Source organism: Erigeron canadensis, chromosome 9 (genome assembly GCF_010389155.1).
Source record: "Erigeron canadensis isolate Cc75 chromosome 9, C_canadensis_v1, whole genome shotgun sequence".
NCBI classification, from domain to species: domain Eukaryota; kingdom Viridiplantae; phylum Streptophyta; class Magnoliopsida; order Asterales; family Asteraceae; genus Erigeron; species Erigeron canadensis.
The window spans coordinates 3,815,741-3,876,688 of NC_057769.1; the positions used below are offsets into that span (position 1 = coordinate 3,815,741).

The following is a 60,948-nucleotide window of genomic DNA, read 5'->3' on the forward strand; positions in this document are numbered from 1 at the left end:
CTAATTCATTCAAATGATTTTATCTCACAAACCGTACATCGTTAAACGAAAAAAAAAGCATGGGTAATCTTAAAATTTCGTGCTCTTTCATTAGAGATGCGACTTGATATACTTTTGACAAACTTTTAAATTTCGATTTTTTTTTTTAATTTTTTTTTAGCGATAATCCTACACATGGACATGTGTAGGGTATACATCATACACATCCTACACATGTGCAGGTAAAAAAAAAATTCGAAAAAAAAAAAATTTTGAAATTTAAAAGTTTGTCAAAAGTATATCAAGTCGCATCTCTAATGAAAGAGGACGAAATTTTAAGACTACCCATGGGTTTTTTTTTCGTCTAACGATGCACGGTTTGTGAGATAAAACGTTTTGATAAATTTGGATTAAAGTGATGAGAAAGAAAAAAGGAGATGAGATGTGTGGCCCAGATTGGTTCTCGCGTTTTTTTTTTTTTTATGGTTCTCAAAATAACCCAATTGATAGATACAATTTCATTTAAGACATGTTTGCCATACATGAAGCAATTAAAGGACTAGACTTAGTGTCCAATCTAAAAGCCAAACCGAGGTTGGAAAACCTTGGTACTAGTTACAACTTTATAATCAACAAATCTTGTATAAATGTCTTAGGGATCAACACGGTCGTGTACATAAACTTACCTCATGATTATATGTCCTTGTATGCGTAAATGATTAATTATATGCTTATACAGTTATACGCCTTTGGTTCTAAACATACATATTCCGTATGTGCATACTTCTACACACACATATATACATAACATATATACGTACATGCATACATATACAGATTATTTATTCATACACTATAGCCTTACAGGAATAATATATTAGCCAATTAATATCACCTTAGGTCCTTAGCAATAAACTGATGTTTACTTGTTTATGTAAAATCCCTTGTCATCATCTCTTAATTAAACAGATATATTGTGGATATATATGGAAAAATTCTCTTGAAGCCTCATTGACCGGGATTGCCTCAAGTTACTCTAACATGACTAATCATGTTAGGGTAATCTTGACCTTTGATTTTCAATCAAATGTAAAGATTTTCACAACTTGATTCAAAAAAGGAATCCTCTCCCTCATTGACCAGAACATTTGTTTCCATGTCTTCTTTCTTTCCTTAACTGTATGGCATATAGTATCAAAGTTTTTAGTTGAGCATCTGAAATACTTTACAACGTACAGGCTCCCTATTATTCAATGAAAGTCTCATTATGTAAGAGTTATAATTTAGTTATTTTGGATGTCGTATTTTAAATCATCTTTCAATTCACTATATAAGTTGAGACCAGACTACAATGTATTAACCAGGTCGACATTATAACTAAGGCTCAAACTCAAGTCTGAGAGGAAAACACAAGGCTCAACCAGCTAGGCTGCAATCATTGTTGAGTTCCAATTTAGTTAATTGTATAAAAAGTTCGAAAAAAACATTTAAAATATGTCTTTGGATGTTATAAATATGACTTTATCATGTTTGTATTTATGTTATCCCTGATTGACATATAAAGAATCATAGACTAAGTCTAGACATGTTATTATTATATATAAAAAATATATATTATGCTTTTGATTAATTTACCACCATAAATAAATTTTATAGCATACGATACAAGTTAGTATAGCACAATTATAATAGATGTATCAAATTTTGTGGTACTAATATTATTTCTCAGTGTGAAAGATTAGTTATAACTCATATTAGTTATAACTCATATGGCAGTGACAACAATGACAAGTAATGTACGTTATTAATGTAATTTATTTTGATGAAATGTTGAAACTTAAAATGTTAAACAAGTTATTTATTTTATAATATATATAGAGTATTATAGATATTTATTGATCGGCCTATATGATTACATTTCTTTTTTAACCCATATTATTAATTTATTATGTATCTATTACGAGCACATTTTTAGTCTCACTAACTTGAAACATTTTCTAATAAAAATGAGGGGAAATGTTAGGTAAAACATGCAGTAATTATTTTAGGTAAAATAATGGGAGATTATGTAAAATTCAGGGAGAAGTTATGTAAAATTCAGGGGCTATGTATGTTTATTAATATTAAATATTTAATTTGTAATTTTTTTAAAGTGACAGTATTTAAGCTTAGATAAAACTTGTAGTACAATTATTTTTCCTAAAAACAATGTGGAAAGAATTGTCATTAAAATAGCGGCTACTTCCTTTTTAAATTGAAATGCCCGCAGCACCATTTCCTCCAATGATAATCATCCACCACCTTCACAACTTTCTCTCTCCCTCTCTCTAAATTCATTTCCTTGGAGAGGGACTGGATACTCTTCGCTTTTTCTTTCTCTTCAAAAATAAATTTTATTGTTTTTGACTTCTTTTTCACAAAAGAAAGGTGTAGAAATCACATAATATAACACTTTTTCTCCTCGCAATACCAAAGTAGTCCCAACAATTTCAACTATCTTACTCAATTTTGAGAAAGATTTAAGGGATTTCTGTGTATACCATTTCAAGCTTTTAATGAAATCCCCTTTGTAAACACAATAATATCACTCTCTCTTTTATCTTTAACTACCAACTGCTCATTTCCCCCCTTTCCAAAACTAGATATCAAACAGTTCCCATTATTTCCATTTATAGAAAGTATATTATTGGTTCTGATCTTGTTCAGTGTATCTAGGGCTTTCATGTTCTTGAATTTTTATGATCAGTCTATTTTTAGAGAAATATTTTGGCTAAAAAGGTAAAAAAATCTTTTTAAGATTCTTTTGTTTGTTTGGTGGTTGTCCTTGGCAACCAGAAATAAAAAGCTATTCTTATTCCTTATAAATTTCTTCAAAAGCAAAAATGATATAACACTCATAATTCAGCTATAAAACCATCTTACATTTGCTCCCCTGGTTTTTACCCTGCTCCAAATATCATCTTATTTTTCACTCCATCCCTTATAGATTTGATACTAATTTCTGGGTATCGTTTAGAATCAAATTTCATGAAATGGGTCTATCAAAGTTTGTGTTTTTTTCATTGCTATAACCTATAAAACAATCTTTACATTTTGATCCCCTGTTTTTCCCCTGTTTCAAGATTCATTTTTTATCAAACTAAACTCTAAAAGATTTGATTTTGATTCAAGGGTATTGTTTGAATCACATATTAATGAAGTGGGAAAGAGATATTGTATCAAATTCATCAAGTTGGATGATGGAAGATAGCTTAAAGAGCACAATTTGGACTCCTGTTGAGAACAAATTGTTTGAAAATGCTCTTGCGAAATTCGATAAGGATACGCCTGATCGGTGGCATAGGGTGGCTGATATGGTGCCTGGGAAGACAGTGGCAGATGTGATTAAGCAATATAAAGAATTAGAAGATGATGTTAGTAGTATTGAAGCAGGGTTTTATCCAAGGTATAGATATGAAAACAATAATTGTCCTTTTACTTTAGAATGGGGGACTAATAATAATCATAATCAAGGGTTTGATAGTTGTATATCTCCGCCTTACTGTGGCGGTGGGAAGCGATCTCCGGTGGCTGTTTGCCGCCCGGTTGAACAAGAAAGGAAAAAAGGTGTTCCTTGGACTGAAGAGGAGCATAAGTAAGTGTATTGACCACTATGTGTATTTAGTACTTGTGTGTGTTTTAATACTACAATTCATTTAGTTGATTTTCTATAGTGTTTATAGATTGGTTTGATTAGAAGAATTCGTGTTTAAATGATTCATTTGATGACAGACTGTTTCTTTTGGGGCTAAAGAAGTATGGAAAAGGAGATTGGAGAAATATATCAAGAAATTATGTTGTTACAAGGACACCAACACAAGTTGCTAGTCATGCTCAGAAGTATTTCATTAGGCAGCTTTCGGGTGGGAAAGATAAGAGAAGAGCAAGTATTCACGATATAACGACGGTCAACGTTAATGAGAATCAAAACCCTTTGCCGAAAATTAAAAGAACAGCTTCACCAGAGCAATGTAGATTTCAGTGGAATCAACCGAATAGTGGCAGTGGTGGCGGTGTAGCGACTGCATTTAATCAAACTAGTGGTAATCTCTTTATGCCGCCTCAATATGGAGGTAATGTGGGCTTAAGAACGGGCGGTTTACATGAATTCTACGGTGCACCTCAAAGTATGGGTTTTCAGATACAACCAGCAATGCATTATCCTCGTGGATGAGCGAATGCTATGTGATATTTTGAAAAATGATTGTTTTCTTTTTGCTTTGATTTAAGTAGATTTCTTAGATGTTTTTAACCATTTTGTTTTTTGGTATCTCTGTTGTGGTGTTATCTATAATGTGAATATTATAGTTGTTTAGCACCTTGTAGTCTTGGACAATGATCACCATTGACATTATGATCTTCTTTGGTAGTTTTGTTTCGAAGAACATTAAGAAGAAGTATAACCTCATAAACGTCGAAAGAACTTTCTTCGTATGGTAGCCCTATTGGATGAATCACGCAAATCATCGTATTCTTTCCATGTGATTGAGCGTCTTTTACTAGGTTATCCATGTTTGACACCTCAAACTTTTACGCAAAGTGAGTCAGTCGTGATGTGGATGACGAGCCTTTCTAGTTGGATTAAAGCATCTTTAATCATGAGTTGAAAAGTTAACCTGCAAAGTTCAAATGCATAGTAGGTTCTATTCTTGTTACTATGGACTATTTGACCATTGGATCCACAATGTTCAACTTCCATATGAACCAAGTCTTTTATTCGGGACAACTAAGACCGAAAGTAGACCAAACTATCCGAACAAAAGTTTGTTAGATGCTCATTCTGGCTTTCGTAAACAACCATTGTTAGACATCATCAAAGTATCATTTCCAAGATCTCCCACACTTGATGTGGAAATGGAATCAAGGTGTGTTGCAGGTAGCCAACCCTTTGTTCAATTGACTTGCTAATTACTAACATGCAGTTGTTGGCTTCGACTGCAAGTTGCTGGTTGCAGCCGAATCTGAATTCCACTAGCACATGAGGCATCTCATGCTTAAGGACCACAAATGTCTTCAACTTTTTCCTTTGTCTATATCTATATCTATACTACTCCATTATTAAGTACAAGAAAATTAGCTTCTTTACCTTACCATTTCTATATCAATTCAACCTAATCATTTACTCGTATATCTTAAAAAATATTGTACCAACAAATAACAAACACAATTTCTATATATCTATGTGTTAGACAACCCAAAGCTGACGGTCAGCGAAGCCAACTGCTTGCCATCATCATCCTTGCCGATATACTAACTGAAATTTATGAAAATTAAGTGCCTGAATTTACACTATAAATCAATTGTTTTTTTAAGAAACCAACTACTACTGCGTATTACTCGGATATGAAAATTAAGTAATCACCTTTTTAGTTCATCCTTAGAAGCACACTACAATATTATGGGGGTGTTTGGCCTAGCTTATATTTTTTGGCTTATGCTTATAAAATGTAAGTAGCTTTTGGCTTTTTTGCTTTAAGTTTGTAAGCTCTTATGTAGTGTTTGGATTAGTTTTTGGTTTTTGAAAAGAAAAAGAAGAGAAAATAGGAAAAAAAACTAAAAAGCTTTGATTTCTAACTTATCAAAAAGTGACTTATAAAAGCTAAAAAGCTCACACAAACACTTAAAATGACTTTTTTTTTCCTCTAAGATAAACAAAAATCTAAAAGCTCTCTCAAAAAAGCTAGGTCAAACACCCCCTAAACTTAAAAAGCATGATTTTTTTTGAGTAAAGCAAGATTCATTGCTCTAAGCCTGTCTTATTTATGGGCCAAGAGATATTCTTATTTGATTCTATCTTTTTGGTTTTTAAATGATTACTTACTATTTAATCTCACATGAGTCGAAGAGTGAAGCTGAAGATAATAGGTCACTTAAATGGGTCAGGGCTATTTTCAAGTCACATATATTGATCTATTAATTTGTACTATTTTCTCCATATAACTAATAGTCGTTTTCTTGTGTGTCGATGAACCACTAATCTCTGTTGATTAACTAAAGTTTAATTTTATTATTATTTGCTGTTTGCCGGTTGACACATTCTTTAAGTGATGCTGTGTAGAGACTGTCGACACAATATTGTATATATCTATATAGCATGCCTAGTCTTAATTAGGACTTTGGCTAAATGAGTCAATGAAATCAAAAGGTTTTATTGTGTTTTCATTTAAATCTCATATTATTATTCATTGATCAGTTATTCAGTTTCTATTAGTATTCTTTATATATATAACGAAAGCATGACTAAAAAGATTGTAAAGGCACCCTTTAGCTCCACATTTTGTGTAGATAGATGCGATGCTCTTGCAATTGGTCTATTTGACTTTGAACAATATCTCTCATTTTGTGTCGACGGATTAGATGCTTTATCCTTAATACGGAAATTCTCATGCATCTGGAGGCAAATGGTTATTCCTTATACAATAAGAATGTTTATAGAAAGAAACTACAACCCTAAATACCCTATTCATGAAATCCGAAAGAAATAAAAGCATTATTGCTTCGTTGTTCAAAGTCTTCAAGTACTAGAATTGACATAAGTCTTATCAAAAGTAATCTTTTTACACAAATTCCTATTAAAAGAAACCTATTTACTTTTCGACTATTTAGAGGATCTCAATTCTAAAAATTCCGCAATCAAGTGAATGTAGTTAATTTTTAACAGCAACTCTTCGTTAAGTGTCACGTCATCAATTTTGCTTACGTGACGTTTTACTTTGACTAAAATACATATATACGTGTTTTTTATATACAAAATTTGTATTCCGGTTTCATTGTTTCTCTTTCCCCGCTAATTTTCCCCCCTTTTAGTCAAAGTCAAATGGCACGTAAGCAATTGATGTCGTGACACTTAACGGAGATACTGTTAAAAACTAATGACGTATCTTTTTATTGCCAAATTTTTAGAAATGAGATTCTGTAAATAAACGAAAACTAAATATATTCTTATTGATAAGAAATTTGTATAAAAATGTTACCTATTTATCGATTTTTTTCCTATAAAAAATATCTATCACTTATATAAAGTATAGTTTTTTTAATTTTATATATACAAATCTTAACATACATCATGCTTTGCTGATTTTTGCTACAACAGTACAAGGATTTGCCTCCCCTTTCTCTTTAACGTTTTTAAAAAGTCCTTTGTATGTGACTTCTAAGTCTTTGCCACCATCTATATCACTTGACACAAGTATATTCACTTCAAGTCCCCACCATTAACCAAAGGAACATGATGCATATTGATATTATATGTTTATTACCATTACCTCTGCAACTTGCCATCGAAGAAATTTAAAAAGAGAAATAATAACTTTACCAATTAACTTTATTCTGATGTTTGATCAACCCATACAAAAAGATGCCCACCAAGTTTATAACTTACACTATATACCTCACATTATACTTAAAAAATTACCTAAGCTTATTATTGTTATTATTTTTTTAAGAGAAAATAACCTCAATACCCAATTTTTTATAAAAAGTTTATCAATTTACCCAAGTTTTTTTAGATTATCACAAAATACCCACAAAAATCGCAGTAAGTTTGAAAAATCGTAATAAGATTATGAAAATCGCATAAAAATGATGAAAATCGCATAAAGATGATGAAAATCGCATAAAGATGATGAAAATCGCATAAAGAACTTTGAAAATCTCATAAAGAACTTTAAAAATCTCATAAAAAACATTGAAAATCGCATAAAGATTTTCAGAATCGCATAAAGAACTTGATAATCGCATAAAGAACTTAGAATCTCATAAAGAACTTCGAATGTTACAAAATCTTTACGAGATTTATAAAATCTTTATGCGATTTTATATAATCTCGTTGCGAATTTGGGAATCTTATTGCGATTTTATGAATCTCATTGCGATTTTTGAAAATTATTGCGATTTTGTTGGGTATTTTGTGAAAATCCAAAAAAACTTGAGTATATTGTTATATTTTTTAGAAAAATTGGGTATTGAGGTCATTTTCTCTTTTTTTAATCTATGAAACTCTAAGACGGTGTATGGGATTACTTTTTGAAATTAGATTATACGTTTTGAATAATCAAAATAAGATAATTAGTTACAACAAAACATATTGTTGAAAAATATTATTTGGATTTGATTATGTTGTTTGATTTCAATTAGATGCTTTTAAGTGTTTGGTAAAAATATATAATGGTAAATTTTATAAGTCAAATGACAAGAAAGGACATCAAATGATTATTACGACTCAATACTAATAAGATGTATGTGTGTTTCCTTCCAAAATCCAAACCACACATACTACCTGTGCCATGCTAACTAATTATCAACAAATAGTACAATATATGATATTCACTTGGATTGCATTATATGTCTCGAAACAAAGGCTTATAAAAACATGTGATAAATCTAATCTAGTACTACCATCTAGTAACATCAACATGATATGAAAAATTCTATCACAAGTACATCGACATGAATGAAAAAAGTTGATCGCATATCTAAACAATCTTTCTACCATGTACAAAATAAACACTAGCAATAAATTAACCATACAAAAAATATTACTTAGTTTACAAAGAGTATACAACCAATTATCCAAAAATCAATATAATAATACTAGGTATAAAAAAAATGAGATCTAAAAAATCAACAATATAAGATAAATCGTAAAAACATTTGTTTATATGAAATACATGGATATAAACAAATCAATTAAAAAATAATTACATTATAAAGTTTTGTAAGTAGCGAAAAAAGGAGATATTGAATAAACAGAACAAAGGCTTGAGCGGCTATATCTAGAAGAAAAATATGTGCGTATCACATTTATTTTGGAGGATAGATATAAAGGGTGGTAGGGTAAAATAAATGGCGGGATATTGGTTTTACATAATCACGTTTTGGTGCAATTAGGGGAGGAGATGCTTTTGAAAAACTACGATTTGTGACTTTTTAAACGAAAAAAATCAAATTTTGACACTTTTTACCCAAACACTAAAATTTGATTATTTAAGACTTCTAAACAATAATCTAAAAATTTGTTTTAAATCTTAACCCTAAACACCCTCTTAATATAAATTATTGTGTTAATTCTATATGTTTAGTGAATCCTGATATATAGTTACAAAAATCGGTGACTCTTCAAAATCGGTCACTCTTACTGCACTTGTTATTCTCCACTAGATATAACCAACCAAACACACCTTATAACAATCAAGAATTTATCGGTTGGGTTTCTTCCGTTTACAATCTCAATTTCCCGGTTAATAAAAACGCATTTGATCAAAAGGGAGTGGCTGGCTAAACACCACAAATATTGCAATTGGGCAAGTCTACTACTCTACTTGCGATATAAATTCTCACACTATTGTTAATTGGAAAGTTAGATTCTGATACTTTTTGGGCAATCTAGGTAGAATGATGTGGAAATAAAGAAAATGGAATATACTTATGAGTTATGATGAAGGGGTTAAGCTAATTCTATAGCAAAAAATTCTTATTGGTGTTTAACGTGGGCCATTAAGATCTACATGCGATCTATTTGTGCGGTATTGCGATTATTCTAGTATTCTACATTCAAGAAGGGCTATGCTACGTTAGTGCAATTACCAAGTTCTTTCTTTTATGTTTGTGTTACGATTTAAAATTAAAGTGGACCTTTTTCAGCGATTTGAAAATGTCAACATGATTTTCAAACCAAGTTTAGTCAGCGAAAACCTAAGCCTTGTGTGTCTTTTAAACACCGGCTAACTCTAATCTAAAGACCAATTCTAAATTTTATCATTAGGTACAATAGGCTTTTTTCCTAAATTGCTCAACCATAATGGTTCTAAATGATATATTGATATTTGATAGAAAAATAAATTTAGTAGACCCAAAATTAAATTAAAAGAGCAACCAAATACTATGTATGAGGTGATGTTATTGTTTGGAGAAAATGTCATAAATGGTCCACGTGGTTTGTCATATTCGCATTTTGTCCTCTGTGTTTTTTTTTCGTTGCAACTGGTCCCTGCCTTTTTCGTTTTCGTTGCCAGAAGCCCCTGGCGCTAATTTCTGTTAAATTTGGCCGTTAAACCCCTCACGTGCATATCACGTGAGGGGCATTTTGGTCCATTTAATAATCACAGGGACTATTTGTGATAAGCTGAACATGTCAAGTTATAACTAATATTACCTATGTTCATATATGAATGGTTTTCAAATGAACCTACGTGAACGAATATGTTCAGATATACCTATCACATATGAACATCAAGTTATAATATAGTGGATCTCATGGATCTTCTAATTTAAATGGTTCTTAATTGAACCTTACCCTATATATATAGAGAATATATATATATATATATATATATATATATATATATATATATATATATATATATAGGGAATATATCTGTATCTAATCTATATATATATATATGCATGTATATGTATTATACCTATATATAATTCTATATCTACTATCCATTCTGAACATTTGAATTCATTTGTCAGTTACAATCTCAGATCGACCTCCCCAGTTATTATTTGATGGAAACCCAAAACTCTAGTTTGAAAACCCAGCTGCCGCAAAAAAGAAACCCACCGCAGGGCCGCCGCAAGCGGAGGTTTCTTCTGATCGTGGGAAGGGTGGGGTTGGGCCGACTATACGAAAAATCAAGCCTCTCGCGAACTTTAATTTTTACTTTGTTGATGCTCCTCTGATTGTATAATGGTTTACACCCTCCTGTTGTTTCACTAACATTATTTGGGTGTGGGTTTGTTGTAAGAGACATTTTGATTTGTTTACTAATTATCCATTGTAGACTTATTTGCTTTAAAATGTAACAAGCGATAAAGTAACAAGCTGTGTACATTAATAACTCCAACAGCCCTTTAATTAATAAGCTTTGAAGCTTATAATTTTGTTGTATTTTTGTTGTTTTTATAGACCAACTATAATGGTGAAAACAGTAATGGGATCATTCTGAGTATTTGATTAGAGTTTTATTCGGATTGAGTTTGATTTTCGAGTTATAGATTTTATGAGGTAAAAAGGTGATTTAGAGGTGTATTTATCAGAGTCGTAAATTGATTTGGTGTAATGAAATGGCTTATTAAGAAGGTAGCACAATTTATTGATTGAGAAATATGGGTTAGGGTTTTTAGCATTGGCTGGATTTTTGTGGTGATGGTGGTTTGGGGTGGTTGTGGCTGGATGAAGGTGGAAGAAGGAGAAAGAAGAAGATATTTTTTTTATGTAAGTGGACGATTATACTCTCAGTAACGGTTCAAAATTAACAGTAGTTAGTGCCAGGTGCTTCTGATAACGAAAACGAAAAAGACAGGGACCAGTTGCAACGAAAAAAAACACTGGAACAAAATGAGAATATGACAAACCACATGGACCATTTGTGACATTTTCTCGATTGTTTGTTATAAAAACGAAAAGGTCATGTTATTGTTGCATCATACAACTACATGAAAGTTTGTCATTGTCACTTCATTATAAGCAATATTTTATTTTATGCTTTAATTCAAAATGCACATTCCAAAATCCCTTAATAACATTCTCCAAAATCCCTTAATAACATTCTTCATCATTAAAAATTGTTTAGTTGTAATTAAATAGGCATTTTAATATTGTAAGTAGAAGCAAAATCACAAAAGAATTGCTCGAATTATTATTATTATATAATTTTAATAGATATGATGATTGCCAACAAGAAGTAGTTCGTGCATTAGTTGTGCATTGAATCGACTTTGTGAATAAAACAAATAAAAAGTTAAAAAATATAATTGGGCATCTTTTGAAGAAAGAAAATGGTCCAAAGTAGAGGACAAAGAGTTTCCATGCCACTATCAATATCATCCAAGACTCTCGGCTGAAGACAAACCACTAAATGGCATATTGTGTGTCTTTAGTCTCATTGTTTTTTTCTAATCATCACCTTGGAGAAAAACAGTTTAATTAAGTTAGTGTATAGCACATGAGAAATGAAAAGTTTGTTTTAGAGTAAATATCGTATTTTCTAACATTATTAATGTATCGCATTAGGTTTTATTTTGAAAGAATGTCACTTTCACATGTTAAAAGAAAAACAAATTCAAATATTCAATAATAGGGTTGATGACCATTTTGTGGGTAAGCGGCTTGATTCAGCCGTTCATTATACCTTTTTGCACGGGTCAAATTGAAAAATGAATTGGCTAAAATAGAAACAGATTGAGGGAGGCGAGAATCAACAAAAGTGTATTCACAATGCATAAATCTTGCCTAGTCGTTTTATTCAAAATGTAATATTTTCATTCATATCAACGCATTCATTATTGAGCATTTAAAGCCTCCAACAAAAAAAAAAGTGCTTGCAGATTCGACTTAGCTAAAAGGAGTAAGATTACCCAACTTGGGGACGACTTGCATCATGTGGCGCCATATCACCAAGTGGGTAGCTTTTTAAAAATGGGAGAGTGAGACTATGTAGTTGGGTGAGGGGACTCTCGACAAATGACACTAGGTTATTGGATAGGAAGTAAAAAGGTAAGAGAGAGAGAGAGAGAGGGGGGGGGGGAGTTGGATATCATTTGGGCGATAGATATCGGTTGCCGATTTCAATATTTTGGATTGGTGCGGGAGTCGGGAGGCGATACACATATCGATTTGGGGGTGGGTTCGCCCCACTCCCTACAGCCTTACTCAACCAATTATAACTCACAACCTATCCATCATGAACGTATGGAACCTAACATTTTAATTTTCTAAAGGGTTAAGTATTTGAGGATGTATATTGCCTTTACATTTTTCCTATTTTGTGAAAACAAATTTTCATTTGGCTCATTGTATGTAATTAACTTGCAAAATTGAACGAATCATGTAAGTATTGGGCTAAATGCTGATGTGGAGGTCACTTATTGTGTTATGTCTCAGATGGTGTCACATTAGTATTAGACAGATTTGTTACATGATTCGTTAAATTTTGCAAGTTGATTTCATACAATGAACCGGATGAGTTGTTTACATACAATAGGAAAAATGTACAAGTTACATACATCCCCAATTATTAAAACTTTTTTCTAAAATGGTACTTTTCGTCTCTGGCTAATGTTTGATGTTTTGTTTTTTAATGATATTGCTCTCTTTTAGAAAGGCAACTACACAATTTACAGTCACATATTTAGAAAGGCAACACACCACATCGAGCTATTGCCAAAGGCCCAAGGGTACTATACGGATATACGTATACGATATGGGCTTATGGCATTATGTATCTAGTCTTCATTTGGTATATGGGCCATGATATTATATGGGCTATGAGCTAGCCTTACAATCAAAGCTCATGTGAAATCTAATAACTAAAGTATGCACATAAGTTTATGAGTCACTCATCATTAGGCTTTTAGAGTATAACCCCAATGAACTTAATGAGTTTGGCTGATAACACTCTTAACGTCTTAATAAGTGGTATTAGAGTTAGGCTGGACCAAGTGGTGATGTCGATAGTTCATTGACCAGACACCGATTTAATAATGTTAATGAATCTATTTATTCCTTGCATCGAAAAAAAGGTTGGTAAAAGGAGGTATGTTCTTCATCAAATTAGTGGATTTCGGTATGCCATGTACCGAAAAAAAGGTAGAATGTGGTATGTGAAAAGAGTGGAATCGACTCCACTCAAAGGAGAGGCCCAATGCGGATCTTGGGTTTAGGGCGGGATTGTTGGGTGTAAAACTTATGAAGTTAGAATAACTCTAAGCATGTAATTAAGCTTATGGGCTACTCCTATTGTTGATTCAAAACAAAGTGAAAATAAGATGACTTAGTGGATGACTCAACTTTGCTTCAGACTTGTCCTAGTCGATAAGTCATTTTATATGTCGCGAGTAAAAAAAATATTTTTTAATATTTTTATACTTTTAACATAATTCTTATATGAGTTTTTGAATTTGTTTTTAATTCATTAGTATTTTTTTTATTTTTAACTTAGTATATAGATAATATATCATATTTGTATAATAAATACTTGTACAATATTATATATATATATATATATATATATATATATATATATATATATATATATATATATATATATATGGAAAAAGTGAGTATGGGGTTGTTCCCCATCTAAGCTTAGATGAGGAACCCCTCACATAAAAATATTTTATTATTTGTTTGAATTTAAAACAAATACATGGCCCCCCATGATTTTCATGATTATAAAAACCAAATGTGAGGGGTTCCCCATCTAAGCTTAGATGGGGGACAACCCCATACTCACTTCCCCACATATATATATATCATCTAATATCCTCACTCTTATAAATCGAGTCCCGTGCCGAATCATGAGTCAAAAAACAAAATTTTGACTCGAGTAGAAAACAATTGTCGACAACTTTGGCTATTCTCTCTATCACCATATACTTTTAGAGGGAGTAACCCATAAGCTTATATAATTGGTTTATCAAAGACTTCATCATTTACAAGCTTTCTAACTTGCTCACGATCTCTCTCGTATAAAATTCGATCACCAAGAGAAAATATGATCGCACTATGAGCTTTTGCAAGCATGTCTAACTTCTCCTTCTTTGACAAATCTTTTGGCAACTTTGCTTCGCCTGTTAAGGCTGTTGGGGTTCCTTGTTGAACAAACATGACTCGCATCTCCATCTTCTTAAACCCAAAGTTATTCTTCTCATCAAACTTCTCGGTAACATAACCCAATGTTTGCACATAACCCGAAGCCTAGGTTTTAATAACCCACTTGTTGCGAATTCTGTAACACCCCAAACATTTTATGATGAACATTGACCACGTCGTTAGTCAACGTTTGCCTTCCGTTAGGTTTATGTGTTTAAATGATAATGTGATAATTACTATGGTCATTAATTAATGTGCCTATATGTTAATGATTAATTTCATTAAATATGTTCAAGTGAAGACTTTAATAAGTATTAATTGGATTACGTGATTAAATACTTATGCGTTTAATATATGAAACGTGGGATTAATGTGTAAGTGTACAATTTGATTAAAGTGAAAATAATGACTAATGATAAATGATAAAGTCACAAAAGTTTCCCGATAGGATTAAAAAGTCGTTAAGTGCTCTCGTATAGGTTAAACGGACAATTAGGTCACGAAACGAGTTATAAGGAAGTGCAAGGACTTAGATGTTAAGTTTTGAAAGTTGTTCCACTATATATAGGACCTAAATTTCGTCCATAAGGTCATATGATCAGATCAAAACCCTTACAAAGTTTCACACACAAAACCCTAGCCTCTCTTTTGTTTCTATGGTGATTTATCTTAGGTTTTGATCCCTACAATAATCCAATGATCAACTAATGGTCTCATGGTGTTATTTAAGTTTTCAATGATGCCTTGAGGTGATCTACAAAGTTTCAAGTCGTGAGGATTTAAGATGAGTTCGAAACGAAAATATCAAGAAATCCCGTTTTTACATACCACAGTCCAGAAAACATCCGATCCCCGGAGATTGAACCGTCGGATCATCTTGATTTTTTTACTGTAGCTTCCTGAAACATAGAAGAAGATTTTCAACCGTTGAATTTATCCATGGAGGTCTAGATGTCGAGTTATAGGGCTGGCACAGTGGGCTGAAATTTCGTTGACTTTGGTTTTAGGTCATCTTTAATCATTCTTTTGATTATCCTTCTGATTATGAGTTAAAGGTAATATATCTTTCAGTTTCATCATGATTTCCAGATCTTGTATTGATGTCAAGTTGTAGATTAAGGTCTTGAGGTTTGATTATGAATAGATTACCTTTTGAAATTATAATATATAGTTTTCGAACGTATAATCGGTTCCATATTATGTGTAAGCGATTTGTGGATCAACCGATGATATCAAGTCATCAATTGAGTCTATTTTGGGTGTATCCAAGTTTTATAGGTCGTGAAGGTTTGCTATGTTTGTTTCATGGTCGAAATAGTTTGCGAAACAAAGGGTTCTTTAAGATTGAAATTTCTGTCATCTTGTAAAAATCATAGAAAATTCATCTGAATGAGTTAGAAGACAAAACTTATATTTTTGAAAAGGTCTATGTATCCTCTTAATTGGTTATGAACTAAGTTTCTTCTGGTTTTTCCCAGAAATAGGCAAAAATTATTGATTTCCAGAACTAGTCGGATTAAGGATGAATGATGCAGGTCTGTTTTGAAACAAAATCGTAACTCATTCACTAAAGCTCATCAAGAGTCCAACCTTACACTTTTGGAAAGGTCTTTGATTGTCCTGCAAATGTCCAGAACTGAGTTTTGTTGTATCTGGTCTTCTTGATTGCTAAAAGTCATTGGCAAGTGAATGGCGCAAAGCTGGAAACGTGCCGGAATTTCCTTGTTTAGCGCTTATGCTTTGTTGTAGCTTATAGGTTGATCTTATATTTGTTATAGGTACCTGGGAATACTTGTCAAGCACTGTAACTTGTTGATTGATTGTTGTTGAACACCTTTAAGGTAAGATAACATCTTTTGTCACCTGATTGTACAACAAAATACGTTTTCATAAGTAAAACCTTCCAAATATTTATGTGTGATTGAAAGTAAAGTAAAGGGGATTATGGGAGGTTGATATGGGATATAATACTTACCTTTCTATGATAAATGATATGTATATGCAGGTTGCAAAGGCATAAGGTAAGTTCTCATATTATGGAATGATGATATGCTTATGAAATGTCAATATGATATGATGCCATGTTTATGTTATGTGATCATAATACGATGTTATGATTAAGCTAAATGATCATGATGTAATGATATGCTTATGTAAAGTGAATATGTAATGATGACATGATTATGATAGGTGATTGTGGAATGATGTGATGATTATGTTATATGATCATGAAGTGATGATATGTTTATGATAAGATTTCATGTGTGGCTTGATCACCTAGTCACTAGTCCTTTGATTAGGATTGCCATGTTCACGTGCACCTTAAGGGCCCTAAAGTAAAGATGATATGTGATTAACTTAGGTGAAAGCGTAGCCTACGTTAATATAAAGTAAAGATAAAAGTGATTAGTTTAGGTGAAAGTGTAGCCTAAACTAATGTAATAAAGAAGTCTCGAGCATATGTAAAGTTCTGTTAAGCTTAACCCGTGCTAGTTGTAAAATTAGTGCGTATGTGGTCACTTGAGTTGCTCCTTGTGGCATAGTTATGTTTGTTTATTCCGGATGGAGTAACTAACCACCAATGCGTAAAGGCATAAACGGTTTATTCAGTTGGAAATGACTTTGTCTTTCCTTAACGACGCCGATGGACCCCTTATTGGTTACCCATCATGTCGGGTGTGAGGACTCCCTGTATGGTCTATGACCGCCTACACACAACCCCACATCCCTAAGTATGTGTGGCTTATGTCACATAGCCTACGTCTAGGCAAAAGAAAAGTAACGAAATAAAGAAAGTAAAGAAAGATGAAAAGTAAAGCTTTATGATGATAGGCACACTTAAGATTATGATGTTCCTAATGTGTTATGCTATAGGATGCTTATGATGTTCATGATGTATATTTCTTATGTTTATGATGTTTATAATGCTCATGTGATATTAACATATAACGATGATATGATTTTGTTAATATATCTAATCGGCAAATGTTTTCAAATATGTTATTCTTACTTAGCTAATTTATTAGCTAACACTTGCTCTTTTAAAAATGTTGTGCCATCAGATTAAATGAGTTTGGAGCTAGAGAAAAGATAGCTTGGTGAGGATGGGTAGAGACATTAAAGACTATATCATTTGTGTTCTTGATACTTAAACTACCCTTAGTCTTTTGTTTGGCTACTTCATTTACGATATTATGATTAAAGACTATGTAATAATGCTTGACATTTATGTTGGTGTCAAGACTTGGATTTTCTTTTATTGTTTTGATGATGCATTTTGTAACACCAAATATTTTCAAAAGTTTCATCCGGTTACGGATGGGCAGATTTATATGTGATCATTTTCCGCTATTATTAAACGCCGTTAGGCGAAAGTTTTTGAAAATCCAGATTTTAAAATGACGGGTGTTACAACTTCAACCCACTGAACCCTACTAAAAGCCTCTTAGGTCGGAGGGAGTGGTCACTAAATTGGTGATTTTCTCCAATTTGTCATGTTACCTGTACCCCATAAAAACTTTTCAATTCAAAACTCTTTAATTATTTCCAAATTTACCAATTTGGTGTTACCAAACTTGATGTGTATTTTCTAGTCTTAAATTTATGAACACGAAATACCTAGCTACTGACTACTACACACTTGCGGGCAGTGAACCCGTTCGTATGCAATATAGTTGACTTGGTAAACCGAGGTCGAACAGAAGGACTTAATAAGCAATTGTCACAGTAAAGTGATTCAGATTAAAAAGGGGGTTTTGTGCCGCATTGTCACGTTGCAAAGTTAGTGAAGAAAGTCAGTAATCCCGTAGGATTAATCGCAAAGAGTATTTGATTGATTGAATCTTAACACAGATTTAAAAAAATGAACACCTACTTGGATCAGCTCACATGCCAATCATCGGGTCTAGATATTACTTGCTTTTGTTGAACGACTCAAAAAGTAGACAAGATGAACTCCCGTTATACTTGAAACTTTGACTGCTCAAAAGATAATTATTGCTCCCGCACTTAATTTCTCCTCTAAACAGTTAAGCATTAAATTCCTGAGTTGATTTTATGATTTAATCTTTTTTGAAAGCTTTCTCCCGAACTGCTTATTCGCCTAATCAGATCCCTCTATCATAGACGTCTACACATTCAAAATGAATTTAATTGTTTTTAATCTTTATCGTTGATTTCTCCCGAACTCCAACGATTTTAGGTTAATTATAGACCGATTAACCATTTCATAAATCAATTGACAATGACATAGATTTCTCCCGAACTTCTAATTACAATTATCAATCAATAAATATAAAAGTTGAAAACGATATTTAAATCCAAATAAATGTGGATCTTCGATTAAACATATAAACGTTGTTCAACATTTGCAAGCAACATCAATTCGACCCTATGACATGCTTACTACCCAAGCGGGTGCTAAAGATTAGCTATTCATATTAGAAATGCAAGAACAAACAAATAGAGAGGAAATCATATTATACCAAATGAATGATGACAATCCGGTAACAATGATGATTACAATCAAAAGCTGAAAATAATCGAAACCCTAATCACTTGATTGCTCCAAAGTATTCCTAAGTATATGAAAAACTATGAAAATTGTGTTATGAATTCGTCCAAAAGTGCAGAACCCTAACTAATCCTTTGTACAAAACACGCGTGTAACGACCGTTAGTGGGATAACGGCCGTTAGTATTATACTTGAGGTCTAACGGGGGTTACTGGGGTAACGACCGTTACTCTTCAGTTGATAACTAACGGCCGTTAGTTCCCTAACTGCCAGTTACAGGAGAAACCACAAACCACCTATGTAACGGTCGTTACTGGGCTAACGGCAGTTACAACTTCCAGATTTCGTTTTCTTCATCTTTCGCGTGATTTCACCCGAATCTTTCTCCCGTTTCTTCCTTAACTCATCAAAATAGACCAATTCATTCGTCTAATCAATTTCTAATCTGAAAACACTCAACACACCTTCAAAGCATCAAAAGTTGGATATAAAACTATCAAAATGACGAATAATTGGTTCTAAAGTCACGTGGGAAATAGTATAAAATATGACACATCAAAACTTTACCAATATATTTGAACCAATAAAAGAAAGATTTACTTATTTCTCTCACCATCCCTATCTTTCTATCTCCTCAGTGTTACCGACATCACCGAGTCGACTACGATGATTTGCTTCCATTCATCCTTATTGATTGTATTAACCCAAACCGCTAGGTGTTTAGAACGCAAAACGCTTTAATGAAAAACTCTTTATAAGTTATAACCATCCTTTAAACCTAATAAATTTAACATAGTTCAATCCCTAGTTTTTGATTCCCAATCAGATACCTAAACATATACGCCCTAAAAACCAAGCCAAACAGGCGAACACCCTTTAATGAAACCCAAACAAACAAACAACGATACATCATCATCTAAACTATATCTATACCCGCGTTTTGCCGCGGTTTTATTGGGGATCCAATTTGCTAAAAGAAGGGAAGGTCCGACCCCAACGACTTTTAATTTAATATTATAATTTTGATACATTATGTAGAGATGTTGGTTCAAGTAAAAGAAAAAACTTAGTCCTAATTAATGTAAAACATTTTATCTATACTACTATACAAAAATTATACCCCTATGTTGAAAAATTTATAATTTTAGGACATGCGAAATTACCATTTATCCTTAATTAATTAAATTACACAACCATTCAATAATCTTTTAAAAGATGTTCACTATCCCTAAAAATCAAAAATCTTTGTATCAATTACCAATACCATTTGACCCCGACGCCACTACATCGCAACTAATGTCATCGTCGCCGCATTGCGCGGGTACTATGCTCGTTATACTTTAAGTGTGTCATACGCGAATGTAAGCTTCCAAAAACTTAAAAAGTGTTTACTAATAAGTTAAACGGTACAACTCATTTCACATATCAGCTTTCGATAAACCTAGTTTAACAAATGTGAGTTGTAATTCTAAAACTTTATGAATATATATTCCATTTTTACAGTGAGCTGTATACTAAAAATTATTTTCCTGATTCACTAAAAACCATGGGTCACCACCGTATGATATAGAAGACGATGACTATGAAAAGTCCAGAAGAAGGTAAAGGTGAATGAAATCTCACTATTTCCAGATTTTTCTGTATCTTTCTTAAATTTTTTTTTAGACATAAAGTTGGTTACTGGACTTGGTTGTTCCCAGAGCCCAGTGTGTTGTATATGGTTGTGTATGATATTATAGGAGTTGTATCTCTTGCATAGTAATCTGTACTTGGATGAAATAAGTAAGTTTAGAAAATGATGGGGCAAAGCTGTAAAGGAAAAGAAAGTTTTGTGGCACAAATTAGAAAACGCAAAAGTTTTGTGGCACAGATTAATATTAATTCCTTAGACGCGTAAAAATCCACCCAAATCAACAAACCCAAACGAAGAGGACTCTCTTTCCCCTTTTCTCACTTATTCCGATCAAATCAATAAAAAAAAAAAATGGTACACCCAACAGCGTCAGCGTCACCACCACAATCATCACCCACGGGCCAATTCTTAACTTCCGTGTTATCACAACGTGGTCTCCCTTACGCTGAAGATATCAAATGGCTAATCCGTCAACATCTGGTATCTTTAACGACAACTTTTCCATCACTTAACCCTAAAACCGCTACTTTTACACATAACGATGGCCGTTCCGTTAATCTTCTTCAAGTTGACGGAACTGTCCCTATGCTTTTCCAAAACGTTACTTATAACATCCCTGTGATTATCTGGCTGATGGAAACTTACCCTCGTCACGCGCCTCTTGTGTTCGTGAACCCCACGCGCGATATGGTTATTAAAAGGCAACATTCTTTTGTTAGTCCTTCTGGGTTAGTTTCTATTAATTATTTGCATAGTTGGGTTTATCCAAGTTCTAATCTTGTTGATTTAGTTAAGAATTTATCGCATTTTTTCGCCTTAGATCCCCCGTTATATTCACAACGTAGACCTAGTGTAAATCCTGTTAATCCTAGTTTGAACCATGGACATAGTTTTAGTAGTTCGGGATCGGGATCGGTTTCGGCGGGGTCGGTGCGGCCGGCGATACCGCCTCGGACGTATCCGCCGTCGCCGTACGGGAGTGGTGGGGTTGGGGGGACGGAGGATCCCGCAGAGGTTTATAGACGGAATGCGATTAATAAGTTGGTGGAGAATGTGAATAGGGATGTGGAGGAGTTGAGGAAGAAAAGGGAGGTGGAGATGGAAGGGATGTTTAACGCGCAGGCGGTGTTAAGGCAACGAGAAGCGGAGATCACGAACGGGGTGAGGGAAATGCAGTACGAAAAAGAGGCGTTAGAGCAGCAGTTACAGATGGTGTTGATGAATACTGATGTGTTGGAAGAATGGGTGAAAGAGAATGAAGGGAAGTTGTTGAGTGGCGGCGGTGAAGTGAATGTCGACGAGGCGTTTCAGCTGGCTGATGGGTTGTCGAAACAAATGTTGGAATGTACGGCTGCTGATCTTGCTATTGAGGATGTGGTTTATGCGTTGGATAAAGCTGTTCAACAAGGTTCGATAGCTTTTGATGTTTATCTGAAACAGGTGAGGTTGTTGTCACGAGAACAGTTTTTTCATCGTGCTACTGCTGCTAAGGTTCGGGCTGTTCAGATGCAAGCTCAAGTTACTAGTATGGCATCGAGGGCGCCTCCGTATGCCAATTGAGCAGTCTTTCGTTGGCCCTGTGTATTGTGTGGTATGTGCAGCTTCACATTTATGATTATTTTTGCATGTTATATATGTTAATTCATTTCATATGTACTACTCGTCTTATAAAGACTTCTTATTGAACAAAGAAAAATATTACTTTAGTGCACAAACATGGGTGTAACCGGATATGCATATTGGAAGTGATTATGTGGATTTGGATAGTGGGAATGAGATTATTAGTTGTAATATACTGCTGAATCTAGCATATGGATATGCTTCTGTTATATGAAGTTCTAAAACTCTCTTTTGATGGTATTTAGTGTTTAGTAATTCTGATTATTTAGCAATGTGAAACTCCAATACTAATTAATTGGGACAGAGGGAGTATCATAGACAATGTATAGTATAATAATTTTTGTAGCTGATCCCTAAGCATTCAAATAGTCATAAGCAGAAGATTAGGTTTCCTAAACACTGCAATAGGCTGTTCAGGGTGCAATACTTTGAGAAGAAAGTGAGGAAGATAGACTGGCTCTATACCATGTGGATAGATTGAATTGGAATGCCTCACAATATGGAGGATTACATCTATATATACACAGTTACAAATATACATACAATGATTAAAGGGAAAATGAATGGACATAAATTAATGCACGTTAAAGATGTACCAGAACACCATATTCGTGGTTTGTACAATTTAGAGATTTTTTTTTTTTTTTTTGTCAAAGTTAAAATTCCTTGTTGCTGGAATATCATTCCATGTAATGAATGTAAATCTCGTTTTTGGTTGTTGTCTTGTTGATCATGCAACTAGCTTAAGCAAAATAGGGCCTTCCAATAACTTATTGCTCAGTTGTTGTCTATAGTACCACTGTACCAGGTCAATGAGGCTGAAATGATTTTAGTTCAATGTTTTTAGCACAAACAAGAGTGTAAGTGAATTCTTTTTTAAAAGTGATTATTTGTTTTTGGTTTTGAAAGTTGCTGCAGGTCAGGAACTACGATGTAGTATAGGGATTTGCTTCTATTGCATAAAGTTGTAATAGTATCTTTTGATGTTAGATAGCCCTTGGAATGCTGATTATTCAACAAAGTAATAGATACATAATGTGTATAAGTAATTTTGGCATTTTTCATCACTAGTTAGTTTTGTTGCAAGTATCACATTGAGTATTTGACCCTAAACATCCGACTAGTATCACAGTGGTGATCACCATGATCATTGCCTTAGGTTTGTATCTTACTATCTTACTGGCAAAGTTGACGAGTGTTTAGGTTAGACCATTATGTTTCGATAAGTGAACCACAGAAATCCAGATTAAACTAAGACTTGCTTGGTCCAAACCAGCTGTAGTAAGCTGGAAAGCATTACCATCTGATGATGAATGAACACATGTACATTATTTGAGAGACGACTACACGAGGATTGCGTAATGTGGATGAAATAAATTATGTTTGAATGTTTTTAGAGCTTTTTATCTGTTAAACTGAATTTTATTTGCTGTATTTTAGGGTCTTATTATTAATGTAGGTGTTTATGGTAGTTGCATACTTGTATGATATATTTTTCTTTATATTGGTTATCAAAAATACCTGAATCTTTTGTCCAGCTTCTCCTAGTTTCCTAAATTTAAGGTTGTCTTCTGTCCAGTGTTATTCGATTTTTCTTTTTTCTAATTTGTTTCTTCACTCAGTATTGTGGATATGGAAATGGATTAGATGCAAGTTAAGTATTTTAGAAATATTTGCTAAAAAAGATAGACTGGTAAGCTAATAAAGAATATAATTAAGATGAGAAAGATTATGATTACGATCCATTAGTCTTAAGTAATCATGAAAGCGTCTGGCCAATGCTTCATGACACACATTATAGATGATGCCATTAGTGCACCATACATCCTGACTGTTATGTGATAGATGTTTAACAGGAAAGAGGTTCCCTTAATATGAACCTCTTTCTAAGTTTAAGGACAATCTTGGACCTTAGTTGTACGGGCTATCAACATTTCTGAATCCACCTTTTAGAAAGTTATAACATCCATAATCACACAAGGCGTTTTCGTATGCTTTTTTGAAAATCTTTTAAAGCCACTTCTTTTGCTGCTTTGTTTTATTCGTTTTCTTAAATGCCAGTCAATATCAGGAAAAAACGTTATGGTATCCAATCCTTTAATCAGTTTGTCAGCACCCTTGATAGTGTCTAGATGGAATTTCCAGGACTAAGTGGCAGACCTCCTATATGCTTGATCACTTTATCTTGTAGTACTAGCTAAATATAAAAGGTTTTACATTTTAATTTCGAAGAATGTATAATTCCCTTATGGAATAACAATCCAAAACCATTGTACAGGAGATTTCAGTTTCGTTGGTACCTAGCTCCCTGAACATTAAAGCCCACTTTTTGCTGTGTTACCTTTAGAAATCCAGATATAATTCAGAAATTCTTTCTTAAAACCAACTGCAGTATGATAGAAACTTAGAAAGTGCCGTTTGAAGACAAAGTCATATTTTAGTGCAAGCAATGCTTGAAGTATTTGAAACAGTGATTGGGATGATGTGATTTGAGCGAAATGGTTTTGCTCGAATGTTAGCTGGGTTCTGTGTTGTTTGACTGGACTGCACTGTAATTAGGGTCTTATTATCACTAATGGAGTAATGGGGGCTTATGTTTTTATCAGACTATTAGTTATCTGGCATATCTGATACTTTTGTCCACTTTCTTCCCCTGTTCTAATTAGGCAATCTACTGCCGAGTGTGATTTGATTTGCTTTTCCCAAAGAGTGCTTTGGGAAAAGGCATGCACCACACCTGGTAAAACACAGTAACATACCGTGCTACATTTTTAGATGGTATTATGAGTGCATCATGCATCATGATTCATGACTGTTAAATGCTGAACACGAGAGAGGGTTCCCCTAAATGAACCATCTTTCCATATAAATATAGGGGCAATCATCGACCGTAGTTTAACGAAAGTTCACTTTTAATTTGCCCTGTAGAAATTGTTTACCCTTCATAATCTCACAAGACACTATCTTATGAATTTGAAGTTATTATTTTTATTATGGAAGCAATCTCTCTACCTCTGGGTAGAGGTAAGACTGTCTACAACTCACCTCCCCCATACCCCGCTCAGGGATGGGGTACAATTGTTGTTGTTGTGTAATTTGATAGTATCTAGATGTAATTTTCTGTTGAACGGCAAATATTATTATTACTAAAGAAACTAGCAAGAAGCTTGGTCAGTTTCTTGTGGTAAGCATGTCATGCTAGAAACGCATATCATCTCTTTCTCTAGAATCCAGTATACCCCCTTATGATTGACAATCTAAAACCATTGTACAGGAGATATCAGTTTTGCTTGGTACCTATGGATTTTGCTTGGTACCTATGGTGCTTTCTGAACGTTTCCCACTTCCGAAGTTATGAATTTTGATCCAGCTTTGGGACTTGAAGAACTTAAAAAATATTTAATATTTACTTTTATTGGGAGTTGATTAGCTTGAAGTACATGGCGTGCATGGTTCATCAGCTTGTTTGGTGTTAGTTAAATGGTGGCAGCTGATTGCCCATGATCTGCTTATATACGTTTAGAAACATATAAATGGTAAAATTGGTTCATCTCTTGTTATTTAGACGGTACTCTTGTATATTGTGCTAAGTTGAAGACTTGACTTTGTATATATGGATATATCATTGTTTTGGCAGACTTCTGCCACTCTTTGATCATGTTCATGCCCATATCATGATATTATATTATATATTATGAATAACACATTTACCATACATGTTTTTCCAAAATCTCATTAAGTTGTGTCGAAAGAACACAAAAAATGTTCAATCATAACATATTTTTTTTTATTACAATACATACACTTTTTATATGATATAACTTGGGTGTTGTCCAACTGCCAAAGCTTGACATTGTTGGTCTTTAGTATTGTAAATCTTTTGGTGTGGCTATTGATCTAACATCTCTCTCTGGTCCTCTTTTAAAGGATTTAGAGTTTAACCTATAGTTGATCATACATTTATAGACAAATATGATTGCTCTCTATTTAAGAACAGAGCACAAAAGCAGTATTTATTTGAGATGAAAGCGTAACTGGAAAGGGCTAAAAAAAAATTTGGCAGGCAAACTGCAAACGGATTGAGCATTGGGTCTAAATGTGTAGTTGTGAAAATGTACTAAAATGAGTTAGGTTGACAAACAAATACACTAATGTCATCTCATACTTGGTGGGATAACCGATTTTCTTCGAAATCTTCACAACTAAAACATACTTCATAATATAATTTGTCTATATTGGTAGCTTAATGTTTATACTTACTCACTTAGTAATTCTTCACACTTTTGTATAACTGTTTTGCTTTTTGCTGTAGTATCTATTACTTCACAAAAGTTTATATAGGGTTGACATCCGCTAACGATTTCAATAAAAAAATTTATAAAATGTTTGTATTTTGGACTTTAGAAAGGAATTTACGTTGTTTTGAGGAGTTTTCGTCCCATTAGTCTTGAGGTTGAGGGGGTTGTTGATATACTTTCTTTAGTAAGATTTCAAAGGGGAATCAGCAATGAATGTTTCAAAACCTAGGTTGGTTATGGCACTTATGCCCTACCTTCAAAGAATTATCCATGGTGTATTTTGACTTATTATCTATACTCCTTTATAATAATTATCAACCCCCTATTTTTTAAAAGTGTTAAAAAATAGTTAGATGCAAAAGTACTAAATTGCTATTAATAAATACCCATTATGGAAAAAGTTTTAATAAATTACCAAATTTGCTCTTAATGAATTAATTTACACTTTAAACCCTTATTTTAATAATTAACACTTTAAGCCCTTATTTTTTAAAATATTTCACTCTCACCTTTACATCAACCAACACCACTTGACACTGCCACCACCAATAATACCGCCACCGACACCATTAGACCGTCGTCCCCGCCACGGCGCCACCCCCGCCGCATTGCGCGGGTACCATGCTAGTTATATATTAGTAAATGTTGGCCCACCCATAATATTTTTCTTTTGTCACTTATTTATGTTTGATAAGTTATTTGGCCATGGTTTTTGACACGGGGCTCTTTGAGGAAGATGGGTTATATAAGGGTGTCTAACTTTCTGGATGCTATCAAGTAATCTTCCTTAGAGGGTTTGGTTATTTGTGAGGGTTATGTGGTGGTTTGAACATTTCTCCCCTTTATGATATTATTGAAAATAACATTGTCCAGTGATAACATGACCGTGCTAAAACCATAAAACGACAAGGCACAGTTCATGCTCATTGGTGTAGCGTTGCAGTAACTGATGTAAGACGTTCTAGTCATGCAGACTGCCAATAATTACAAAACAAAGGTACTATATATCAAAGCATCGAAAGTGATACAGAAACTATTCCCATGATAAAAATTACATTCAAGTTTATGAATAATTATAATTATAATACACAATAACACGATACGGAAAGCACAAGCACAACTATCGACAGATATGTGTTTAAACTTTAGATTTTAGTCCATACCCAATGGGAAACAATGGATCATATGAGTTTTGATGAGCATTCATAGGCAGTTGATCAACCGATTTAAACCATGAAACTGGAAGCAGTCCATGGAACTCGTATTCTCCAAATATAACATCAGTTATCCCATTTCCTTCCGTCCCAGGCAACCAAGCAGCAACTAATGCATCCAACATTTCCAGGGCCGATGGGTCTATAACCAATGGCCTGCCAGATATCAAAATTGCGAGAGTTGGGATTTTCTCTGCAACAAGCTTTAATAGTTCATCCCCTTTAAATGGAATGGTGAGTTCTGAATTATCACCACCAGATTCTACGTATGGAGCTTCACCAACGACTACAATAGCATAAGAAAAATCTTGTCCAGAAAGGCTTTTAGTTGTCGGGTTTTCTTCATATACCACTTCAGTATTGTCTCCTGCTGCTTCTTTAATAGCATCAAGAATCGTTGTTCCTGAACATAAATATGATTTTAGTTTTTCAAATAGCAATTTGTAATTTCAATAATAAAAATTATGATATATGTGTATACCAAGTTAAAAATCAGATAGTAAAAGAGTAGGCTAATAGTTGGGTCTGAGCATACTAACTAATTCTATTATACGAGTAACATAGAAGCCCGTAGATATAGGGTTGATGCCAAAAACCACTTACCGATTGTGATTCTTCCACTAGTTCCTTCCCACGTGGCGGTCCAACCTCCACACTGGAAACCCAGATCATCTGCATGTTTTCCAGCGACAAGAACCCTTTTCACATTTCTATCTAACGGCAGAAATGGTTTTCTTGGATCCTTCCCGTTTTTCAACAAAACCAATGACTTGCGAACTGCTTCACGTGCTAATTCTCTATGTTTCTGAAACAATAATTTTATCATGATAATAGTTTTGGAGAATACATATAGGTTGAAAACTATCAAACTGCAAATTAATGTACCTTGCAGCCCACGATATCGAGCAAAGATCTATCGGTCATGGGGTATTCAAAAAGCCCAGCAGCAAATTTAACTCTTAGTATGCGTTCAACAGCATCATCAATCCTTGCCATGGGTACCTCTCCAGATTCTACTAAATATTCCAAATCCTCCAAAAATAACTGATATCTGAATGGAACCATCACCTGCAAGTTTTCAAATATGTACAATTGGAGGTAATAGAGTAAAAATTCTGTTTGAGAAGCTATAGTTTACTCTACCATGTCAATTCCAGCATTAACGGCAGATGAAACAGCAGCTCTGTAGTTTGATCCATAAGGGTCGTGGAAACGGTCAAGTGCTTCCCAATCTGAAATCACAATACCCTGTAGAAAATCTCTTAACTTAGTTTTTAACAGACATATTAGTATATTACAAAAACAAAAAACACCGAATGTTGTGTACACAATTAGCATTAGTCAAATTGCATGAAAAGCTAACCAACATAAGTATGATTTCTAACTTATTTAGGCCAGAATAACCACCAATGCTTCAAATATTAGATTTAAGGTAATTGCCTAAGATTTTTTATATTCATTATTATCATTTTCTGCCTAAGATATTTGGCTTTCACGTGCCATGTCATAATCAACGTGGTCAAAAGTTACCAATATGTTAGCTGCCACATCGTCACTAATACTTTAATGGTTGTTTCTGGCCTAAAACGTATTAGTACCTTTTATGCCATTAGCCCAAATGCCCAATAGTAATTCTCAATTGAGGAAAATGCAGAGAAGTAATGACATGTTATACTTGCCTTAAAGCCTAGCTTCTCTTTGAGAATATCGGTTAGAAGATGACGGTGAGAGTGCATTTTGGTTCCGTTCCAACTTGAATAGGATGCCATAACTGTACAAACACCCTTTGAAATACAATCTGGATATGGTGACATATGGATGTTTTCCAAATCCTCATATGAGATTATAGTATTGCCTTCGTTTTTCCCTTTGTCAGTACCGCCATCTCCAACAAAATGCTTTGCACAAGCCATAACATTATTCCTGGAAACACAATGATCATTATAATTTGTACATGTGTGATTTAGTTATACTTATGGTAACGGCTCGTTATTCACCTTCCAGCTACATAAGGGTAACCATTTGGATGGTCTTTAGGAGGTCTCCCCTGCAAGCCTGTTACCAATGAAGTCATTTTTCTAACTAATTGGGTATCTTCGCTATAGCTTTCGTAGCATCTTCCCCATCTTGGATCTCTACATACCTACCAACATCAACACGACTAATCAAATAAGCAGAAAGTTTCTGAAATTCCATTGTAGCAAAAAAATCTATAACATAACTTCAAAAACACTGATCCGTGATCCTTTATAAGAAACCTTTCACATTTGACGACATATAAGCATCCAAAATATGCAGAGGTAGAGAATTCACAAGCTAACAAACATGCTTAAAATGTCCTACTAATACTACTACGTATTAAGTGTACTTTATCCAGCTAATATGAATACAGTATCAAATTTAAATTAAATTCGTCTGAGCCATGAGAAGATTTGTTTGATTATGATTGTTTGTATAACTCAGAAAGTAGTAGGATTTCAAACCAAAAAACTAAGTAATACAAGTAACCAGTCACCACCATGATCAAATTAGTCCATTAATAACAGATACCGAATTTAACTCGCAGACCCATTCACAGCCAACAACTCTTTCCTATCTTAACATGATAACGGACAACTAATCATAATAATCACCAAGATCTATTAATAAAAAGAAGTTGAAAAGCAAAAAAATTGTTTTGGCGATGGTATAATAAAGAACTTACAGCAACACAAGGAGCAAATGCATATTGAACACCACTAGCCCTTGTTTCCAGAGCAGTTGCAGCACCTATCATCTCAACTAAATCCGGATCTCTGCAATACATTGACCCAAATCAGTGAAATCACATTTCCAAAGAGTCTTATTCCACATTCTCGCAATTTAAAAAGATGAACTTAAATCATTCTGTAAGGGCCAACCTGGTCGCGCCAAGGCCAACATTGTGAGGGAAGATAGTAGTGCCATATACATTGTTATTACCATGAACAGCATCACTACCATAAAATATCGGAATGCCAAGCCTCGATTCTAATGCCCCTTTTTGTAACCCGTCCACCATATCCGCCCAATCTGACGCCGTTGCATTCTCGTGTGGCTTGCTTCCCCCACCACTTAGCACACTTCCTATATATATACAAAATCAAACTAACAACAACTCCTCCTTTTGTCCTGAAATTATTGTTGACTTCCAAGATAATTTCTAATATTCCCATTTACCCATAGCCAAACTTGTTACATACCAAATTAATTAATGATAGTACATTTTTGTAAAACTATATAATTAATCCCTTAAGTGTATATATATATATATGTATAAAATAAGAAAAGTCTTAAAATAAAAATACGATGAGAACACCTAAAACTAAATTTTTATGCATTAAAAGTCCACAAAGCTAACATTGTGTATAACTAATTATCATTAATTAAGTGTTTAACAACACATGGATCCGTCAAAATCAAGAAAATAATGTTTTTTGTTTTGTGCATCCATCTTGGATGCATATTCATCAAAATGATGCATCCAACAAAAAAACGTGATTTTTTCGATTTTGACGGATCCATGTGTTGTTAAACACTTCAATAATGATAATTAATTATGCACAAGTGTTCTTGCCCTATATGTATGTATGTATATTCGATGTGAATAAATGTATATTTGATGATATATTTGTATAATACCTATGCAAAGATGATTGATGACATCAGGAGTAGCAACTGCACGTTCGATTTGAGTCATTTGACCAAGTTTTTCTTTCAGAGTCATGCGGGGCATAAGATCTTTGACTCTGGCTTCTATGGGTTGGTTTGCATTTTTGTAAACGACATTGATCATGTCAGCCATGGTGGAATGATGAGCAAAACGACGTCGGATTGATGAAAGACCGAGTTTCCACGTAGTACTAGTTATTTTGTTGACTGATTGTTGTCGTCTGTGACGGAAAACAGTAAATGTGAATGCAGATGATGATGATGATGTTTGGTAGATTGTTTGAGTGAAGTTAGGGACCCACATGGAGACTAATTTATAGTTTTATACTACTCTGGCATATGATTAGTCTTTATATTATTGTTAATTTTTGTCTTTTAGTTATAAACAAGAGGGAGTAGTAATAGTAGTGTGTTTATCTTTATCTTTTTGTTAAGTAACAGCTGCTAATTATGATGATAACTGAGGGATGGATGATGATAATTTGAGATAAAAATATTAGTTGTCGATTATTGTCATCCTGTTAATCATTCTTTGCTGTAAATAAAAAATGAGTTAAGAGATAAGATAAAAAGATTGACGTTTTTATTTAAAGAATTTATCGGTGACAAAAAAAAGTCTAAAATAAATTTTTGTTGATCGATGGGTCAAATACATGTAAACTCTAATGAGGGAATAAATGTATGTAATGATCCATGTAAAAATATTACTCCGTATTTGCCTTATGTTACATTATCATAACTTTAAGCCTTATAGAGTTATGATCATACTATTAATTACCTTATGGTAAATGTAAATAAATACTCATGGTTAGTAGACTTCCATGATCCCACCTTAAAAAACAAATAATGATCGATTATTCAAGCTGTATATGATCACAAACAACATATACGATAAACCTAAAACATACAAATGTTGCTTTTAGCCTCTTAACTATACCGGATGGACGGATGGTCAAAAAGTACCACTATTCGTTATAAATAAAAAAAGCAATAAATCTAGTTAATTGATCTTGGATTTTTTACGATGAAATTATGTGTAATTTCTTCGATTTTAAGACCAATATTTAAAAAGCAAACATTTTAGTCATAAATTTATCCTTTAATGGATAACTTTTTCTGCATAAACTTTTATGTACAAATCTTATATTTCCAATTTTATTTTATCAAAAATGAGGCTAAAATAGATAGAACAAATAACAAGTTAAAAACCGATTTAGAAAATATACAAACAAAACAAAACAAAATGGTGGATGGGTAAACCCGTATATGTACCCTTAACCCATGAATATCATCTCATACCCGAGTGAAATAACCCGGATAGGATCTTCAAGTCCCTTTTTTCACAAAAGGATAACACACACTCACACAACCTCAAAACAATGGCTTCTTCTATTTTCATGAAAACCCCATCTTCAGTCTCATTCCTATCATCATCAATTTTTTCAATTCCATCAATCCAAACACCTTCTTCTTCTTCTTCATCTTCACTTTTCATCAAACCCCCCAAATTCCAAACAATTCGTTCCAACTTAGCCACACTCCCAATCTTGTCTTTTGACGGAACTAAGGTTGGTGAGACCACATTAAACCTTAAATCAGCAAAACCAGATACCGCGAGAGCTGTTGTCCACCGTGGCATTACCACGGACTTGAACAACAAGCGTCGCGGTACTGCTTCAACTCTCACGCGCGCTGAGGTGCGTGGAGGTGGGAAAAAGCCTTTCCCACAAAAGAAATTAGGCCGGGCGCGACGTGGGTCCCAAAGGACCCCATTGCGCCCGGGTGGTGGGGTTGTTTTTGGACCCAAACCACGTGATTGGTCAGTTAAGATTAATAAAAAAGAAAAGCGTTTAGCGATTAGTACCGCGTTAGCTAGCGCTGCTGTTAATGGGATTGTGGTTGAGGAATTTGGGGATAAGTTTGAGAAACCGAAAACTAAGGAGTTTATTGAGGTTTTGAAACGATGGGGGATTGATCCTAGGGAGAAATCAATGTTTTTTATGACGGAAATTGATGATAATGTGGTTCTTTCGAGTAGGAATATTGGGACTTTGAAAATGTTGACACCTAGGACTTTGAATTTGTTTGATATTTTGAATGCGGATAAGTTGGTGTTTACGCAAGCCGGGTTGGATTATTTGAATGATGCTTATGGATATGATGATGGGGAGGATGATGATGAAGAGGATTATGAAGTAGTAGCCGAGGAAGGTTAGTTTGATTGATTCGTATTTCGTTGTTGAATTATTTGTGTTGCGTATTTTGATTGAATTTCTCTTAGGACATTTGTGTTGAGTTTGATGGTAATCCTAGGCTTAATTAATTGAGATGTTAGAGAAATGTGACTAGTTATGTAGTTTTGAGAATCTTTAACCCTTAATGATTGGCACAGTAAGTGTGACGTTTGAAATGTAGTCCTCTGTGTTATGAAGAGATTCAACTGCTTGAATGCGCTTATGTTTAATGGTTTTGTGACTAAGTTAGTGAAAAAAATTGTGAACTTTTAGAATAAACAAGCCAATTCGGTGGGTTACTAAGCTACATGTAGTATGTGTGTAGTTAAGGGATTGTGATGACACTTTCTCAGAAGCGTAATAGCAAGTACTTGTTAAGAATAATAGCTCGGACTTATTAATATTTGAGCCTATAAGCAATTCATAAAGTTTCTTCTTTTGTTATGGGAATGGGTTTAAGGGATGAAAAATGGCATAATACTAGGTGTACGTTCAAAATCGACATTTTGTGGTTCATACTTCATACTCTTGTTTATTACCTTTTCCGTTCTAACGGTAATCGGCTGTTAAGGCATTTGGACTCAAATATATGTTCACAGAACGATGAGGCTGTAAAGCGTGATTCATAAACTAGAAATTTCCTCAAAAGTATGTTTTTTTCTCAATGAATTCTTACCAATTGTGAATTACTTTTGTTGCAAAGATACTAGAAAGACGTTGCATACTCTATCTTTGTATAGCCAAGGATCCCCTGTGCACTTCTAGGTGTGACTAGCTATTTTATGGGATTTAATGCATAGCTACAAAGCTTAAAACTGTTTCTAGACAATAAAGAATCATTTCTGGTGTTGCATTATGTAACTCGGTTACTGATTGCTTACTTGTTTTATGTTGAAATTTAGGAACCGAGACAGAGGAGATCGTGTTGCCACCCACCGATGCTTGAAGCCCACTTTGTTATCTCATTGAACAATGATTCGTTTTGGGTAACTAGTTATTGACATTCTCTTGTAGTTGCATCATGTTTCAGTTCTGTAAATCAAGTTTTTTGTAGCAATATGTAAGATTGAAGTGGATTTTTATATGAGGCATTAAGGTGTTGTATCTGTACTTCCTTGAAATTATGATTGCACCACTTTATAGCTTCCTGGTGTAAGAAAACCACCAAGTTAAGTTCTTTTTATTGAAACAGCAATGACTTACCATTTTGATTTTCTTTCTGACTTTCTCCGATTCTTGTTCTCTTTTAATTGAGAAAAAAAGTAAAAACGTGTTGGAACACCTTTGAACAATGAGTTGCTATAGTACCTCAAGAACCGACCAAACAGGAGATGGGTCTAGCGAGTAACATTCCAATGTAAGTTCATATAAAAACGCATAATTTATGTGTGCGACAGGCCAAAGAATTGTGGCCGGGTTGATTAGTGAGACTGAAGACGCCTAAGGAAAAAAGGATCTCCAAGATAACAGATAGCTTTAAATCTCCCATGTATGTAAAGTATGTAAAAAAAGAAAGAAAAAAACTGCTCAGTGTCGTCTTTTGCGGTTTTTGAGCCCCAATATCTCAACCGTGTATGGGGGAGGACGGGAAGTTAAGATGTAGGCAGACCTTACCTCTACTTAAGTAGAGATGCTGCTTCCATTATCTACCTAAATGGTAGAAAAGACTCTCTAACCTTGCATGGGATAAGGATCGAACCCATGATCTCCGTTTTCAGAGGTCAGGTATTTACTAGATCCAACCATGCTGTTTTCGTGTATGTAAAATATGTGTGAGAGTAAAACTTTTGGACTCCTGAATTTGAGGATTTAACAAACTTAACAACCAAATATAGCTATGCATATACTAACAAAAAATTATAAAAAATCTGGCAGTTTTCAATCAGACAAATCTTTCAAGAATCAATTCTAGGTAAAGTAAAATTCATTTCATCCTCTTTTGTTTCATTAAAAATCTCTCATAAGGGTTTTTGTTTCTTAGTTTCAATTCTTAATCCAATTTTGTTATAATATGTGATTAAGATTGACACATGAATACATATAATTGTAAGAATTAGTATGGGCGCGAATGAGATTCATAAATTTGTGATAAAAAATGTGAAAATGTTGTGTCAAAATTGTGTATTGTGTGTTAAAAAATACCCTTGTTATACATGTATTTTGTTATGCAGTTTCTATCTGTTTATCCCTATAGTGTTTACCATCTTAGCATGTTGTTTCCCTATCGTGGGGTTTGCATTTCTTGTTTGTAGATTATTTATAGGCGTGTTTCGTCGTCCAATGGTTAAAACTGTAGGATCAAAAAGTAAAAGTTGGAAGGAGTTGCAGTCACGTAGGAGTTGTAGGTCTATGCATCGTGTTCATGTTCCCAAACAACATAATGAAAGTAGTTTGATGCAGGATTCTTTGGCTGCCAGACAAAATGCCAGGGAGACAGGCTACAAAATATTTAATAATATGAGCGTTGACGACAAAACTGTTATCTCAACAATATTTAAGGATAAAGTGGTTGACAAGAGAGTCTTGGTTGAAGAGAACCCAAAAGAGATACGAGACACGATGCCTGTAGATAGTAACAAATTTGATGAGGGGTACCAAAACTGTAGTTTTGGTAATGATAAAGACAAAACAAAAGAATGGTCGTATGTTCATGAAGAACAAAGGAAACAACATGATCATGGAAATAAGAATGTTCTATGGATGGATGATGATCAAAAGAGTCAAATGGATCTTGGAATCTCAGAGGCTGAAAGAACTAAAAGATTGGAGTGTTTGATGGAAAGAAGATCAAGAAAGCTATCAAATTTTCAGATTTTAAGAAATGCAATGGGAGTTGGAGTAGGAAATAACAGCAGTAGTACAATTTCATCCCTTCACATTCCCAAAAAGAATCCATTTCTTTCGAAAAATCTAGACAATATGAATTCACCTCGTCCTGGTTCAGCTCCTACATATTTGGTTAAGAACAACCCGTTTGACCTTCCTTATGACCCACATGAGGAAAAGCCGATTCTTACAGGTGATGAATTTGAAGAAGAGTTCATGACTACTCATCAGAAAGAAGCGTTGCTCAGCAGGCATGAACCTTCTATTTTAGGGGATCTTGCACCTCAAGAATCCACAAGTTGTGAAAACGAAGAATCTTTTGACATTGATTTCGCCTACAAGCAGTTGAGAAGACTGGGAACTTCAAAAGTAGGTAGGTCCATTTGTCACATTGTTCTAGCATTCTGATAATTTATCATGTCTTGTAGAGGTTGAGAAATATGTGGGTTTGATGGGTCAAGCTGCATATCTTTTTGTACCTTTGAAATGGGTCGGTTGCGTTCGTCAGAAGCACAGTTTTGTGCAATATCTGATATTATAGTGATCTAATTATACAAAAGAAAAAAGCTTCAGGAGGTTGTATAGGGACTTCTGACCTGTTAAAACTAAAGCAATAACTGAATCGACTTATTCATAAGATATGCATATTTTGATGGGTCAAGATGCATATCTTTCTGTACCTTTGAAATGGGTCAGTTACGTTTGTCAGAAGCACATTTTGTGCAATATCTGATATTATAGTGATCTAACTATATAAAAGAAAAAAGCTTTAGGAGGTTGTATACTTGTATGCACTAAACGATACCACAAGAGACTTCTGACCTGCAAAAACTAAAACAATAACTGAATCGACTTATTCATAAGTAAATGGAAATTCCACCTTTAGTTTTGTGGGTCAAAACTTTATACAATTAATAATACTTAAGTCTTTGAACCTTGAATCATGATGGACCAAGTATTGATGGTGATCTTTGTTTTCTAGCAAACAAGGAAGATGGCAACAAACAGCCTCAAGATAAAATCTTGATTTCCAATGTTATCATTGACGATAAACATGCAATAGCAGAAGGCGAATCCTCTAGAAAAGGGGTTGATGCAGTCAACATTTCTGATGAAAATGTTGGAACTGAAACATATACCAAAGAAGAGGAGATTCGCCATGATGTAGTCTCCAGTGATCAATCAACTTCATCATCTTCCTCAAGTGATGATGAACCGATCTTAAGACCAAACAAAGAAGCAATATTGCATTGTCTCAGTATGTCCCGAATGAGAATGATTTTGCAGGGAAAAAATATTCTTAGAAATGCTGAATCCTTCGACTGTGGTCCGTCTGCATTGTTTGAAAAGTCAAAAACAGATGGTTTCTTTTTTGCTGCCAATAAGCAGATTCATCATGGTTCAACAAACTCGCTTGCTTCTGATATGCAGGTAGAGGTCTCGGAACTTGATTCACCTCGATCAACGAACATCTCATCTTTAGATGAAGAAGGTAAAAGAAGCCTTGTTAACTCAAGATATCCATCTGAAATGGATCTATATGAAGCCAGATTGAGAGATATAGATGAAGTCAGTGAGCACGGATTTAATGATCCACACCATCTTGAATCAACCATTAAGCCAGATAAGCACAATGAACAAGGTGCTCATTATTTTACAGAAGATAGACGATTGACAGAGGATCACAAAGATAGTTGCACAATACTAAAGGTTAGCTTAATACTCGTATAAAGGAGGCAAAATGGATGGGTTGGGTAACAGATCAAAATGGTTTGAGGTCAAATTGGGCAATTTAAGTCGTCAATATGGCAAATATTGTCTATTATCAATTAGTGATAAACATCCGAAATCGGTGAATTTACCACCTCTAGTTTCTTTCCCTGAGTTAACGGCTTGTGTATCTGTTTTACAGCCCGAGTCATCTACAGATCAGGGCTTGTCATCCAGATTTATTAATGAGGTTCAAAAATCAGATGATCGCACAAATGTAGTTGCGTCATTGGATCAGCAGGTGCCTGATAGGTTACCTTCAAGTCAGAATGATAAACCTTCACACACATCAACTAAGTAACAAGTGTATATAGCTCCTGTTATCAAATATTCAACCAGCAATATGGATGACTTGACATCAAGAACCATCTAATCAAGAACAATCCCATCTCAGAGACCCGGATCAAAAAAGTTTTAGGTGCACAATGATAAAGACTTTGAATTCATCAGCTTTGTAAAAGAAATATCCAACAAACCACATATACAAGATTCTTGACCAAGTTGTAAAGAAAAAGAGCACTTGGTAATGCAATGGTGCTTAGTTTTTTGTTGATAAAAAATGTAATCTACTAATCTAGACTCGATATACGAATTTTTGGTGCTTGAAGCTTTATCTCTATAAGCGGAAGAGAAATGTGGGAAATGAATATAATTTCCATTAAAATAAAAATGTATAAGTAATAGAGTATATATAGAGCAGCTATATTTCTCTCACTATATCTATACATCTAACCGTCTATATCTATACACGTAACAAACTAACTATAAATATAACAGGTTGAACCCCTGAATATTAATCTGTACATCTTCAGTCCCTCTATTATCACAACTTGATATTAATCATATAATCCAATATCCCCCCCCCCTCAAGTTGGAGGATCTCCAATACCCAACTTGTTGCTCAGGAAAAGATGTTGAACTCTATTCAAGGCCTTGGTCATAATGTCTGCAATCTGTAAATGAGAGGGAATAAAAGCAGTTTGAATAAATCCTTCTTGAACCTTATCCCTGGTGAAATGACAATCAATTGCTAGATGTTTGGTTCTATCATGAAAACATGGATTAGCTGCAATTTGCTGGGCAGATTTGTTGTCACAGAAAAGAGTGATAGGAAGTTTAACTTGAATCTGCAAATCTTTTAAAAGAAAGCTCAACCACAATAATTCACAAGTAGTAGCAGCCATACTTCTATATTCAGCCTCAGTGGACGACCTAGAGACTGTAGCTTGTTTCTATGTTTTCCAGGAAACAAGAGCATGACCCAAAAATATACAATAACCAGTGAGGGATCTCCTAGTCATGATGCAGGAAGCCCAATCAGCATCAGAAAACCCAATAAGTTTTAAATGAGGTTGTATGGGATAAAACAACCCTTTAGAGACAGTGCCTTTTAAGTATTTGAGAAGATGAATTGCTGCTTGCATATGAACATCTCTTGGTTCTGCTACAAACTGGCTCAAATGCTGCACACTGTAAGAGAAATCTGGCCTGGTCATGGTCAGATAAAGAAGTCTGCCAATTAATCTTCTATATGGTCCACTATCCTTCAACAATATTCCTTTATTAGTGGATAACTTCAAATTTGGTGGAAGAGGATAAGGACTAGGTTTAGAGGCAGTAAGACCAGCATCTTGCAATAAATCAAGGATATATTTTCTTTGATTTAGGTAGGTTCCAGCAGAAGTTCTACAAATTTCAATACCCAAGAAGTATTTTGCCAAACCAAGATCCTTAATAGTAAACTTATGATCAAGAGCTGTCTTTGTTGCTAAAATTTTTGCTTCACAATCCCCAGTAAGAAGCACATCATCCACATACACAAGGGCAGCCACAAAATGACCATTGTTGCATTTTGTAAACAAGGAATAATCATTTTTAGACTGCACATATCCTAGATTTACCAGAAACTTTGACAATTCATGATTCCACTGTCTTGAAGCTTGCTTTAGGTCATAAAGAGACCTTTTTAATTTGCATACCTGTCCTGGTAATGCCTTTGTATACCCTTTTAGTGGAAGCATGTAAATTTCCTCATCCAAATAACCATGCAAAAATGCATTATTGATGTCTAACTGATGAAGAGGCCAGTCTTTTGCAGTAGCTAAAGCAATCAAAACCCTTACAGTTGCTAATTTAGCCACTGGTGAAAATGTGTGCTTGTAATCAGTCCCTTCCCTTTGATCAAAACCTCTTATAACCAATCGAGCTTTCAATCTTTCTATAGACCCATCAGGATTGTATTTGATCTTATAGACCCATTTAGAAGAAATGGCCTTTTTGTCAGAAGGTAATGAAGTTAACTCCCAAGTTTCATTCTTCTCTAAAGCTTCAATCTCCTTTTCCATGGCCTCTACCCAACCAGAATGCTCATGTGCTTGATCATATATTTTAGGTTCAGAAGTACTAAAGACATTGGCTAGAAAAGCCATATGATCTTGTGGGATATGAAGGAAATCGGTCTTAGCAAACAGTGGGTAAGATGGACTTTTTGACCCCTTAGTAGTAGTGACAAAATCTTTTAACCAAGCAGGACTCTTTGGAACTCTAGAAGATTGTCTCAAAGGAACAATAGGCAGATTAGAAGAGATAGGAACAGAAGTAGGAGGAAGAATTGGAGGATTAGGAACAGGAACAGATATATTATCATCAATAGGAGTAGTATCATTGTCAGACTCATTTGGAATAGGAGCAGGATCAGATGTAGGATAACAAATTTCTTCATCAGGATTAGTACCAAAAGAAGGCATGGAAGAAGATATATCAGGAGAAGACACATTGGAATTTTTGAATGGAAAAATATGTTCCTCAAAAATAACATCCCTGCTAAAAAACTCTTCATGAGTAGAAAGATTATAGAGTTTATAACCTTTTTGACCTGGAGGATAACCAATCAAAATGCACTTAATTCCTTTTGGGCCAAACTTATCCTTGTTGGGTTTAACATTGGAAGCATAGCATAAACAACCAATGGTTTTTAACTGATCATAGGAAGGAATTTTATTGTGCAAAATTTCAAAAGGAGTTTTCCAAGAAAGTTGTTTCATTGGCATTTTATTGATCAAATAGGTTGCTGCCAAAACACAATCTCCCCAAAATTTTGAAGGTAAACCAGCATGAAGCTTAAGAGATCTAGCAGTTTCTATTAAGTGTCTATGTTTTCTCTCAACTACCCCATTTTGTTGAGGGGTATAGACCATGGATCTTTGATGAATGACACCATATAAGCGGAAGAGAAATGTGGAAAATGAATATAACTTCCATTAAAATAAAAATGTAAAGTAATGGAGTATATATACAGCAGCTATATTTCTCTCACTATATCTATACATCTAACCGTCTATATCTATACACGTAACAAACTAACTATAAATATAACAGGTTGAACCCCTGAATATTAATATGTACATCTTCAGTCCCTCTATTATCACAACTTGATATTAATCATATAATCCAATACGGACTTTTATTTTAGTATCCAAATACTTTTAGTATCTACGTTTACATTTACAATCTGTACACCATAGGATTGAAATCTATGATTGATGAGTCATTTCAAATATCGCTAGAAGTAGTGGACTACATAGAAGAGTTAGTGTCGGCTTAAGCCTTTTTGGGGTCTTAGACAAGATATATTGGCAACATTTTGTGTGTCCATAGTTTGCCGAAACGACAGTTTAGCACAAAATGTGTGTCCATAGTTTGCCGAAATAACAGTTTAGCCCAAAATTTATAAGAAGATATTATATATAACCTATTTAAAAAGTTTTTAGGTGAACAGTAACCATATTAGTGTCATCTGTTTAGTGGCTAATGGTGTTATTTGTTTAGTGGCTACTGGCTAATGACTATGAAGAAGATATAAAAAAAATGGCATTCACTTAACAAAGTCAATATTAACATTAATGGCTTATATGCATACCTTCTTGAGGTTGTGGGTTCATTCCAAATAATTTATCGGAACAAATGCAATTTTTGTTGGTTTTATTTTAAGTTTATAACAATGTTTCTTTCCATTATATCAATTACTTGGAGCATGAAACTATATTTACATTTATTAGTATAATGTAACTCTTTGTTGACAATTTTGATTTAAGGGGTTAACATTTTTTTTTATCATAGTTCGTAAAATGCACAATAAAATTAAAGTTTTATGTGTAAAATGCACAAATAAAGTTACAAAGTAACTACTTTTTTAGCTTGTTATTCCCGGTCATTGACCGGATATAATAGTAGTTTAAACTCAAATCATTCTGATTAAAAACAACCATATAATGAATCACCAATAATAATAAATTGATATTATAAACCAAAGACACTAAGTCACATGATACATATTAGTTAAAGTTAAAACACAAAAAACTACTTCTACGTTGTCATTTATCAATGGAAACAGTGTTGCTAAAAGTTAAAATAATGTCGCTTAAGAATCCGCTAACACTCGTTGAGACTATTATAGCCCAAAACTCTATTTTAAACTGAACATATAATAAAATTGAGGCCTTTTGGTTTTGGAGGCCTTAGGCCAATGCCTAGCCCATGTATACTATTGGGACGACCTTGAGAAGAGTCCAAGTGCGCACAAGTGTCAATCAAACTAACACGAAAATCGGAGGGACATTGACGGTATACAATATCCTATGTAGATTTCCAATAAAATGTTTGTTTAATTAACCATTTTTTAACAGGTGTTAGTACACAAAGTGTCAAGTTTAAATGTTTAATGATCATATATATAATTTTGAGAAGTTAGAGATGAAATCTGTATTATTGTGTAAACAACATGGACAAGAAGTGTAATTAACTCTATAAAATAAACTAGTAAGTAGTAATAAACTCTATAAAATAATAAGAAATAATAGTAATAAATTTGGAAAGAGGATATATAGCATATATTTTTTTTGAAAGGTGGACAGAAAATATTTTTTTTTGTTTTTGAAGGGCGATGGAAGATGAAAATGAAAAGAAGAAGATGAAAGTATATCATGAAAGACAAAAATTACAATTTTGTCTTTTACACGCTCTCAATAATCTTTTCCAGGTTTTCTTCTTCTCTGTATATATATATGTGTGTGTGTGTATATATGCCGCCAATTTGGAAATTATTCTAATTTATTTGCATAAGTTCAATTGAGGAATTTTATTATGAAATTATTAGTTGAAATTATCTGTTTATTGTGCTGAACATTGCTATTAGCTTAGTAGTGATTTTGTATTAGGTCAAGTTAGGGTTTGTGTAAAACCCGACCGCTTTCTGAGAATGTGAGAATATGAGTACAGGATATCCGACCTTAAATCCGTTACTAGTCCAATTATCTTATGCTTTAACTGATGTAGAAAGGTTGAAAAAAGAATCTGTTTTGGATTCAGATTGGTGCTAGTCTGCTAGACACGTTCTGAACCGCTATGTACCGAAAACCGATTTTTGTTTCTAATTGTTACCGAGTAGACTACTGTGTTTGTCTGGTAAAGAAAAAAATGAATTCTGCTAAAGAAAATAAATTTCTGTATAATTGTTACCGAGTAGACTACTGTGTTGCTGAGTTTTACCGGGTAGACTACTATGTTGCCGACTTTTTCACACTCCTAAAGAAGAAATTATGCTACTTTTCTGTATCCCTTTCTTGGATTTTAGTTGCACAAATAAAAGTTTGGCTATAGTTTTGGAACAATGAGTTGGCTACCTTTAAAACAGACTAGTACCGGAATTGTTATTTGGATGAGTTATGTAATTTTGTATCCACATGATGTTGAATGAATGTGAATCTAAAGTAGTAAATAGGGATCAGCCTGTAGTTGGTTGTCATTTATTCAATTCCCCGTAACAGAATTTTTTCTTTCTCTTTGTATTGTAAACCCTAATTCAATTGTTGAAAATGCTGCAGTTCTATCACCAATTTAATAGAACTTTGGGCATTTGACCTAATATCTTCAATTCATGTCAGATTCTTGGAATTAGACCATGTCATTTTATTTTGTATATATATTAATAAGTTTCATTTATTTGGATTTATGGGCGATTTTGTTGATTTTTTTTTATGCCGTGGTTCAGGAAAAGAATGCATTTACACGCAAAGATTTGGATCAGATAGCGGAAAAGCTAGTTCTAGAAGACCCATACAAAGGCAACTGGACACCGCTTTCAGTTATCTTCAAGCCTCATCATAATTCACTAACAGGTAATTACGATATTAATGTGTTAATTTCTGCGGTTGAAGGGAAGGGGAAGAGGGTAGTTTGGCATGATAGGAGAAACAAAGCAGCTTCCATTGATCTCGATGAAAATGAAGGTAAGTTAATGGGAATCGTGTTAAATGTTCCTGTGAAAAGGTACGCTGGAATTTGGAAGGGTAGACATTGGGTTTCCTTGAGAAGGATTAATGGGGTTTGGTATAATTTGGATAGTGACTTTGCATCTCCTTACTCGTTTGGAAGTATCGAAGAATTTAGGGATTTCTTAGATAGCGCCATTGATATTGGTACTGAAATACTACTTGTAAAGGATTCTGAATAGTTTGCTGAGATAGGGGTTGGTTTTATTCAGGCACTGTTATACTGGTTGCAGCAATTTGTAGTTACAAAGTGATGAAGTTTTTTTTTTTCTCAATGTTTTACACGTTTCAAGGCTTCTTTTGTAAGTTTGGTTAAATACAAGAGTGTTTGTATGTATTCTGTCATTTAATATCAAAGAACTTCGGTTCTGCGTATATCAATCTGCCATGAGTTGGCATCATTCCCTTTTGTCTAGGGCTCTTGTAGGATCATATGAAAGTAACGTTCGTATGAAGAAATGGCAATAAAAAGTCCCCATTTGGGGTAAAACTAGTTTGTAAGAGTGTAGGTCCTGTTAAAAAAAAAAAGGAGTGTGGGCTGCTGAGATGACTAGTCAAAACCACACTTAGGTCCAAAGTCTGCTAAAATAGTCAGGCGAGCTCATGAATCATCTCAGATTGGACTAGCGTTTGGGCTTAGCAAGATATATGATTAGTTGTGACAAGAATGTGCCTGTATATAACTTTTTTAGAAGTGGCAAGTTCGACCCATTTACTTATGAATATGTCCATTAGGGTTAATATTTAATGCAATACAAGTCAAATAGAACATCAGCTTCAAGGAGATGTGTTGAATGGGTAGTGTGGGTCCAAACGGGAGGAAAGTCTCCTGAAGTATATTTATATGCATAAAACCCATATCGTTTTTATTTAAAGACTAATTAGACTTATGCCCGCGCAATGCGGCGGCGGGAGTAGTGACGGCGGAGGTGGTGGTGGTGACGGTGGTGGGGCAGCAGTGAGGACGGTGATGGGGGCGAAGATGGTGGTGAATGTAAAAGTAATTGATGTTAAAGGTGGTGTTGTAGTTATTTTAAGTGTTGGAGGATCTATACTGTAAATTATTTCATTAAGGGTATTATAGGTGTATTAGATGTAGTTATTTAAATTAGTGAATAAAGAAGAACGATATTTTTTTCTTTTCAAAGGTAGAAAGTTTAAAGAAAAAAAAGGTCGTTTGTTTTATTAGATAGTATAGATTATTATACGTTGAGAAAAAATGTGTTCAGTTTAAGCTACCCGATTCAATCTATTTTGACTGGACCCAGTACTCTACCAGCCTCACCATCTTGCCATCTCTAGTGTTACTTTGTTTCTTCGCACATTTGATATCTTCAAAGGGTTGTAGATTTCTAGCAGAGTCGAGAGTGCTTTCCCTGTACACTAATCGTAGCCTATATATTCTTATCTCTTGTACATGTATTGTATGGAAAATCAATAAGAAAACCTCTTTGCTAGGGGTGTTACTGAGCCGAGCCGAGCTCGACAGGGCTCGAGCTCGGCTCGATAGCTCGACCTTTCAGTATGTAGGCTCGAGCTCGACTCGGGATAGTAAAATATGGCTCAAGCTCGGCTCGAAAAGCTCGAAAAAGGCCCGACCTTAGCTTGTTATGTTAATAAATTGGCTCGAGCTCAACTCGAAACTCTAAAAGCTTGAAAAGCTCGACGGGACTTGACTATTAAAGTATTATATATGCAAATAAATACATAATATATTAAAAGCTCAAAAAGCTCGATAAGTATTCGAACCGAGCTATGTAAAGCTCGAGCTCGACTTGATATCTATTTCGAGCTTGATTTTATGGCTCGGGCTCGAGCTCGATAATAGTTCGACTTGATCGAGTCGAGCTTGAGTTGCTCAAAAAAAGCTCGCCTCGTTGGCAGCCCTACTCTTTGCCCCCCGTGGATTAGTTCACATAGTTTAGTGTGAGATACCACGTTAAATCTCTTGGGTTCTTCATTCTTGTTATTTTTTCCCTATTGTGTGTGTGTGTGGTTTTATTCCTAAATCCTAACAACCCCAATGTAATCATTTATGAATAATGGGTTGCATTTACAACCTCTCCTGACTATTCAATAAATACGGTATTGGAGTATCTCTTTTGATGAATAGTACTCCTTCCGTCCCAAAGTAGATGTACACATCTCTATGTTAGTTTCCCTCATAATAAATGTCAACTTCTAAAAGTTACATGTCAAATTTACTTTCCTACCCCTAATAATGTTTCCAAACTAGATTATTAAAGTTATGTGTAAAAAGTGAGTGTAAAAATGTCATATAGCAATTATTTAAGCAATAATACACATTTTTTAAGTGCCAGTTTCATGTGGACATTTTCTTCGGACAGATTAAGTACTTGAAAAAGAACATTTGCATACACCAGTTTCCTTTAAGCCCACCTGGTAAGTACTACCGTCTATCTTAAATATCATTTATTGTGGGGGACATCTGAAATAAGAAGTGAGCATGTGGAAATTATTCTTCTTGATGGTGTTTTCTAGTTATGTTCCAAATATGGAACTGTGCTATTATGGCTTTATTTGCCATTATATGTGGTGTACATATTGAGAAAACTGTTGATTGTTCTTTGAAAACCTTGATTTATTTGTACTACTGGTGGGTCCAATCTTAAAATAGGTTTCAGACTGCCCCTATAGTCAGAGATAAAATCATAAAATACCTTGTTCCGTACAACTCATCAGTTCATAATGATTCTATTGTTGCTTACCTTTCTAGTCATCGTTATGCCGGAGAGAAATCGTAAACACTTATAATTCGGTTTTCTGTTAGTTATGAATAAAAAGTGGTATAGTTTCGTGTATTTTGCTCATCCTATAGACCTATAGTGCCCAAAAAAAACATCCTTTCATATAATGTGCTCTGCCTGAGTAGATTTTACATTAACTGCTACCTATTGTGTGGAATGTGACTTAAATACCACCTTGACCACTTAGAAAACATGATTAATGCTGACTTGATTGTAGTCTTGTTAGTCAAAAAAACGAACCAATATTTGTAGTAATCTGTTTAGTTCCTATTAAAGGTGCATATATGTGAATATATGATTGTTCTAGAGTAAATTTGTTATTCGAATAACAAATACAATAATCATATCAGTTGGTCCCATTGAGATAAAGAAAGTAGTCATGCTATCAAAGCATATTTAGGATAAATGATCTTGCTATCAAAGCATATTTAGGGTTCCTAAATTAGGAAAATGATTAGTTTAAGAATGATCCAATTTATTCTTCTCCTGCTAACTCCCTTTGCATTTTCCTCGTTTATCTTGCTTAGTCCCATTGCACCTCCTTTGGATATTATGTCTAACCTGTATGATTCCTGGAGATAGTCATTTATGATGTATAGTCTTTAAGAAAGATGCATGTAAACACAAGCTTTACTGTAATAGATAATTAGCTATGACAAGGTGGGCGGGTTGGGTAACTGGTCAAAACGGGTTCTGGTTGAGGCGGCTGTTTCTACCACAGGTAGCGTTGTGTTATCTGGGCGACTTTTTAACTGTTTGAGACAACACAAAACCCCTAATGTACTCATTCATAAATCATTTATTTGAAATTGTCACCTCTTTCCTGAATACGCAAGAAATCCGTTATTTGAGTATCTTGTTTAATGAATATTATTTAAAGAACACGTTAACATACACAAGTCTCCTTTAAGTCCACCCGGTAAGTACCACCTTCTATCCTAAATAATCATTTATTGTGGGGGGTATCTGAACTCTGAAGTAAGAATTGAGAATGTGGTAATATTTCTTCTTGATGTGTTTTCTAGTAACATTCCATATATGTAACTGTGCTATTATGGCTCTATCTGTCCATTATATGCAGAGTACATGTTGAGAAAACTGTTTGATTGTTCTTTGAAACCTTGATTTATTTGTACTACTACTGGTAGGTCCAATTTAAGAACAGCCGAACAGGTTTCATACTACCCCTATTGTCATAGATAAATTCATAATAGCCCTTGTTCTGTACAACTCATCAACTAGAAATTATTCTATTGTTGCTTTCCATATAAAGACCTCCTACCATCTCTCTTCACATTTGCCCATTTCACATTGTATGTACAAACCCCGCTTTCATTCCTTCTCTCCACTCTGCCCCTGCCTCCAAGGAACACGGTACGCACGTATAGCGTAAAGTAAACACGTGAACTACCATGTCCAGCAAATCGAATTCTAGTAAACGGGTTCATGGTGGAACAAAGATTTCAATGACTTGCAGATATATGTCGCCCGTTAAGTACCTTAAACATGTTGGTGGTTGGATGGTGGCAGTTTTTTGTTTTGTAGCTCCCCAGAAACGGGGTTCCACTAAGGTATCTTCCTCAGGAACACCAAAACGGATTTCTGTGTCTCCTATCGATTCTCAAAGAGCAGAAGCTATTAAGGACTGCATCGACTTCATCAACTCTTCTTCTTCATCAACTGGGTCTAATTCCGTTTCTTGTTGAATAATTGTTGTATATGATTAAACGAGTTTCAGGCATTTAGTTATAATTTCAAATAAATCCATTATTTTTATGTGTTGATTTCAATTGTTTTGAAAATGGATAACTGGGTTAGTAGCTGGATGTTTTAATGTTATGGACAAAGTCTAGTTGTAGAATTTAATGAAACAAGAGACATCACACATGTTATGGTTGATATGTTGTCATGGTTGATTCTGATGAATCCGTACAATGTAGGCTCAACATATTTGCCTATATATGCACCTCCCAGAATTGACCATTTTCTACGAAACCGACAATCATATTTATGGTTGGTTACCATGGTTCAAGAGGGGTGTTTGGACTTTGGATATATCATGTATATCAGCAAACTATTTCTTTTAACATATTTGACTGTTGTGTTTAAAGTCGAAAAACTTTGAAATGACATAAAAAAAATGACAGTAAGATTATCTTGATTGTCGTTTAAAACATGAAAATAAGTTACTATCTGTATGGCCAAACCTGAAAGATATTCATTCCTATGTTTGAATATGGATCTTTCTGTACATTCGGTTTTTATAAAGTAAAACTAGCATTTTACCCGTACAATGTGGCGGTAATGGTGGTAGCAGCGGTGTGGTGTTGGTGGTGGCGGCGGTGATTGGTAGTGGTGGTGGCATTATGGTGTGGTTATTATTGTAAAAATAATTAATGTAAAAGGGGTAGTGTAGCTATTTAGGAGTAAATTAATTCATTAAGGATAATATAAGTATTTTGAGTAGAGATGTTTAAATTTATAAATAAAAGAGAGATAATTAATTAATTTATTAAGGGTAAAATAATCATTTTGTATGGGGACATTTTTATGAGAGAAAGTGTTGAAAAGTGTTAAGAGTGGGAATGTGATAATTTTTATAAAGTAGTATAGATATATATAAATAATAAGTTGTAAACTACTTATAAAAATTATTTAGGGGTCGTTCCTTTTTTTAGTCATTAAGTGTTGAATGTATTAAGTAACTGAATGTATAAATAATGTCTGAATGTATTAAGTAAAAAATTGGTAATTGACGGTTATTTTTGTTTATTAAGTAAAAAAAAAACATGAAATTTGACTGAATACATTAAGTTCTTAATTATTAAGTGTATTAAGTAAAAAAAAACTTTAATTTTATCTTTCCGTACTCAAATCACATAATACAATATCAATTATTCAAAAACATAATAAAATGAATTAAAATAGAGATTTGATATCTACTATAAGTTAAAATTTCAACTAAATATATCTAACCTAAATATATATGAATCAACTTTATAGTATAACACAGTCTCTCTCTTACTCACAAATATCAGATGTAGCCACCTTCAACCTTAATATATCCTTGCTAAAATATTCGAAACCTGCTATATATTTGAAACGTGCATTAGCAGGACACAATTTTAATACAACAATAATAATTTGACAAGTCTATGATAACTATTAACTAGAAATTTTGAATCTACTACATGAGACATCAGTAGCACAATGACTACATTTAATTGTTAAAAAGAAAAATTTGGCTCTATTTCAGTTATTATGTTAGATTACATGTACAAACATATACATCTACAACGTAAATAAAAAGAATTAGAAAAAAGCTTACCGACCATTTTAATTCTAGTGACGATGAGTCGATGACTTTTTTTGAAAGTCAATATTCTTGGCCTTAGTTATTGTAATGTTTATTAGCGGAACGTTTTTAACATTCTTGTGATTAATAACTATAAGTGTATATTAAATTTTTTTAAAAAAAAATTCTTAATCTTAATCTTAATCTTATCTTAATCTTAATCTTAATCTTAATCTTAATATATACTATAAGACAGTTGAACTAATGACTTATTAACCAATCAAATCGTTTAAATTCATCAAATTGTCTCTCGCTTATGTCATCATTTAGATAAACTATAAATTAAAAAATCTTAATAATCATTATCCAAATATATTATTATATTAGTATTTATATTAATTTGTAGAAAATTATCATTAATTTATACTTTTTTGTTTCCTATCAATAATTTACAGTTTTTAACCCTGGGTACTTAATTTATTTTTATTTTTAGCCATCAACTTAAGAAGATTTTTTTTTATATAATTTTTGAAAAAAATTACAAAAAGTATTTATATTTAATTTTTTAAAGTTACAATTGTCATTTAAATCAAGAATCCTAATTGTTATCAAAGAATATGAAAACAATCTGAATTGTTGTTTAATTATTATAGGACAAGTGATTGATAATAAACCTATTCGTGTTATGGGTCACATCATGATCAAATGACGAACCTGTGATTATTGTACTACAATTTGCAAAGTATAACAATACTTAGAACAATATATCTTCGAAATTATAAGTTTTTATAAATTGAATATATAAAGATCTAATATTTAGTAGTAATAACTATAAGTATGTATGAGTATATATTAGGGGTTCTAGTGCTTTCAGAATATTGAGATATAATTATCAATTATTTAATATTTGAAGGTAAAAAATTATGACATAATTAGTTCACTTAATTTGTCTCATCAATTTATAAATGTTTGCTTGTAATTAATTTGTAAACTTAAAATCCCTAGTATTATATTTAGTTTTGCGTACAGTTAAATTAAACTAATATTTGAATATTTTATTTTATACAATTTTTAGTAAACATTTTAGAAATGCATATAAAACCAACTGGGTTGGATCAGTGGTTGGAGCTCATGCCTTTGAAAACAGAGGTTATGGGTTCGATCCTCATGCTCAGCAAGGCTGGATATCCTTTTCTACCTATGGTAGAACCTGGAAGTAGCCTCTTTACCTTTGATATGGGTAAGACTATCTATATATCAACCTCCTCCATATATTAGGACCCAAAATCCATAAAAAACAGCAATAAATAGGGTAATAAGAATAAAGGCAACCAACTACCACTTCAATATATGTAACCGTAACTTTTTTGAAAGTCAATATTCTTGGCCTTACTTATAATAATGCTTATAATGGAACGTTTATAACATTCTTGTAGTTAACAACTACAAGTGTATATATATATAGAACTAAGAGTGACCCATTTGACCATATCTTGAAAATGATGGCTGCATTATTTCATTTTCATAGTTTTATCATAATAATAATAATAACAATTTTATCCCAGACACCAAAATCTTGTCATTCTTACTTAACTAGAGGCACATCACTGTCTGTTGAAAACAAAGACCAACTTCTCGTTTCGTCTGATGGCCTTTTCACAGCCGGTTTTCATCAAGTTGGGGTGAACGCGTACGCGTTTGCAGTGTGGTTCTCTGAGCAAACCACACCAGGAGAAGGTCGTATGGTGGTTTGGATGGCTAACCGAGATACACCGGTGAATGGAAAGCAGTCAAAACTCTCATTATCAGAAAATGGCAATCTTGTTTTGACAGATGCTGGTGATTTTATTATTTGGTCAACCAATACAAAGTCAATGACTGCAGAAGTTTTACTGCAACTACAGAACACAGGTAACCTTGTACTCCATGAAGGAAAAGATTCGGAAATGCCACTTTGGCAAAGCTTTGATCATCCAACAGATACTCTTCTTCCGGGTCAACCGTTTACCAAGTTCACACAACTTGTTTCTTCAAGAAGTTCTACTAATTATTCTTCGGGTTTATATAAACTCTTTTTTGATAATGACAGCATTCTTCGATTACTATACGATGGCCCAGAAACAACTAGTGTTTACTGGCCTCATCCAAGTTTTAGAGTTTGGGAGGTTGGGAGATTGCAGTATATATTTAGTCGTCTAGCGTTACTTGATTTTTATGGTGAGTTCAACTCGTCGGATGGTTTTAGATTCAAAGCAGCTGATTTTGGAACAACAAGACAAAGAATAATGAAGCTTGACATAGATGGCAATATAAGAGTTTACAGTCTTGTTAAGCATGGAAGATGGGTGAAATGGGAAGTTCAGTGGCAAGCCATTCAGCATTCATGCTTAATTCATGGTACTTGTGGACCAAATAGTCTTTGTACGTATTCTCATGATTCGGGCAGCAAATGTGTTTGCTTACATGGGTTCAAAATGGTGAATTCTCTGGATTGGCGTTACGGTTGTGAACCAGAATTCCATCTATGTATGCAAGAAGATGACTGTGGTTTTGATTTTATCAAGCTTCCTCATGCACAATTCTATGGGTATGATATTCGGTTGCTCCCTAATTACACACTCAATGCTTGCAAAAAGTATTGCTTACAGGACACTTCTTGCAAGGGGTTTCAATATGGATGGCTACCTGAGAAGGGATTCTATTATTGTTTCATTAAGAATGCTTTGTATAACGGTATTCAGTTAGGAATTGATGATCCAATGTATGTTAAACTACCAAGGAGATTGGTGTCGTCGTTTTATCAGCAAACTGCCATCAAATCAAGCTTCAGCTGTCCACCACGCCCCGTGCAGACACCCATAGTAAGGTTTTATGACAGAAAACACCATCTTAAGCTGCTTGACTTCTTGTTGCTGCTCGGATGCACAATTGGTATTATTGAGATAACGTGCATAGTTTTTTTCTGGTATTGTACAAGTAGAATCACAAACATAACCAAGCAAAACTACTTTCCAGTTACAACGGGGTTTAGAAAATTTACATATCGCGAGCTGAAGAAAGCCTCAAAAAATTTTAGTGAAGAGATAGGAAGAGGTGGTGCTTGCATTGTGTATAAAGGAAGGGTAAAAGAAAATAAGCTTGTAGCAATCAAGAGGCTCAAGAACACTAATCATCAAAGTGGATCAGAAGTGGAATTCCAAGCAGAGATTAGCACGATCGGAAAGGTGAATCACATGAACCTGATAGAGACATTGGGTTTTTGTGCCGAAGGAAAGCATAGGCTTGTGGTTTATGAGTATATGGAAAATGGATCTTTAGCTGATAATTTAGGCGTTGGTAAACTCAATTGGGACACAATGTTTGATATTGCAAAGGGTACTGCAAAAGGACTTGCATATTTACATGAAGAGTGTTTAGAGTGGGTACTACATTGTGATGTGAAGCCACATAACATACTATTGGATGCTAATTATAATCCAAAAGTGGCGGATTTTGGTCTGTCGAAACTGTATGATAGAGGTGGCCACAATCAGTCAGACTTTTCAATGATACGAGGAACTCGTGGTTATATGGCTCCTGAGTGGGCATTTAACCTTCGAATTACCTCAAAAGTTGATGTATACAGCTATGGGGTGGTGATACTGGAGATGATAACAGGAAAGGGTCCAGCGGCGGTGCATCAAACAAGCAATGAAAGTGACGAGACCAAGCTTGCACTAATTGATTGGGTTAGATTAAAAACGCAAAGATCAACAGAATCTTGGGTTGAGGAGATTGTAGGTCCTTCAAATAGCAGTGAATATGATAGGGAAAGGATGGAAAATCTAGTTAGAGTTGCACTGCAATGTGTCGAAGAAGATAGGGAGGCAAGACCCTCAATGAGCCAGGTGGTTAATATGATTAACCATCTATAACCATGCTTTATATTAAAAAAAAATATGATAGTTGCAATATTCTTAAATCTAACAAGAATAATCTGGTTATTAAAGTGGTATATTGAATATAATTAATAAGAATAATCTGGAATTAAAGTGTCTAGACCACACCAAAAAAGCGAGCAAAAAATTACTCGTATAAATCAAAGTATCACATATGCTATAAAATTACATACAAAAGGGTATATTTCATGAATGCTGAAATACTTTTGCAATTAGCATTGTTGAATATACATCGATCAAAATGTGTGTCTCATCTTCCTATATTTCTATTGTTGTAACTATGAAATGGCTATGGAAATGATCATAATTTACAGGAATGTTCTCACCATTTCTGTGTGCATAAAAGTCATCTGCTGAGCTTCTGAAACATACTACTGCTGTTTCTGCCAAAGCCACAAGAAATGCTTGCACCCATTTGTCGATTTGAAATCGCCTCAACATGGGTGACAGTTTAACTATATGTATTTAGTCGATTATTTTCTCCCCAGTCGAAAAAAGGTTCCAAATTACTGTTCCAGCCAAATAAAGCCCAATTGCCACATCAAATACCTCATCCCAAGAACCTGCTTATATGTCACCACGTGTCAAGCTTCTCCAAATATTAACAGTTCCATTTAAATGTTTAAAAATGAATGGGCATGTCGGATGGGTTCGGTAACTGGTCAAAGTAGGTTCTGGTTATAATGAGCATATTATAACTGTGCATAGAGATGTGTTGGGCTGACCTGCAAACGTGTTTTCTTTCCATTCTTTCATGATTTTAATAATGTGATCACAAAAAATTTACTAATACACAAGAAGTTCCTAAAGGTCCTGTGTATTCCCTACCAATATGCTATATACGCGCAGATATTTCTCTTTCAAACCAAACAATAACTAGTTATTACAATTTAAGAAGGTGTTTATGCATTTGAACGCACGTTGTAGACTTTCAAGTTTCAACCTATTCGGATATTATAGCTTTGTTTTGGAAATACTGACCTGTATACTAAATTTCATGAACTTTAGATGTCTGTCTTCTTAAATGGATACGAAGTAAGAAAGTATATTATTTACATTAAATAAATAATAATGCGCAATCACCAAAGTAGTTCAAGAAGACTCAAAAAACAGGAAGACCTTTAATAGAGTATTGAGATTTGTATTAATCTTTCCAATAGTACTAATTGGGTATTGTCGGGGTATGTAGGACTCTTGTACGGAATATAATCTACACCAATGAATGGTTTATGACATGAGACTATAGTGGTGTCATATCTTATAGGGGTCAGTTTGATCTATGATATTGGTTCATATGGGTCACATCATAAGAAATAGCTAAAGTTCAAAGTCACCCAACCTGCTAAATCATTTCTGCATAAGATGATTATTTATATATACAGTCTAGTACTCATATTTGAGGCGTTAATTGGTTACATGAATCTAAATTTTTGGACAGGTATTTCAGGTTATCCCAACTGACCCACTTTCACATACAAAAAGCTACTCTCCATTTTGACCCATTACCCTGCCCATCCATTTTTCCATATCTAGACAAGTATCTTGCTAATGAAGGGATAAAACAGTACCGTGTTGCAAAATGTAACCGGTAGCTGCAGTTCCAAAGACACCAGCGAGAACTCCTGCAGTATTGGACAAACCAAGCAGCACCCCCTGTTAAACAACAAAAAACATAGGTTAGCAAAAGTTAAATCACTTTTTACTCTTGGGTTTGGTTTTGGAAAAGCAAAATCTTTGCTGTGATCGTTGAGTCAATCAAAAAGTGTTCAAGAAAGGTGATGCTTACTGAATATCGAGGGGCAATATCTTGATGATTCGAGTATAACCCTGACTGTGAAAAGGCATCAGAACCCTGTAGAAAAGAAATTTGGTCATTTCTTTTCAAGAAGAATGTAGTTGAACCAGAATCATGCATATATATAGATCACAAACCTGACTACATGCCATGCAGAAAACAGCCATAGCAGGAGAGTCAACATGGCTTAATTGAGATAAGAAAAATGCAGGTCCAAGAAATCCAATAGACTGCATTACCTGATTTTATGATAGAAGAATAACTAAGATCGGTTACGAAGAACAAAATCTCGTTGATACAGTTTCTATGCAATGACTATGAGAAATACCTTTCGGACTGTGGTCACAGACCACCCTTTGCTTACTAGTGTGTCAGCTATCCAACCTCCAAGATTGGCCGAGAAAGCCATTGTAAGCCAAGGCAATACACAAAATAGCCCAGATTCTGTTAGATTAAAGCCCAGAACCTGTAGCATGTTATTACAAAAGTTGAATTTAATTTCGAACTTCTGTCATTTATATGGTAGTACTTGATTGTATTTATTACCTACAGCACTAGTTTTCCGAAGTGTCTATATAACAATAAAACTATTTGAATTCGATTTTGGTTAGGCTTTGCTAAATATGTGTTAGTAGATGATTCTTAAGTGCGAGTCGGCAAGAATGGACTAATGCATTTGAGGGTCAACGTAACCCGTTCCACCCTGCATTTCTGAAGGATCTGTTTTGATCTGTTACCCAACCCATCCAACCTGTACATCTTTCCACCTCTAGTTATTTAGACAAAAAATTGATTAAAATGTCCTAGTACACAAATAATGGCCGACTAACCTGGTTATAATAAGTAGGCATCCATGTGAGGAGTATAAACGTTCCCCAGTTATGACAAAAATGACAAGTTATTAATGCCCACACGGGTGCTTTTGACAGGATTAATCCCCAAGGAATATTTTTAACGGGTTCCTCAGATACTCTATTGCGAAATATCAGTTTCTTTTCTTCAGGACGAAGCTCGGGATCTTCAAGAGGTGAACTGTATGCCTACATTTTACAATTCCTCTAACATTAGAAGATCATTGAAATAGTGAACGTATATCTTAAAACTAAGGGGAGAAGATTGTGCCGGCTAATTGGTTGCCGATAGAGGTAGCAATTTTGACCCATTTACTTATGAATGGGTTGATTTACGTTAAACTTTATCCCGGCAGATCAATGGGTAAAGTAAAACAGCTAAAAGGAAAGGGTCAAGTGGGTCAAGAGTTGGCCAAAGTGGTTTTTATAATGCATAAAACTCTCTTGGTACTTTTATGGAGTAATAAAAAATGATTATTGAGCTATTTCAACTTCTGTAATCATATCTCACACAATAGTTATTACAAATTTTATAAGATCTGATCAAAAAGGGTTTTGGGTCAAATCAACTAACCCCTAGAAAAGATCATCCATTTTACAACCAATTATCCAACCTGATACTATTTTGCTATCTCTAGCTATTGTTTCAAAAGTAGGAGAGTGATTGTATATTGAAGAACTACCTTATTAAGCCATATTGCAGCCCATACTGTCCCTAAAGAACCAAAAGAGAAAAAGACTGAAGGCCATCCATACGAATGTATTAAGAATGGTGAAAAGGCAAGCCCGGTGACTGACCCAAGATACATTCCACTATACACCAAAGCCAGTGATCTACTTCTCTCTGCAACAGGAACCCATTTTGATAGAAGATTGTTCATAGCTGGCATGGCCACGCCCTGATAACGATCAAACAAAATTTTTAAGAAACTAAAAGATAATCTATAGAACAACAAAAAAATGCTAAGATTGAAAAGAGATGTGGAATGAAAAATATCGACCTCGCCTATACCCATGAAAGCACGGACTATGAGTAGGAAAGGCAATCCAAACTTTGCAGCAATGGGAGTAAGGACAGTAGCTACAGACCACCAAATGACACCGAAAGCCAAAACACGTTTCCCACCTACAGTGTCTGCCCAAATGCCTCCTGCAATCTAAGCTCGATTACCGTTAGTTCCATTTTTAGTATATTTATAGCATGACATATTCTTGTATCACAATCTTCAGTACTAAATAATATGTTAGTCCATTCCCACATTCTTTTAGTAATCTAACACCAACAAGGATCAAACTAAGACGTAGGAAGGAATTGAGAAAACCTGAGTGAGAAGATAACCCCAGAAAAACGATGACTGTATCAAACCAACAGTCGCAGAATTCCAGTGGTACTCTGATGACATTGGTAGTATAGCAATACTCATATTCACCTGCCACATTGCCACAATCTAGTTCAAACATCCAACATTAAACATTCAAAATTCCTTAAACTCCAAACTATGGCAACTAAAAAACGTTATCCAGTAGTTACAGATTTCCAAAAGGTTAATATCTGGAAACCCTGCCCAGCCCATGAGACCCCGCCCCAAGAACAACATGCGAGAGACTGAGAGGCAATGTAGATACTCACTTAGATGTCTGCTAATGAATGGTGTTCGTCCTTAAGGAAATTCAAACTTGGGTATTTCCCGAAACCCAACTGAATTATAAGCCTAGAAGCCCGATAGTTAGACATTTAGTTAGTCTAAAAACTTTGAGGCCATGTGTGATCACACTTCTAAGTGGCGGAGCTAGAATGTTTGTCAGACGGGTTCATTATCAATATTATCACAGCTTATGGATAAGATCAGGTGGTTCATATACAAGCTTACATAAAAAATCACATCAAATTTATAGTAGAGTTACGGGGAAGAAAAGATTATTCAACGAGTTCAATTGCACCCTCTCGAGTATATGTAGCCCCATCCATGAGTTCTAAGTTGTAACACACCCCCAAGTCCCCAACAACAACGTAACTCTATATGTCCAATACAACAAAAATAAAACACTAGTAGTAGTAAATGACAAAAGCTCACTCTATCCATATTGCAAAGAAGGAAAGCCGAAAAGCACAAAATAACAATAGTCCAACGTTTCGGAAACTCTTCCCACCAAGGAACAACAGACTCGTTTTCATTTTCATCATTCGTTACAACGCCTAGTTTATCCTTAAACTTAAACGAACCGGGTGTTGTTGACTTCGAAACCTCATACGACTCCGATTTAACATCCGACCCGATCCTCCAAACCTTATTAGTATTCCTAACAACAATTTTACTATTCATAAGTTCATGAACACATGAATCTTTTAAGAAATGGACTTCAAACTTAAAATGTTTCGAGTTCGTATAGGAACAGATAATTTTTCTAGGAATTGATGTGTTGGGTGAACGATGTCGTTTTGGAGGTAAATATGGAGATATTGAAAGTGATCTTATTCCTGCCATGGTGATTCAGTTGTGCGAGTTTTTTTTTTTTTTTTTAAGGTTTTGGACTGTTTTTCATTTTTTTTAAAAGTGTTGGTTATTTTTGGCGTTTTGGGTCGTTGGAGTGACTGATATTTTTATTTTGTGATTGGTTATGATTTTCACAAGTGGCATATAGAAATCCTGTGGATGTACTAGATAGAAATGTGGGTCCTACCATAAGTTGATAACGGTGTATTTTTGGAATGGGCTTGTTTGAAAGATCAGAAGGTTGAATGGGCTTATATTGAATATGTCATTTGTTGGGCTTAATTCCAACCAATAGTCCAATATTCCTTCATGCATAAATAATTATATATAGTTTTTTTTTTCTTTTGAACAATATACCAAGACCTGAGTATATTCTGTAGTGATTGTCTTAAATCAAAAATATGAGTACGTCCATGATATTGGATTGTCCATTAACTTCCTCTTTTAGTGAAACAATTTTTAAATAAAAAATTAAAAACACTGTTCACTATGATCATATCACCGGCTAGGAATTTGATGTGGAATTAGTGTAGATAAACATATCTCTAAACATGAACTTTTGATCATATTAGTATAATGGTGAAGAACCGCCTACTTTTGCTACTATGGCAACAATGAAATTCCCCAAATCGTGCATTGCACGAGCTCTATTCTACCAAATGATAAAAACAACATGAAACACTTTTTCCTATATAAATTATAAGACAAAAAAAACAACTTTTCCAAGGGATGCAATTGCACGAGCTGTATTCCCACCAAGTATTCCCACCAGATGTTGTTCCTTGGTGGGAAGAGTTTCTGAAACGTTAGACTATTGTTATTTTGTGTTCTCAGCTTTCCATCTATGCAATATGGATAGAGTAAGCTTTTGTTAATAAAACATAATTACTATATATGCAACTTTAAGAGGATGACTATGAATAGTGTCATGTCGTTTAACTTTTTGCCACTTGTCACCACTCTTCGTTTGTTACATCCTTTTTTTTTTCTTTTCGATTTTGTTGCCCTTCGTTTTATTTTATTTTATTTTCTAATCTTGGTTTGTTACATTTTTTTTTCCTT

At 34.1% G+C, this 60,948-nt stretch overlaps 8 protein-coding genes across 8 annotated transcripts; 6 read left to right on the forward strand and 2 right to left on the reverse strand.

Annotated features, from left to right (window-relative positions):
- The first annotated feature begins 2,265 nt into the window (after positions 1 to 2,265).
- On the forward strand, positions 2,266 to 4,336 carry LOC122582264 (transcription factor DIVARICATA-like). The gene is made up of 2 exons (XM_043754635.1): positions 2,266 to 3,613; positions 3,751 to 4,336. The coding sequence occupies exons 1-2, from the start codon at positions 3,174 to 3,176 to the stop codon at positions 4,190 to 4,192; spliced, it is 882 nt and encodes a 293-aa protein (XP_043610570.1). The 5' UTR covers positions 2,266 to 3,173; the 3' UTR covers positions 4,193 to 4,336.
- Positions 4,337 to 21,051: 16,715 nt separating this feature from the next.
- Positions 21,052 to 26,041, forward strand: LOC122581106 (protein ELC-like). Its single transcript, XM_043753256.1, has 2 exons — positions 21,052 to 22,354; positions 25,658 to 26,041. Exon 1 carries the CDS (start codon positions 21,115 to 21,117, stop codon positions 22,321 to 22,323), a length of 1,209 nt encoding a protein of 402 aa, XP_043609191.1. The 5' UTR covers positions 21,052 to 21,114; the 3' UTR covers positions 22,324 to 22,354; positions 25,658 to 26,041.
- Positions 26,042 to 27,665: 1,624 nt separating this feature from the next.
- LOC122581105 (beta-glucosidase BoGH3B-like) lies at positions 27,666 to 31,893 on the reverse strand. Its single transcript, XM_043753255.1, has 9 exons — positions 31,556 to 31,893; positions 30,796 to 31,000; positions 30,600 to 30,690; positions 29,893 to 30,038; positions 29,575 to 29,818; positions 29,039 to 29,143; positions 28,781 to 28,963; positions 28,499 to 28,700; positions 27,666 to 28,298 (listed from the first exon to the last, which is right to left on the reverse strand). Exons 1-9 carry the CDS (start codon positions 31,887 to 31,889, stop codon positions 27,820 to 27,822), a joined length of 1,989 nt encoding a protein of 662 aa, XP_043609190.1. The 5' UTR covers positions 31,890 to 31,893; the 3' UTR covers positions 27,666 to 27,819.
- Positions 31,894 to 32,942: 1,049 nt separating this feature from the next.
- Positions 32,943 to 34,940, forward strand: LOC122581107 (50S ribosomal protein L4, chloroplastic). Its single transcript, XM_043753257.1, has 2 exons — positions 32,943 to 33,796; positions 34,722 to 34,940. Exons 1-2 carry the CDS (start codon positions 32,965 to 32,967, stop codon positions 34,763 to 34,765), a joined length of 876 nt encoding a protein of 291 aa, XP_043609192.1. The 5' UTR covers positions 32,943 to 32,964; the 3' UTR covers positions 34,766 to 34,940.
- Positions 34,941 to 36,099: 1,159 nt separating this feature from the next.
- Positions 36,100 to 39,040, forward strand: LOC122581559. The gene is made up of 3 exons (XM_043753790.1): positions 36,100 to 37,044; positions 37,636 to 38,355; positions 38,558 to 39,040. The coding sequence occupies exons 1-3, from the start codon at positions 36,100 to 36,102 to the stop codon at positions 38,714 to 38,716; spliced, it is 1,824 nt and encodes a 607-aa protein (XP_043609725.1). The 3' UTR covers positions 38,717 to 39,040.
- A 4,314-nt stretch (positions 39,041 to 43,354) lies between these two features.
- LOC122581969 (josephin-like protein) lies at positions 43,355 to 45,119 on the forward strand. The gene is made up of 2 exons (XM_043754302.1): positions 43,355 to 43,453; positions 44,465 to 45,119. Exons 1-2 carry the CDS (start codon positions 43,358 to 43,360, stop codon positions 44,924 to 44,926), a joined length of 558 nt encoding a protein of 185 aa, XP_043610237.1. The 5' UTR covers positions 43,355 to 43,357; the 3' UTR covers positions 44,927 to 45,119.
- Positions 45,120 to 48,924: 3,805 nt separating this feature from the next.
- On the forward strand, positions 48,925 to 54,882 carry LOC122581563 (putative receptor protein kinase ZmPK1). The gene is made up of 2 exons (XM_043753793.1): positions 48,925 to 49,206; positions 52,373 to 54,882. The coding sequence occupies exons 1-2, from the start codon at positions 48,925 to 48,927 to the stop codon at positions 54,719 to 54,721; spliced, it is 2,631 nt and encodes an 876-aa protein (XP_043609728.1). The 3' UTR covers positions 54,722 to 54,882.
- LOC122581598 (sodium-dependent phosphate transport protein 1, chloroplastic) lies at positions 54,873 to 59,952 on the reverse strand. The gene is made up of 10 exons (XM_043753841.1): positions 59,467 to 59,952; positions 58,714 to 58,821; positions 58,393 to 58,548; positions 58,075 to 58,290; positions 57,371 to 57,580; positions 56,869 to 57,006; positions 56,678 to 56,779; positions 56,532 to 56,597; positions 56,314 to 56,398; positions 54,873 to 55,308 (listed from the first exon to the last, which is right to left on the reverse strand). The coding sequence occupies exons 1-10, from the start codon at positions 59,875 to 59,877 to the stop codon at positions 55,211 to 55,213; spliced, it is 1,590 nt and encodes a 529-aa protein (XP_043609776.1). The 5' UTR covers positions 59,878 to 59,952; the 3' UTR covers positions 54,873 to 55,210.
- Between the last annotated feature and the right edge of the window lie 996 nt (positions 59,953 to 60,948).

Coding starts and splice junctions, on each gene's coding strand:
- LOC122581106 (XM_043753256.1), top strand. CDS start 21,115: ATGGTACACCCAACAGCGTCAGCGTCACCACCACAATCATCACCCACG.
- LOC122581105 (XM_043753255.1), bottom strand. CDS start 31,889: ATGTGGGTCCCTAACTTCACTCAAACAATCTACCAAACATCATCATCA. Junction 31,001..31,555: donor CATCAATCATCTTTGCATAG/GTATTATACAAA, acceptor GTATATATATAG/GAAGTGTGCTAAGTGGTGGG. Junction 28,964..29,038: donor TTAATGCTGGAATTGACATG/GTAGAGTAAACT, acceptor GAAAACTTGCAG/GTGATGGTTCCATTCAGATA.
- LOC122581559 (XM_043753790.1), top strand. CDS start 36,100: ATGGTTAAAACTGTAGGATCAAAAAGTAAAAGTTGGAAGGAGTTGCAG. Junction 37,045..37,635: donor CCATTTGTCACATTGTTCTA/GCATTCTGATAA, acceptor CTAGCAAACAAG/GAAGATGGCAACAAACAGCC. Junction 38,356..38,557: donor ATAGTTGCACAATACTAAAG/GTTAGCTTAATA, acceptor TCTGTTTTACAG/CCCGAGTCATCTACAGATCA.
- LOC122581107 (XM_043753257.1), top strand. CDS start 32,965: ATGGCTTCTTCTATTTTCATGAAAACCCCATCTTCAGTCTCATTCCTA. Junction 33,797..34,721: donor TGAAGTAGTAGCCGAGGAAG/GTTAGTTTGATT, acceptor GTTGAAATTTAG/GAACCGAGACAGAGGAGATC.
- LOC122581969 (XM_043754302.1), top strand. CDS start 43,358: ATGGAAGATGAAAATGAAAAGAAGAAGATGAAAGTATATCATGAAAGA. Junction 43,454..44,464: donor CTCTCAATAATCTTTTCCAG/GTTTTCTTCTTC, acceptor GCCGTGGTTCAG/GAAAAGAATGCATTTACACG.
- LOC122582264 (XM_043754635.1), top strand. CDS start 3,174: ATGAAGTGGGAAAGAGATATTGTATCAAATTCATCAAGTTGGATGATG. Junction 3,614..3,750: donor TGGACTGAAGAGGAGCATAA/GTAAGTGTATTG, acceptor ATTTGATGACAG/ACTGTTTCTTTTGGGGCTAA.
- LOC122581598 (XM_043753841.1), bottom strand. CDS start 59,877: ATGGCAGGAATAAGATCACTTTCAATATCTCCATATTTACCTCCAAAA. Junction 56,780..56,868: donor CTGTGACCACAGTCCGAAAG/GTATTTCTCATA, acceptor TCATAAAATCAG/GTAATGCAGTCTATTGGATT. Junction 56,399..56,531: donor ATATTGCCCCTCGATATTCA/GTAAGCATCACC, acceptor GTTGTTTAACAG/GGGGTGCTGCTTGGTTTGTC.
- LOC122581563 (XM_043753793.1), top strand. CDS start 48,925: ATGTCCAGCAAATCGAATTCTAGTAAACGGGTTCATGGTGGAACAAAG. Junction 49,207..52,372: donor CATCAACTGGGTCTAATTCC/GTTTCTTGTTGA, acceptor ATTTTATCCCAG/ACACCAAAATCTTGTCATTC.